We start from the raw sequence: 53,254 nt of genomic DNA on the forward strand, positions 1-53,254 counted from the left end.
ACATAAATACCCCTATTGATATTTTTTGGAATTAATTCTATGGCCTTATTGACGTTTTATGTTGATCGTATTGACATTTCAGGGTTGATGATCTAGGCCTTTAATTTGAATATCTAATGTCTATTATTTAGTTGTAGTTAACAATTAAATATTGAGTTAGCAATATATAACTCCCCTCCGAAGATGTGTTATATTCTTAACTCACCCTTAAATATAAACAATGTCATTAAGGATATTAGTTATAACTAATTTTTAAAAAATATCCAAAAATTTTAAATGATTATATCTGTCTCAATTTAAATGATTTTTGAACCCAACTTATATAAAATTAAAGATAATTTAATAAGGATTCTAACGAGATCTCACTTGCATTGTTTTGATGTCAAAATTTGAAAAAAAAAATTCTTGAATTTTTGTGTTTTTCAAACATCAGTTTAATATCAACGTAGCTATCATAATATGTCAAAAAAAATGCTTATACAATGTCAATATGAACGGTGTTGACATATTCAATGAATCGTATTGATATGTTTAATACACTATATCGACATTTCTATCTAAAACCTTAATTTTAATAGTTTTTTAACATTTCAATAATAACAAAACGAAATTATACGTATCAATTTATAAACCATTAAATCCTTACAAATTTTATGGTTTAAAATTAAATATCTACAAATCTTATAGTTTTAAATTAAATATGGTTATCCATTAAAGAATTAGCAATCGATCAATTCCTCGTCACCATAACATATTATATATATATATATATATATATCGATTTATTTACTCTTTCTACACTCATAACGAATTTTTAATCACCATTATCGTTGAAGCGAGATAATTTTTGAATGATTTATTGTTTTCATTACACTATTTTAAGTTTTAACTAAGAGCAATTTAGCTTGACAGTGTCGCTCTCTGTAACCCTCACAATCCTCGCGCTCTCTCTCCGCTGCCATCGCCGCCATGAACCTCTCCTCCTCCACCTCAATTTCCTCCACCACGCGGACCTGGAGCAGCTCCGGCAGGCTCTGCGGCTCCCACCCCCAACTCAGTCTCTCGCTCCCCACCCACAAGCTCAACCACCAGAAGACGATTATTTGCTCCGCCGCCGCCAAGAGCGGCGCCACCGTGATCGAACAAGGTCTGGGCAACTCTCGACCGGAAACCAACCGAATCGGAGATCTTAGCCATGTTTCCGGCGTGCTAGGAAGCCAGTGGGGGGACGAGGGCAAAGGAAAGCTCGTCGATATTCTAGCTCAGCATTTCGAGATCGTCGCTCGTTGTCAGGTATGTGCGCGACTTTAGTCTCGCTCCAATTTTAGGTTGGATTTTGTAATTTTTTCTTCAAATTTAGGGCTTGTAGATATGTGATGTATGCCTAAAGCTCTGTTTTGGATTGTTACTGCATTGATTATTACTATTAGTACTAATTAATGATTAAAAAGAAAATTAATCACTAATTGAGGACAATATAAAATTTGCTGTGTCGAGTTTCCTCTTGCTACTCCTTTCACTGTCATGTGCTGTTTTTTTGGGGTAATAAATGAAATTGCTTTTGCTAAATTTAAGATGTTATTGGGCAAAAAGCTATACCTATTGTGACGATTAATAGACCAGGATTTGAGTCACTCAGTGTGTGTTTGGGTCACTTAGGGTGTGTGAGTGTGTGTTTGAGTCACTTAGGGTGTGTGAGTGTGAGTTCGAGTCACTTTAGTGGGCGTGCCATCTAACAGGAATCTTGTGCTTATGGTTTAGAGTTCCCTTTAATGTGAAGTGTTGGTCTCATGAATAATTATGCCAATTAGATGGTTTGTGTGAGGAAACAGTAGATTATCCTGATTAGCGTGTTGTGTAACTGCATTAAAAGGTCTGTTTACGATTGTTAGATGCACGGTAGGAACTACTCAACTGCGTCTAACCATTTAGAGCAGAGACAGAATGTCTCTAGTTTTTATTTGAATATAAAATGTCTGAGTTGCGCGAAAAGAAGATTGTGGATTCATTTTCGCTGCTTACTTTTTTTCTGAAATCTTCAATGCCATTTATTGTTAGGGTGGAGCTAATGCGGGCCACACAATTTACAATTCAGAGGGCAAAAAGTTTGCACTTCACCTTGTCCCCTCTGGGATCCTGAATGAAGAAACTGTCTGCGTGATTGGTAATGGAGTTGTGGTGCATCTGCCAGGATTGTTTAATGAAGTGGATGGGCTTGAAGCCAACGGAGTCTCTTGCAAAGGAAGAATACTCGTGTCTGACCGTGCTCACCTGTTATTTGATTTTCATCAGGCTGTGGATGGGCTTAGGGAAGCTGAACTTGCTAAGTCATTTATAGGCACTACCAGGAGAGGTATTGGCCCTTGCTATTCGAGCAAGGTTATTCGGAATGGTTTAAGAGTAGGTGACTTGAGGCACATGGATACTTTCCCACAGAAGCTCGATATTTTATTATCTGACGCTGCTGCAAGATTCAAGGACTTTAACTATACCCCTGAAATGCTCAGGGATGAAGTTGAACAGTACAAGAGGTTTGCCGAGAGGTTGGAACCCTTCATTACTGATACTGTGCATTTCATGAATGATGCCATATCGCGGAAACAGAAGATTTTGGTAGAAGGTGGTCAGGCAACCATGCTGGATATTGATTTTGGAACTTACCCTTTCGTAACTTCTTCCAGTCCATCTGCTGGAGGAATCTGCACCGGTCTTGGTATTGCTCCTAGAGCCCTTGGTGATCTTATAGGCGTGGTAAGAAAAATGCTTTTCTAGTATGAATTTGTCAAAATTGTAGAAATACTTTGTGAAGTGTTCGATACTCTGAATTGTTCTTTGACCTCAATTTTGACATTGATGCAGGTGAAAGCATACACAACGCGAGTTGGTTCAGGTCCTTTCCCAACAGAAATACTGGGTAAAGACGGTGATGTTCTCAGGTTTGCTGGACAGGAGTTTGGCACTACTACTGGTCGCCCTCGTCGTTGTGGCTGGCTGGACATAGTTGCACTAAAGTACTGTTCTCAGATAAATGGATTCTCGTCTCTTAACCTTACCAAACTTGATGTATTGTCTGATCTACCGGAAATCCAGTTGGGTATTCGTTACAAGCTACCCGATGGCTCACAAGTCCATTCATTCCCTGGAGATCTTCGTCTCCTGGAGCAGATCCAAGTAAGCCCTCACATCTTGTTATCACTGGAATCAGCTGCATACTTACAAACATATCTTGCATTCTCCTCATATTGCCTTTGCATTACTCTCTCTTTCTAGGTCGAATACGAGGTTATGCCTGGTTGGCAGGTCGACATCTCTTCCATCAGAGAGTACTCCCAGCTACCAAAGGCAGCTCGCGATTACGTAGAGAGGATAGAAGAGCTGGTAGGCGTACCCATCCACTACATAGGCGTTGGACCAGGCCGTGATGCCCTCATATACAAGTAAACATTCAGGGACCCTTGTGAGGGTAACTCTCCCTTGGAAATTTCTGCAAAAATTTGATCAGCTGACATGAAATTTGTGTAGATTTCTCAACTGTTGAGGTCTGCTAAAACTCTTTTTCTGGTTTGTATGGTTGTCGGATCGTCTCATGGGCCAAATTTTTGAGTAGTAGATGGTGTTTGTTGTTGTTAGTTAAATCTCATCTTCTTGTTGGAGCAAAATTTAAGATTGAAGTTATGGCAGGTGGGAACCGTACTCAACTGTGACTTCTAACCTCCTTACCAGAAAAGTAGGAGCAAATAGCAATATAAAAAAATGATGATTTTTCACTTTTCTTGCAAATTGAACCTAAGATTTTAATTTGCAAATTTTCAGCTGTGGCGGAGTAGCTAACATTTCTGTCGGTGTAGTTTCAAGTAAAAATGTCCAACTCAAAAGTCAATTACTTATGCATAAACCACTCGATCTCCCTAAATATTAACCAAAATGTTAGTAATTAAAAATTTTGCTAATTAATTTTGTGTATGGATAAATTTAGTCTCATTATATATGAGCAACCATGTGTCCTTGTGCTTAGTTCGATAGTTTAGACAAGATTTAGCCTTTGATGTTTGATGTGTTGTTCGATATCTTTTATGAATTTTGGCATTCTTATAATATGACAAAATCAATTTCTAAGGCAAGTAAAATTGGACTATCTTTTACACGTACTCCTTATATACTCTCCCGATAAAATCAATTTCAAGTCGACTACTTCTGGAGTCTGGTGGACTATTTCAATGTTAAACATTATCAAATCAACACGGCTCAAAATTGAGATTTTTCAGAGCTAATGAAAGTCATAATTAAACCTCCCCAAAATAGGGATAAATTATTACTCCCCATTCAATACACAGAAGGAAGATTGTAGTTTCACATCAATAACCCAAGTCAAGACCGCGTTTGGCAGGTCGTGTTGAAATTTAAACGAATCAACAAATTCCCAATTCCCGATTCCTCTCTCAATTCGTTCCACTCAATGCAAAAGCATTGCTTCATAGTTCTCTATATAGATTCATTCTTCAAGCATTTGAGGAAATCCATTTCCCTCTTTTTGTCTTCACTGTTCTTCGTTTCGAATCGCTCTTCCAAGTCAACTCTGCAAGTCGTAGGATCCGACCCGTTTCGCACACTCCTCATTCGGGTCCAGATTCTGGTAAAGATCTAATCTTTGCATGATTTTGTAGTGTTTAGCAGTGGTTGGTGGTTATGGCGGTTTCTCACAAAAAATCCCGGATGAAAAATTTGGGTTTTTGCCGGTTGATTTTGATTCTTATTTTTGGAGCTGTTTTCGTGCTGTTATTGTTGAGGGCCAATACTTTTACAGATTTAATTAGTAGATATTCAGTTGAGAGTGACGATGATGAGAGTTTTGAATCGAATTATAACTACAGTTTGAGTTTTAGCAAGGATTTGAAGCTTCCTCGGCAGAATGAGCTGTCACTTTCACTAGAAAAGCGTAATCAGATGTTGCCTAGGAACTTAGATATGTACCCTAAGCTAGCCAAGAATCACATAGTGATTGTGTTATATGTGCATAACCGGCCTCAATACCTTCGTGTAGCCGTAGACAGCCTCTCGAAGGTCAAGGGGATTAGTGAGACTCTCCTCATTGTTAGCCATGATGGTTACTTTGATGAGATGAACAAGGTTGTGGAGGGCATCAAGTTTTGCCAAGTGAAACAGATCTTTGCCCCGTTTTCGCCCCATCTGTTTCTTGATGGATTCCCCGGTGTTTCCTCGAGTGATTGTAGGGATAAGGATGATGCCGTGGTGAAGAAATGTGAGGGGACTCCGGATCAGTATGGCAACCATAGGTCGCCTAAGATTGTGTCGTTGAAGCATCATTGGTGGTGGATGATGAACACGGTGTGGGATGGTTTGAAGGAGACGAGTCAGCATTCGGGGCATATCCTTTTTATTGAGGAGGATCACTTTATTTTCCCTAACGCGTACCAAAACTTGCAGCTGCTTGTGAAGCTGAAGCCTAAGAAGTGCCCGGATTGCTATGCTGCGAATCTGGCGCCGTCTGATGTGAAGTCGAAGGGGGAAGGGTGGGAGAGTTTGGTAGCGGAGAGGATGGGAAATGTGGGGTACTCTTTCAACCGGACAGTGTGGCGGATGATTCATAGGAAGGCTAGGGAGTTTTGCTCATTTGATGATTATAACTGGGATATAACAATGTGGGCTACCGTTTATCCCTCATTTGGGAGCCCCGTTTACTCGTTGAGGGGACCTAGGACGAGCGCTGTCCACTTTGGGAAGTGTGGTCTGCATCAAGGTCAGAGCGAAAATGCGGCTTGTATTGATAATGGTGTCTTCAATTTTGATGTCGAGGAAACAGATACAGTTCCTAATATTAAATCAGACTGGGGGCTGCACGTGTACAAGCACCAATCCGGCTATCAAGCCGGATTTAGGGGATGGGGAGGCTGGGGAGATAAAAGGGACCGTCAACTATGTTTGGACTTTGCCAAAATGTATTCGACTTCAAAGGCCGATGTGGTGTGATTGGGTGTCGTTTCTTCTACAACCGGCTAAGACATGCAAACTTTAACACAATGTTGTACTATTCTTTAGTGAAAAGATTGGGATTGCTTGACCTTCTTGAGCAAACCGTCAGAGTGCTCCTATGTTTACAAGAGATGGAATGAGCAGCTGCTACCCGTTGATTGTTTGTTATAGAGCAGAGACGAGCTCTCTCATTACACGCAATGTAAGAAATAAAAAGCTATGCTTTTCTCCTTTTTACCAAAATTTGTACGAGCTCCCCATCATTTCACCCGTCTAATGTACTGATACACGGTTTATTAGCTTCTCGTTGCAAATCATAGAGTACTTAGTTACCATTTTCATCATTCTGATAAACTTATTTTGTTCTTTTCCTGTAGTCTAGTGATATTTTTTTTGTTGTGTATGGTTTGATTTGGTTTTTTTAGCTTTGGTTGTGTTAGCGAATCATCGCTTCTCACCTCTGCGCGCTGCTTACCATATGCTTCTCGTATTTTGGTAGCAATAGAGAAAGATCTTTGACATGTTACTACTCAATGTTATCACAATGTTGCAATGATAGTTTTCACTATATGGGAGAAAATTGGTGAGCTCTAGGATGAGTTTCATCCAACGCTCCGACTCAAAGGACGAACAAGAGGTCGTTGCAGCAGCAGCAGCAGCCTTCGGAGGGATGGCTATGGATGATGAGCTTTTTAAGGTTGTGTGTGTTTGTTGATTTCTGAAAAGCTGTTTCCTTTTCTATGTAGCCAAATAGGTTTGCAATTTCCTACACTCCCGCTCGTGAGCCGGTTCACGGCCACACGACATTAGCACACCGTGCCCCACATCAGCTCGCGGTCGATCGATGACCATGAGGTGCGAGGCCCAGCCCAGTAGCTACACAGTTATCAAAGAATAAGCATTTGGTTTTGTAAAATGCTTTCTCTTAACTATCAAAATATAATGTATAAATATCATGTGCTCGATAAAATCACTAGACCTAGTCGTGAAATTTGAATAAATAGTAGTAGTACCTTAAAATTACAACTTCACAGATCCAAAATCTTTAGTAATCTGTCAATTCTTGTGAAGTCTTATTATAACATTTTTCCGAATAAATTATGTGTTTGACTTTGTCATATAATCCCAAGTGAAATTGATATGATATGATATGATATGAGATTCAATTTTGTTGAGATTCGGGTGAATTTTAGATGGGTGTGACTTAAAATATGTTCGAGTGTAGCAGTGCTCTAATTTGGATGAAGCTTCATGCAACTCTTGAATCCATTATTTTCATGAAAATTTCTCGAAATATGTTCCAAATAACAAATGATTATTATTAACCTAAAAAAAGGTATGCTCCCATCTTTTGCTTCACAGCTAGGATTGTGAAAAATCAAACAAAAATTTCAACAACCTTCGAATTCACGAAAGCAATGATCACCCTCATCCTCCCCCACCGCCACCACTCCCACCCCAAAATTCACAAGAAAAATATGCAATCTTTGATCACAGAAAGGCTCAGTCTCACACAATTAAATGGGCTATAAACCCTCAAACATTTTGTAATATATGATTATCAATCTTGCCTATTTTAATAATTCGATGAAAAATCTCTCCTTTTCCTCTTTTGAAAAAGTGGGAGTGAGAGTGAGATTTTCAAGAATGTGTTTTTGAAGGTTTGATCTCTGTTTCAGCTGGTATAGCAATTTCCCAATTCAATCTTGATTGTTTATTTTATTTGTGTGTACAGATTAATTTGATTTACTTTGTTGTTCTAAATTTCTCAGATGCTATTTGAATTCTCATTTTCCGAATCCTAATCCCTAACATTTGTATGGTGAGTATTACTTCATAGTACTAATTAATTTTGATTATGTTCTGTCATTTGATGATGTACACTGCCTCAATTTCTTGAATTTATATAAAAAACTGCAGATTTAAGGAGGTGAAAAAAGAAAAATGGGGGTTACATTAATGGAGTTTGGGAATGATATGAGGAATGGTGTGATGTTTACAATTAGAGGGTGTTTGCATCATCCATTCCTTGTGTTTATTGTGTGTGGGATGATATACATTTCGAGGGCATTTCCTTTCATGTTTTCCTTGTTGCTTCCGGCGGCTCCGGTCGTAGTTTGCACGGCTGTCTTGCTCGGTACCCTATTGTATTACGGGCAGCAGAGCATGCACGAGACCGAGATAGGAATGAAGTCCAAATATGAGGGTGTTTCACTTAGGAATCACAAGTATGTAGATGCTAATACTGCTAGTGTTGTTGCTGAGAACAATGAGCAGCATTTTGTTGAGAAATGTGGTGATAGTGTGGAGTCGAACTTGGTAGGGCGTAGGCTCGATGAGATTCGTGTAGGCATGGATGAATCGAGTGAGGGGATTAGTGTAGGCATGGATGGATCGAGTAAGGGGAGTGTATCGAGTGAGATTGGGTCGGAGAATGACGAGAGTGGGGAGGAGAGTGAAGGATTAGACGATCATCGGGTGCACGAGGAAGAAGAGAGGGGGAGAGATGGAGAGGGAGATGGGGAGGTGATGGCTGATCACTATGCCATAATCTCTAAAGTGATTGGTGATCTACTAGAATCGGAGTCGGACCACGAGAAATCCGACGGGGATTCGGGTGATTCAGAGAGGGAGAATAGGATGGATCACCAGAAGGATGAGGCAGAAGGAGGCCGAGAAAGTTCAGACTCACGGTCCGAGGGGACCGAGAACTCGTCTCCAGATGACACCTCGATTGAGGACATAATGCCGATGATGCTCCACGAGCTCCACCCCCTTTTGGATGAGGATGCTCCGCAGCCTCCTCAGATGTCGCATGCCAACTCCGAGGCATCGCTGAATAAGCATTCTCATCGCTCAAGCAATGATGGCATCGAGTCGGCTGATGAGACGGACATACAAGAATCGGAGGTCGCAGATGATGACGACGACGACGAGGCGGATGACGACACAGAGGATCACACCCAGTCTGTGATCACTTGGACAGAGGAGGATCAGAAAAATCTAATGGAAGTCGGGAATTCGGAGATCGAAAGGAATCGACGGTTGGAGAGGATTATAAGGAGGAGAAGGAACCGGAGTATGGTGCCTGAGATCAACTTGTCGGAGTACAAAAACTCTGAATTCCAGATCCAAATCGCTCCGATATCCACAGCAAGACGGAATCCGTTTGATCTCCCTCAAGATTCTGGCCCTGGCTCGGCTCCTTCGGTTCTATCGCGACGGAGAACGAACCCTTTTGAACTACCTGACGACTTGGTCGAAGAGGATCCTAATGAAACAGCGGACAGGTCTCGAATAGAGCTTAGGCCGTCGCTAACTCGACACCCCCTCCTTAGAAGACGCGACAATTTCTCCACTAGGCCCTCGATCTTTTCCCCGAATAGGCTAGAGGGGCGGCCGGTGAAGATAAAACCCTTCTTTGTTGCACAGCAGGTGGTTGCAGATGAGTCAAGCTACTCACCGTTTAAACGGCAGGCGAGCGACCACAGCTCTGGTCCGGAGGAAACAGATTCAGTTGGTTCGGTCGAGTATTTTGAAGACGAGGGAGGAGATGATTCTGATGAAGACATTGAAGATGATCTGTCGAAGAATCATGATGGGGTGTCCAATGATCAAGAAAGTGCTGATACGAGCCCCTCTCTGGCAGCGATGGACAAGGGTCTGAACAGGGAGCCTGCGTACGAGACCGACACGAGCCCCACTGCGAGGGCTCAACTAGAAGTAGAGCCAGATGATGATGAAATGCAGGTAACTGATTCCTTTCTCTTGCAATGTTTCATTCTTATTTTAACCTTAAAAGAAATGGTCATATTATTACTTCATAAATCAATGCTTAACATTCTTGTGAATTTTACTCATTCTGGTTTGCACATGAACTAGATATTTTGCCTCAAAATACCCGAACTTTAAGTTGTTTTGACACATAGTTGTCAATACGTAGCTTAAATAACCGATGTAATTGGATGTCTACGACACTTCAACTAGTCAGGTAAGCATTAGGATGCTATTTATTTGCATTTGCGACTTTGGGTAGGTATCATGACATTAATTCGTTGAAATTTGACAACAATTGGGTATGCAAAATCAAAATTGGATGGAAGTTTTCTTATTTGGACCCAACTACCCCCTTATACATAATCGCCATAAACGTGCTGCTTCAGTCGCTAAATGCACATAATGCAGGTACCGGAAACCGCGTCTGCTCATTAAGAAATACTACTACTACTACTACTACTATATGAGTCGAGGAGTCGAGCGTAGAGCCACAAACACAGGATTCATCTCTAGGCTAGGAGTCGGGAATAAACGAACAACACAACATTGCTTCTGAAGGAGTTGCAACCAAACAACTGCTTCGGAGAGGGTAAAAGTTGGAAAAAATGTGTCGGGAGTTTTCAGCCGAGCTCGAGGGGTTCAGACTAAGAACAAGAATGTTAGTTCCTTTTATTCAACTAGCATGGTTTAATGGGATTTATTCAATAATGGTTTTTTAACTTGATTTCTTGAGCTTTTTGATGGATTCTCCTTCCTCATTGCTTTAATATCTGGAATGACAAGTTAGTTAAATGCATGTTTTATGTTTACGTTTAGAATGCGTCTGTGGTGATCATTTAAAGATATTCATATGTACAACGAAAATGGTGGCAATAGTGAATCAGCCATTTAGTGAATGCATGTTTAGATTTTAGATTATTTTTAGGTTTTGAATTTTTTTAGATATTGAATTATTGGGGACATTTTGATAAGAATTTACTCAATATTAAATTGATTAAAATATACATTTTCTTACACATTGGCTACTATATACGAATAGATTCAAAATGACGTGTACACAAAAACTTGGGGCTGAAAACAAAGCGAATAAAACTTATGGATAAACCTATCACCCAAAACAATACTCCCCCAAAAATAAAAATTCATAGAAAAAACGATGCTCCGAGCAACTTCCAGTTCCACCAGATGCTTGATGAAACGCCCCTTTGATCGCCAAGCTCAACTCCTCCTCAGAAAAGCTCCCGTCTTCGGTCTCAATTTCACCGCAGGAAACTCCTTAGCCGCCGCAATAACGGCCGCGGCGGCAGCGCTTGTGCTGTCTGCCGGTGCCATAGAGGTGGCCGCGCCATCCCAGCCGGAGGAGACGCTATCTAACGTGCCGCAGACGCTCTCGAGTGTGTGCGGCCCCGAGCAAAAGGACTGCAGGAAAAGATATAAAATCCAGAGGCCGAAGTCGAAGGCGGCAGAGGCTTGCACGAGTAAGTGCTCCTCGACTTGCATGCAAGGCGGTTACGGTTCCCCCGGTGAAGGCCCGTTTAATATCCGGAGGTACGAGATGATGAAATATATTTGTACAATCTCTATTATTAATTTGAATATGATATCTCTTTCAACAAAAATTGTAAAGTTTTTCCATCTCATGATGCAATTAAATTTATACCTGCAGACCACTAGTTGTTTTCAAAGATGGATTTCGAAGTCGAAAATATTGGTAAGTTCTTTTCAATTCAGTCTCAATTTACTATTACTTCAATTGTAATTCAATCCCCTCATCCTTAATTATACTTTAATATACATTCACGTATGATTTTATGCAGTTTATCAGAATGCTCTGACATTTGTAACTTGATTAGAGATGGAGATGATGGACCCTGATTCATTCATTTTTTCCTTTTCTTTTTATTTCTTACAGAATTATTCAAAAGTAGAATGAGAGTCTTGTTTTTCCTCTTGTAAATCCAGATATTCGTGTAAGTGAGTTTTAATTAATTGCTTTGCACTGACCTCCTTTTACTACTTGCAAATGTATCGAATTCAAATTGATGTATCGAAATATTTAACGAACAACAATGGTAATAATGTAGTATAGTTATACCAACATTGTGAAAGAACCAAAATCCATGAAAATTTGCAAAAAACCTCGCTCCAAAAAATTTAATCTGACGTAAAAGTTAGTATTGCTTTAAGAACATATGAAGTATTAGTAATATTTTTAAAAAAATTCCTTTCTCCTCGTCTCCTTTTTGAAGTATTTCTTGATCTATTAAACCTCTTTAATGTTAAACACGATTTTAAAATCCAATATTAATAACGCATTTACTAGTTTTCTCTATATTGATTTTATTTCCCCTTCTATATTTTTATTTTTAAATGGAAAATTAGTAAACACTAGACTTGTGTTTCTCAGTTACGTGTATATGTAGTATTTAATATTATAATGAAGATATTTAACGAAATTAGTACACCAGTAGCAACCAATCAGCGTGAGTCAACGCCCAACTTTTTTTTACTAACTCCATATTATATATGAAGGCATTTATTTTCAGTCGCGGAAAATAAAGTGAGAAATGAAAAAGATAAAAAGATGAGAGAAAAAAGTAAGAGAGAATAAAGTTTATGGGAAATGAAAAAAGTGAGATGAAGAGAGAAAAAAATAGGTCTAGGTAAATATACCGAAAAAACGGTATATCGATCGTATCGTATTGAAAAATATCGAAAAATATCGAATTTTCGGTATACCGAAACTTTCGGTACGATACAATGCCGTATCGAAAGTTTTCGGTATGATAACGATATGAATTTTCTTATACCGCAGTATACAGTTTTATATCGAATATACGATATATATCGGTATTACCGAAATATATCGAAAATTAATTCGTATCGAATTATCGATACATATCGTTTATACCGATAATAATAATAATAACAATAATAATAATAATAATAATAATAATAGTAACAATATAATTTATTTTTTTAAGATTAAAAGTTTAAATCATAAATATATCCATATAACTTAATTATATATATTTTTATTATAAAGACGTGGACAATGTTTATTTTATTATGTTAAAATTATATTAATTTTTTGGTTTTATTTTTCGATTTTGAAATTATATTTTTTGGTATACAGGTATTCGAAATGGTATAAAATTTCGGTATATCGTACGAAATATCGATATACCGTTAAGAACGGTAACGGTATAGTTTTTTTTCATACCGAAATTTCGGTATACCGAAATACGGTATATCAAAACTTTCGAAACAATAACGATATGCATATCGATATTTTCGGTATGATAACGAAATAAAATTTTTTATACGGTACGTATCGACCCAGCTCTAGAAAAAAGTAAGAGAGAGTAAAGTAAGTGTGGAAAAATGTGTGGACTTTTAGACAAAAATAAGAGAGAGTAAAGCATGTGTTAGACTTTTACTAAAAAGAGAAATGACTATATTACTATTAAACTGAGGGAGAGTGGGGCGGACAGCGGACCATAGAGGATTAGAGGTGATGTAAATGAAAATTAGTTGGAATTAAATAGTTATTAAATAAAAAATTGTTTAAATTCAAATACAGCCACAAATTAAATTGTTATTACTATCAGTCTATCACAATTATTGTTAGCTTTCACTGTCAACCGACGTCCAATTCTAATGAAGCCACCTAGTATTATAGATCAAAAAGGAAGAAGATGAATTAATTAAAAAATTGAAAAGCTGTAATTCGATTCAAAACTTCCCTGTGTAGTTGTATAGTCAAAGGTACAAGCATCAAAGCACACCGAACAAATCTATACTTGTCTCCAACATTAAAAAACAATGGAAAACTAATTCACAAATCACAAATTGAGATGTGCATTACAGCAACGATCGGTGAGAATCAATTGAGCAATCGAAATATCCACACCTTCTATCTTCCGGCGGCGGCGATGTGCGGGGAGAGGAATCGCGAGATCGCGACGCGGAGGCGCGGCGAGACGCTGTGAAAGTACGAGAGGACGTCGCCGAAGAGGTACGAGGCCGTCTCGACGAACAGATTGAGGCTGCGTAGCGGCGGAACGTAGAGAATGAGCGGCGCCACCGAGAACGCCACGGTGAAGAACAGCTGTAGCATCTTTTCGCGAAATGGAGTAATTGGGGATTGGAATAAATTAATTTGGGGGAGATATATGAATAAACGTGGGGCCGTTGAAATTGTGGCGGTTTTTTGGCTAGTCAACGTGGCATAAAAGTAGATAATGACGAAATGTCGAGATTGCCCCTACTCCTATGCTACCATATGAAATTATGAATGCATATTGCATATTTAAGAAATCTCATTAAAACAAATAGCAATGAGGTTTCTACATGTTTATTTCATTTTAATTATTTTTTTTTTCACATTTCACCCTTTTTATTTCAGGGTAAATAGTCCTTCCACAAACATATTTGCTGGTTGAGCCCGATTGTGAAATATTTTAATCGAACTGGTATATGTCAATATGTGTCAAAATCAATTATTAGGCTGGCCAAAAGCATATTATAATTATTTTTCAAGCTTTTCACATGTTTTTTTGTTGTTTGTAACTCTAAAAGACATCTAATACTAAAGCCAAATACTATACTAGTACTCTTTCACGGAAAGACATAATAAGGTCATTCATCCATAATGTCTTTCACTATATATAATCATTGTTATGTCATCGTCCTTTTATATAATTTTGTGTCATCATATCACAACACTTATAATTCATACTTTTTCTCACACCCTATTTAATTTTTAAAATTTTATTTACAAATTATCAATTACTAGTACTGTTTTAAAACTTCACTGGAGTATTAAAATTAAAAATCTTAAAAAACAAAAAATTACAGTCCTAAAATATTGGGATGTAATTAACTATATAAAATTGAAATACACAACAATAACAATTTAAATTATGAAACATGGTCAAATTCTAATTAATTCCATAAAATTTGAAATCGGAATATTAAATTACAAAGTTTCAGTTTTTCTTAATTTTCTCATCTATATATGATCAAAATAAGTATTTTTTTAAAATTTCCCTCATCCCCTCTTATTTCAGTGAAACAATGTCGTTTTGAATATTATAAAAAAAACATAAAAGTTTGTATACAAATAAGACGAGTGAGAGAAATTGAAATTTCGTGATTTAATATTCTTATGATGACTAGAATATAATTAATTGCATCTATTGACCTACTTAACATACATCAATTCTAATTTTGATAATAAAAATATAACTTATTTAGTAAAATGTTTCTCGTTATGTTATTATTTTGAATATTAGAGTCTATATGGAAGAAAAGTGATGAATACTTTTTTAGAAAAGAGAGTATTAAATTTAGTGCACTTATGGTATTGTCCATGAGTAACGCACGTTATGGTAAATCTAATTTAGTACACATATGGCAATCAATAATATATCACACATTATTTGGTTCATTCACCAGAAATGAAGAAACAAAATCGTGGTTGGCACCACCACCACATCACTAATTATGACTTCTTTAGACGCACGGAAATATAATCATTTCGTTTTATCTTATCCAATATTTTGATCATGTGGAATTCAGACTTCAGAAAAAAAAAGTGATTTTCAGTTTCATTATAATTTACTCCATTTTATTTGAATAAACTCGATTTAGAAAGTGCTGACGAAATCCAAATACAAAAACAAATCGCACGTTTATTTCGTCATTAGATGTTAAATTATATGCGGTCGATTTGAAGTTAGTTACAGATGCACACTCATAAACCAAACTGAAAAGTGATTATCATTCTCAATTTATTTATTTTTTATAAAACTATGAATAAATTCAGTCTAAAAAGTGTGATGACACATTTGAGAAAAGAAAATGTGGATGCGGGGCTAATTCAAATGAGGCAGCTTGTGCTTAATATGGAAAGCTATATTATTACCTTTATCCAAATAATGCATTTCAAAAATGTGAAAATTTTTAATTATAGATTTAACATGATTTGGGGTGAGTGGTAGTATATAATGTAAAATAAAATAAAATATGGAGTACTAGTTAGTTTAACAAAGATAAAAGCTCTATAATTTGGGGTGAGTGATGTAGTATAACGTAAAACTTAAAAAATAAATGGGCTTATTTTAAGACCATATACCTAACTTACTGTCTGTGCTTTATTTTGAATTCCACAAATTTTGGGCCTCTATACTTCTGAGCTTTCTGCTTCTATGGCATTTTGTTCGATATTGGGATTTTCACGTGCATATTTTATCCGTGTAAAAATCAAAATCTAATAGATGTATAACTTTTTTTCTGTACTTTTTTTAATATCCGAGACCTTTAGCATCGAGCAGTAACCACATTACCACTAAGTAAGCCAACACACATACACACACTTTTTTTTCTCTCTATTTTATTATACTAATACTTAACAATGTTACTTAATACTCCATCCATTGCATATAAAAACGAACTATTTCATTTTTAGCCATTAAGAACTTTTTTTCTCTACTAACAATACTTCAATCACTTTATAATTTATCTATTTTATTTTATCAATTGTGTATTAAAACTCATACCCCTTGTCTTTAAGGGACGGAAGGAGTATGATTCAAGAAAGTAGCTATTCTAAATGGGAGGGGAAATGATCCGAGCATTATTAGTTAGATAAATTAGGATTTGCATATCTTTGTTTTCTTGTTCATTAAGTTAGCTATTAGCATTATAAATATGAGCTATTGTAATCATTTGAGAAATCAATCAATAGAATATCAATATTATTTATCGTTCGTTGGCTTCTCCAAAGTGAGAAAACCGTCTAACTAGACGGGCGAGTCGGGCACCCTGCGACAAATATTTATCGATCGCCGATCAGCCCGATAGGAGGGTTATCCTATCAAATTGGTGCTTTCATCATGAGCTCACCCTCCAAAGCACCGATCGAATCAAAGCTATGTCGCTGCCCGACGGGAATCCACCGCGCACAACAACTAGCCACACCGATCGATCCATAGCTACGTCGTTGCCCGACGGGAATCCACCCGCACATAGCAACTAGCCACACCGATCTATCCATAGCTACGTCGTTGCCCGACGGGAATCCACCCGCGCACAACAACTAGTTAGAGCATCCGCAATGGTCGGCTAGCGACCGGCTAGCCAATTCGTCGCGCTAGCCGATCGGCTAGCCGAACCATTGCAATCGGCAAACACGAAATCGGCGAGCGGATCGGCGTGGGCTGGCCGATCGCTCGTCGCGTGGCCGATCGGCTAGCCGCCATTGTGGCGGCCCGATCGGCAACGATCGGCCAGCGCCGAATTTTATTTTTTTTTTAATTCTTTTTTTAAATTTTTTTTAATTCTTTTTTTAAAAAAAAATTTTAATTTTTTTAAATTTTTTAAAAACTATATAAACGCGATTTTCTCTATCTCTAAATTTTTGTACATGAGCAACATCTAGCGATGGACAACAACAACTAGCCCAATACAAAATTAAGACCTAAAATAGAAACATGTCATACCGTCGGGCCGGGGGCCTCTCCGCGCCCCCGGACCCCATGGCAAGGGGGCGTCGCCCCCCTTGACCCCCTGACTCGCCCCCGTTCGGCTAGTGGCAAACTATAACAGATTCAAGGTGGCTCGTGTGTGGAAGCCCGGATTTTTTTTATTATGTTATTTTTATGATTTTTAGTTAATGTATCTTTTTTTATTTAAATAAAATTAATGAATTTTCCCGTATATGTCTCGTAAATTTAATTCCGTATTTTTATCGTAATTTTAATTCCGTAAATGTAGTATATTTTGAATCATTTTTATTGCGGCTGGCCTATGACTAGCCTATGGCTGGCCTAAATCTGATGTGGCAGGTGGATTTTTTAGTGTTGCTGACGTGGCAGGGGAGAAAATGGCTGGCCTATGGCTGGCCTAAGCACCATTGCGGATGCTCTTATACCATCTCAAACCAAGCTGCGCCGCTGCCCGACGGAAGATGTTCCGCGCACAGCACCAGATTTGGTTGCCGAGTTCCCACCTTGAGGACAAGGTGGATTTCAACCGTGAGGGAGTTGATACAAGCATTATTAGTTAGATAAATTAGGATTTGCATATCTTTTTCATATATTTGTTTTCTTGTTTATTAAATTAGTTATTAGCATTATAAATATGAGCTATTGTAATCATTTGAGAAATCAACCAATAGAATATCAATATTATCGTTCATAATCTTCTCCAAAGTGAGACAACCGTCGTGCTCGACGGGCACTCGCCCACGACGGGCATTTATCGATCGCCGATCCACGGACGTCGATCACCCCGATAGGAGGTTTATCCTTTCAAATCGCAAGCCAATGAACGATAAAATAATATTGATATTCTTGATTGATTTCTCAAATGATTACAATAACTCCCATTTTTTAATGCTAATAACTAACTTAATGAACAAGAAAACAAAGATATGGAAAAGATACGCAAATCCCTAATTTAACTAACTAAATAATGCTAATGCTCGTATCAACTCCCCCACGGTTGAAATCCACCTTATCCTCAAGGTGGAAACTCGTCAACCAAATCAGGTGCTGTGCGCGGAACATCTTCCGTCGGGCAGCGGCGCAGCTTGGTTTGAGATGGTATAACTAGTTGTTGTGCGCGGGTGGATTCCCGTCAGGCAACGACGTAGCTATGGATCGATCGGTGTGGCTAGTTGTTGTGCGCGGTGGATTCCCGTCGGACAACGACATAGCTGTGATTCGGTCGGTGTTTTGGAGGGTGAGATCGTGATGAAAGCACCAATTTGATAGGATAACCCTCCTATCGGGTTGATTGGCGTCAGTCAGCGATCGATAAATATCTGTGGCGGGCGAGTGCCCGACTCGACCGTCTAGCAAGACGGTTTTATCACTTTGGAGAAGCCAATGAACGATAAAATAATATTGATAATCTGGATTGCCTTCAAATGATTAAAATGACTCCTATTTATAATGCTAATAACTAACTTAATGAACAAGAAAACAAAGATACGTAAAAGATATGCAAATCCCTAATTTAACTAACTAAATAATGCACCAGTTGTTAAGGTCTTTTTCCCTTAACGGCGATCGGCGGCTGTCGCTCGACGATCGAAATTGCTTCGGCGCCCTGGCACAGGGTCGGGGGAAATAATAGTTTCGATTTGTGTGCGGGTTCTTCCCGACAGGAATCCACCGTGCACAACAACTAGCCACACCGATCGATCCATAGCTACGTCGTTGCCCGACGGGAATCCACTCGGGCACAACAACTAGTTATACCATCTCAAAACAAGCTGCGCCGCTGCCTGACAAAAGATGTTCCACGCACAGCACCAGGTTTGGTTGTCGAGTTTCCACCTTGAGGATAAAGTGGATTTCAACCGTGTGGGAGTTGATACGAGCATTAGCATTATTTAGTTAGTTAAATTAGGAATTTGCGTATCTTTTCAATATCTTTGTTTTCTTGTTTATTAAGCTAGTTATTAGCATTATAAATGAGATTTATTGTAATCATTTGAGAAATCAATCGAGAATATCAATATTATTTTATCATTCATTGGCTTCTCCAAAGTGAGAAAACTGTCTTGCTTGACGAGCAAGTCGGGCACTCGCCTGCGATAGATATTTATCGATCGCCGATCTACGGAAGCCGATCAACCCGATAAGAGGTTTATCCTAACAGAAAAGTACTCCATTTCTTTCTCTTTTCAACGTCAAAAGGAAGAAAATAATACTAAATCTAATTTAATTTATGATCAAATTCAATTTTTGAAATAAAAGAAAAATACTACAAATTTTGCTCACCGACGGTATGTTGGATATTGTATTTAATATCTCAAAATATGTGAATAGATGAGCTTGTGAATGAAATTGCAAGTTCGAATTTCACCATTTTGTTCATGAAATATACCAACATGACTGTTCTTATATTCAATTTCCTTCTCTAATGAAAAAAATCATAAAAGGCAAATAAAAAACTCATTATGTAAGAGTATATGTACCAATTTAAAAACAGTGTCATGTAAGATTATGAGTTTTGTGTGACAAAATTAATATTGGACAAATTCAGTATCATGCATTCTGACAGGAAAAAAATGGACAAGAAATCAAATAATGGTTGCAATCCACTTAGATTTTGCCAACAAAGGTGGTCCAAATATTTTCCCAGCATGTTGATGGCAACCATGTGCTTTGTTAGAAGCACAGAATCACAGCTACCAACATGTGGTTTGTGCACAGACAACATGGAGCTGTCTACACACACTGATTGCTTTTATTTCAACAATTCATCCCTTGAAGAAATGGACTACTCACACTAGACGACAGACCGCCCTAATACCCTACCCGTCTGCCCCTTTCTCGCGAGGAACAAAAAAAAAGCTATTAAACGAACACATATCACTATATCAGGTTCGAGTCCACCATAATGCACTCTTCAAATTTAATGGTGCAGCTACCAAAATGATCAGAAGAAGTGCATTAAAAAGCAAGCATTTTGATTTTCTTTTTATCATATCCCAACAATGGGGAAATCAATATACGTTTTTCTCCTCACGAGAATTCACATGTTACAGCCCTATGAATCATCATGAATTGCCACCAGTGATATGTTAGCTATTGCATACGACTGTCTATAAAGCCGTAAGCAAACTACTCGGTAAGCAAGTCAGCTTATGAAGGAAAATAAGGGAAACGGAATGTGTTTAGGCGAGAGAGGTTGAAGTTAGCTTGCCATTTTAAAGCCATTAGTGCCGGTCATGGATGGTCCAGCCGCATAGAAATTTAGACCCCTCGTCCGGCCAGGGGCCCCACTCTTGATCGAGGATAAGTCCAGCACAAACCTGCAAGAAAAAGCTCGAGTAATCAAGATTTCATCATAGTATTATGTTTGTAACTTCATTTCAATAGGCAATTACATGTTGTTAGCCGGTTTCTCTTGCTGTGGAGTAGTGCAGTTTATGAGGATCTTCTTGTCGATTTTTGAGATGGTGTGTTCCAGAGGCACGTGGACCGTCTCTGGAACTGAAAAACGAGTGCGTTAATCTCATTTTACAAGCAACAGATTGCACAAAAAGCATGTAGTTGGATAGAATAAAACACTCACCTGATAACTTGGTGGCTTTGCCACTTCCATCATTCAGGCCTAATAATTTCTGCAAGATTTTGTGAGATTCAATCTCTGTATCATGTTGAAAATATGAACAAACATATACAGAGAAAAATAATAGTAAGATTCAATCACTTTAAGATTCTCGTAACACATCTCCAGATCATCGTTGATCAAGCAATGATCAAAGAGCTCGGACGAGGTTCCCTGATCAATCTCCATCTTAGCATTTCTTAGTCGCTTTTGGATCTGCTCTTCTGTCTCAGTCCCCCTTAATAAAATAAAAAGAGCTTCATGTCAATAACACTAGACTTGATGCATAGAAAGGAAACGAGGCTTAGCCTACCTAGCACGAAGGCGTTTCTCGAGCTGCTCGAATGAAGGAGGGCGGATAAAGACAAATATGGCCTCGAGAGAGCTAGCCTTGACAGATCTAGCCCCTTGAACATCAATGTCGAGAATGCATCTCTACAAAAAATCAAGAATCACAAATTCATATTCAAACTACAAGCTAATCATGTCTGATCAATGAAACGACGATTTGGTACCTTTCCTTGGTCGGTAACCATCTCAACCGCCTCCACACTGGTTCCATAGAGGTTCCCATGAACATCTGCAAACTCTAGGAACTTTCCATCCTGTATATCTTTCTCCATCACATGACGCTCTGTGAAATGATAGTGGACGCCATTCTGCTCGTTGTTTCTTGGAGCACGGGTGGTGTGGCTCACTGAGAACCCAAACATCATTGGGAAGTCCTCCATCAATTTGGCAATGAGGGTGCCCTTACCAACTCCCGAAGGACCACTTATGACAACTGGTATTTGAGCCTCTCCCACCACACCTTTACTCCAAGCAACCACTTCAGTCCCTACTCGAGCTCTCTGCTCTCTCACAAACGCAGTGTTAACCTAAAACGTCGGATCAAAGGCATCAAAACGAGCTAATTATACAGCAACCATACATACATACCCTACAGATCATCAGTTTCTCACAAATGATACTAAAAGGGACAAACCTCAAGGAACCAAAAGCAATCATCTGAGGTCGAGTTACCCTTGATGACCAAAATCCGATCTTCATCCAAGACTATAGCCGAGTGTCCCTTTGACAGGGCAGGTTTCGTCCCAAACACAGTTGGGATCACCCTAACAACACAATTCAAGATTCTGAGCTACCTTATTATTCAAATTCAAGAAAACTGAACTAAACATCACGATTCTCGAGCGACCGTTACCATTCGCTCGTGGATTTATCTAAAATCCGAACTCCAATGGAGGAATCAGATCCATTTCCCATTGCACCAATGGCAAACTGAATTCAAATCAAGAAAAAAAGGTCCAAGATTTATCCATAACCAAGGATACTTGAAGCATAGCATTTCATTCAAGATATTGAATCATCATACTGTTCTATTGCAGCCCATGTTGATGATTGTTTCGCAGCCCTTCGATTTCAAGAGAAGCCCATTTGAAACATCATCATCAGCAATGAAAGCTGGAGCTTCCCCCTGATCATAACACACACACACACACACAATTAAGCCCATTTTTCACAAAATCAATTTATTTATTTATTTTCATTCCACCCAAAAGTGAACAAGAATGGATCATAAATATGAGCACTCACCATTGATAGAGGCGATCCAAGCAATCAACAGCTAATCTGTTACAAGAGAAAACGTAAGGAGACATGAGATCCAAATACACTTCTAATGCTCACAGCTCTCATTGCTCATAAAATCACTACACACACTGATTGATCTACTGATTAAAAAAAAGATTTAATATTGGTATAATCAAAGCCTCAAATAACAGAAAGCCGACTTCCCCGCCACATTATTTGAGCAATCAAAACAAAAATTTCATCACATTTAATTTAATTTTATTTTATTTTATTTTATTGTCCCTTACCTCGTACACTTGAGTTATGCGCGTGCAACGAAAATGGTCAATCAAAGATGAGATTTTGAAGGCAGGGGAGACTTGGAAATGAGAAAGTGTGAAAGTTTGCAAGAAATTTTGGGAGGGAGAGAGGCACCCATTTTAGAAAATAAAGGCGACTAATAATAAGAATGAAGTGTGCAGCTTGAAAGAGGTGGATTTCGAATTGAGTTCACTAAGCAATTTGACGGCGTCATGTCCCTTTCTAGGTCTAGATTCATTCACTTTCTAGAATTGCTCCCTCCTTTTTTTTTATTCTTTTTTTCTCCACAAGTTGGGAAATTTTAATTGGAATAAACACCTGAAATTAGAAAATCGGACTATTCTTGAATTACTAGTTTTTATTTATTTTGTTTTATTGCGATTTACAACATCATGGTGTTAATGATGGTTTCATCACTTGAAATTATAAATATAGAATTTTGTCGATGTCGTATTCTTCACTATATACGCATTAGTTTTTTAATCTCGGAACAAAATTCATTATATTACTTAAATTGTTAAAAAAAACATTACATTAACTGTCATTGTTCTTTTCTCAAAATATCGTCATCACTAATAAATAATATATGAGCATACAAAAAATAAGCTAAAACTAGAATATATAGTTTTCTGTGAATTTGTGGTTTTGGTCTATTGAATCAGAAAATGTATTTCTGCGGTCCAATATATTCCTAAGACAATTTTGCTAAAAATAGTACTCCACTTCATGAGTGATTCAATTTTGTATTTTGTTGATATGATTTTATTTACAATATATTGAACAAGATTTGTGTTAAAATGACAACTCCTCTTAAAATAACACCGTGACACCGCTTATACAGCAATATTATAAACGCAACACATTAATATTACAAACACTATACAGCAATCTATAGATTATTGTATAGTGTGTTGGATATTGCTGTTCAAGAAAAATTGCTGTATAAAGACCAGCAAATTGCTGCCCGTCTTTTTCCAGATTTTTTTTTGCCACGTGGCAGCTTATTATTCATCCACGTGTAAAAATGATTGACTATGAATAGTGGTATGGTATTATTTTAAGGGGTGGTGGCCTATTGAACAATATACATGATCGAAATAACTTACATTTATTAAAATGAATCGAAGTTCAATTTATATTTTATGAAGCTTCCGTTTCGGTTAATAGGTAAATATTCGAATAGTATTTATAAATTTAAGGACAATTTGGTAAGATGATAAATCATTTATCTTGGAGTTTTATGAACCAAAATAATTTTAAATGTGTGTTTTTATATTTTTATTTATTTATTTTCACTGAAACTATTACTAGTTGACTAGAGTATGCACGAAATTATAAAATATATCGGTAATTTGTAATTAAAAATATAATAATAGCTCCAAGCGGCATTGGTAGTTAGGTCAGTATATTAATTCAACTGGACCCCACTAAATTGAAATTGCAGAATCTATGGAGTTAAAGTTTTATTGCTAGAAAACAGGATTTACGTTAGTATCAATTTAACAAAACATAATAAATTGCAGATGCCTGGCATATTAATGACCACGTATTTTGTATCAAGAGAACTGACCAATGTTTTAAAAATCGGATCGGCCGATGAACCGGTGAAGTTACTGGTTCACGGTTCAATCGGTCCGATCGATTCAATCACTGGTCGAATCGTTTTACCTTGCAAATATATATAATTAAATATATTTATACAAAATATATTAAATTCAATGAGTGATAAATTATAATTAGTAATATATAACAAAAACATATACTATTAAACTTTGTATATAAATTAAATAAAAAGAGCATTTAAAATAAGTGAATGATAAATTTTAAATAATAACTAAATACATAAATTATTAATTAGAATAACTAAAAAAGTACAATATTTTTCATATATAAATAAATAAAATTTATATTAATTCAAAAATGTTTATGTGGTGAAATAATATTATAGACAATATATAAAAATAAACATGAATTTTTAGTTAAATTAGATAAATATATACTATATTAGTATTATTAGTTAATACATAAATTAAACATGATTTATTAATAAGTTTGGAGTATTATTTAGTAAATATGGAGTAATAAACCATGTTAATAATATATATACTACAATATTAATACTTAGATAAAATCTATTATTTATATACATTATACAAATAAAAGTAAAATTTAGTGAGGGATAGTTAATATTAAGCATATCACAATTAATAGTAATTATTTAAAAGTATAAAATTAAACACAAATTATTAATTTGCGTGGACAAAAAATTATAGGTTTAATGTATAACAATAATTAATGCTCATAATATTTCATTCAAGTACATGTGGTGGAGTGGTAGAGATGTTGGTCTCTTGACTCATACGGTTCGCGGTCCGACCGGTCGAACCGGTCGGTCAGGTCCGGTTTTTAAAACATTGGAACTGAGAGAAGGGGTGTCTGTTCACATTTTATTGTCTCGTGATTTCTTAGAGTCCACAAATACATTACTACTCCCTCCGTCCCAGATAATTCGTCCCAATATTCCATTTCGGTCCGTCCCACATAATTTGTCCCACTTCACTTTTACTATTTTTGGTATTGGACCCCATATTCCACTAACTCATTCCTACTCACATTTTATTATAAAACTAATACTTTAAAAGTAGGACCCACCTCTCACCAATTTTTTCAACTCACTCTCCATTAAATTTCTTAAAACCCGTGTCGGGTCAAAGTGTCCCAAATTATCTGGGACGGAGGGATTATTATGTTTCAAACTTGAAAATTGTAAATTCACTTCATTTTAGAGCATTCATAGTGGGGCGGAGGATAGCCCGGATGATGCATCCTCCCCCTATCCTCCGCCATTGCAGGGGTTCGAATGATGCGCCCTCCATCCTCCGCGCCTTATGCATCGTTCGCGGACTATGCACACATTTTTGCATCCTTCGGCCTATCCTCCGCCCCATTGCAGGGGGTAAGGAGGATAGTCCGGACTGTGCACACATTTTTCATTTTTTTTTTATTTTTTTGGTATTTTCTTCTATATATATCACCAATTTTTTTACTTCATTTCACACCTTTCACTACACTCTCTTCCCCGTCTCAATTTTTCTCTAAATTCAATAATGAATTCTGACGATTTTCCATTTTTGCAAGCATAAAAAAAAATTGACAATAGGATTTGCCTTTAATTTATGGTGTTTTTATATTTGTTCGTGCTAATTGATATGTTTGCAAACATACAAAATAAAAAACAAATACAAGGAGTAGTAGTTAAAACTATAGGGCGGACTTTAGGGCGCCTCACATTTAGGTGGAAGAATAGGAGAATAAAATGATGATGTGGCGGAGCATAGGGCGGAATTTAGGGCGGACTTGGATGCCCTACGTATCATCACAATCACATTTTCGATACTTTACTTTTTAACAAATTGCAAATTAGATAATTATCTCAAAATTAGAAACATAAAACGTTAAAATAGAAATTTGGAAATTAATCATTGATGAAATTTTAGACCGGTAAGGATCACTTACCACAATTCCTCCTGCATCTACTAATACACACACACATACAAACATGTGTGATGGATTCCACCATCACTTATCATGATTGTGTGTGTGTATTAGGTAATGGAGGAGGAATTGTGGTAGGTGATCCATTCCGATTTTAGACAACTTAATTTTTTGTTACTATTTTCAAAATTTCATGTTTCTTGATTGGCGCCAATAAATGCAGTCAAATAAAAGTGGTTGAATGTGGACTGGACCATAAAGTTAGGCTTAGCACACTATGACTAGACAAAGTATTGATAATCACATGACTTTGGCCCATGTGACGTGACATATTATACTAGATAACAATTAAATTCATTAAAATACATCATATAACAATCTCTTAAACTGCATTATCCACCGATCTATTCTATAAAGTGACTGGTAGCTACTATAAGTATGATTTGGAATTTAAAAATTTAATAAAATAAATTTTTTAGCCGACTGTCCAATTAAAAATTTTACTACTTTTGCAAAAAAGGTGTTTCTATCTTAAGAAATCTAGGAATAGATCCGACGTAGTAAGGGCATCCACTATAGGGGCGGCGCGCCGGCCGCCCCCTTCCCGGCTACGCCGCGGCGGCGTATAGTGGCGGACGCGTCCGCCCCGGGGGCGGACGAATTTGTTGGGGCGGAAGGGGTAGCGCCGGCTTTGCGGCGAGGACGAGCCGCTGGAGAGAGAAAAGCGGCGGACCGCCGGTTCCGCCTTTTTTTTTTTTTTTTTAAATTTCGATTTTTTATTTAATTTATTCCACTCCACACCCATTTAAATTAAATACCCACCAATTTGTCTTCCACTCCACACCCATTTTCACTCCACCCCCAATTTCACAACCCTAAACCCTAGATTTTACCGAGATGCACGGGAGAGACGAAGATTCACCCGGCACGGAAGAATCGGGATATGGATACTATCCTTCTTCCCAGCCATCTCAGCTGTGGGGATCGAGTCCCAGTCCCCCTCCATTCCAGGCGTGGTCACCGACATCCCCGCCATGGCAACAAAGCCAATATCGGGCTCAATCTTCTCATCAGAGGAATTTGGGTCGTTCGGCGTTTGGGGATTATCGACCCACTATGGACTCGCCCAACCATCCGAGGCCGGATACCCCTTCTCACTCTTTCCAGCGCACCCAGACTCCTTTGTCTGATTTCGATAGGTTCACAATAGAGCAGATGATGGGGATGATGAGTCCGGGCCTTCCGGAGACCCCGCCGACGAGATCTGGCGGCGGCGGCGGTGGTGGGAGAGGCGGCGGCAACGGTGGTGGTGGGAGGGGCGGCGGCAACGGTGGTGGTGGGAGGGGCGGCGACAACGGGGGCGACGGGGGCAGGGGCGGCGGCGCCGGGGGAGTGGGCGACGAAGATGAGGCCGATGTTTCCGACTCCGCCACCGAGTAGATGGTGGCGGTGTTTTTATTTGTTTTTGTATGTTTTTTTTTAAAATGTTCGTTGTGTAATTTTCCGGTATCCATGAATACAACGAATATTTGGTCTCATCGCACTTTTTAATTTTATTATTTATTGTCTTGTTCTTTAATTATTTTTAGTCCGATAATTTTAATTGTAAAATTGAATTAAAAAATACAACAAGAAAAATAAAGTGAAAGTTGTCCACTATTGCTGCGGACACTTTTTTTTGGGGCTGTGGACAAATAAAATGGGACTATGGACAAAAAAAAAAGTTGTCCACCAAAACTTGTCCACCTATAGTGGATGCTCTAATAGTATATACTCTCCATTGACTTTTGAATGACAACAAGTGCTTATTATATATTGTAGTAGTATTAAATACTACTCCTAGTACTCCAATTCAACTTTGCTAGATTAAGTTTTGTTGGTTGTGAAGTTTAAAATTTTGATTAAAGCGAATATTGTAGTGTATCATTTTATCACTTAAAGTAGATCCCATAGCACAATGCAAAAATTTTATTTATACTCCTATTTAGTTTTTGGAGGAATGTATTTATTTGTTTTTTTTTTTGAATTCATCCCAAATTTATATCTTGGCCATTAATTAATCCTCACGGATGCCCGGAATTCCATTACGTGACAAATGTGATTAGAACAAATCAATTAGGTCCCAAATTCTACACAACGTTGTTTTTGTTTCAACTGAATTGCTGTCACCACACAAAAAATCACTCATTTTGTTTTCATACACTATATTTAAAAGTTAAACGTTGCAATAATGATATGTCAAATTATTTGAAATTAATCCTGCATAATTACACTTTTGCTAGCCTGGCTCCTATAAGGCATGTCACATCAATTGGATGCTAATTTTTCATCATTTTTTTATTTATGTTGACAACTGACAACGTTTCTAAAATTTTATGTTAAGATATTGCATATAAAGTGAAAAATTTAGCATTAATTGGCTATTAGTATATAGTACGGAGTACTCTATTTTTTATCAGACAATTTTGTTGGTACTATTAACGTAACTTGGTAAGATTTTGCAAGTTTGCAACTACATAGAAAATGAAAGGTGTGGCACGAAACTTCTAGGAAGGTGAGTGAGATATATTCATTCATCGAATGAAGACACATTTTAATCAACATAAACAATACAAATTAATACTACTACTAGTATTTTGGGTTTAAGCCCAACTATTGTATGATTTTCATGTGACCGAACGAAATATGAATTGGGTCCAATTATTCCTCCTGGCCTATCATATGTTATGGATTTATGGGGTAGTACTATATTGTGACAATTTAGGAAGCGATATTCATGGATTCATTAAATCATTCCACGTATTACTATATTATACTCCTTTCGTTCCCCATAGTCTATTTTTTCATTTTGATTCTTTCAATAAAATTAGTCCACCTCTATTTTTGGCAAGTTTTTCTCATTATTCCTCACTAAGAATATATACTTCAGTCACTTTTTTCTTCTATCTTTTTCCAACTATACAAATTTCGCATTGAAACTCATGCCAGCCTCAAAGTTCCTATTTTTAGAGTATCATACGAAGATCTTACTAATTTTATTCATGGAGGTTTTCAAAACATCTTATATCAATAGAGGTTCATGTCCATTATTTCACACGCTAGCTAATGGTTAATGAATGAAAAAAATGTTACACATGCATGTATATAGTTTGTTACGATGACAACAAAACTGAACGACTACCTACTATTGAACTAGTAGAACTTATACATTATATACATAATACATTCTATTAGTACTATTGCAGTATTATGTTGTACATGCGATATGCTAAGTAAAAGAAACAAGGAGTAGAATGAGCTCTATTTAATCAATGGATAGACCGTTCGAAGACGAGCGCACTCAAAACCCTCGGGAGTTGGTTTGCTATCGCGCCATGACACACATGCGAGACGACCGATGCTTAGAAGAAAGAGCGCTTGGAAGGAGCTCGCCCCATGGCTCTCATGAAAGTGGCTATTTCAAGAACCCTAGCAATTTTAGTGCCTCTTTTGCCCTCAGCAGATGCCCTTTTCTCTTCGGCTTTTCTGTGGGCTTTTGCTATGTCATTTCTCATCTTTTCTAATGCTTTTGCTCTCTTTTCCTCTATGTTTCTCTGCAAGTTTAATCAATTAATTATTTCATTTTTAATCAACCTCCAATTTTACATTTATTTTGTTGAAGAGGTGGAAAACTACGCAACCATGCATATAAAAGTTAACATCATACTACAGTGATTTATCTGCTATATATAAGTTGAAATTAGTAATTGCAATATATAGCTGTACTATATAAATAATACGTCCGTTTTGAATTAAATTTGGACTAATAAAAATCATCAAAATGATAATGAAATGGCATGTTCCACAATGAAATCTCAATATGGTTGAGCTACCATCTGAACATCACAGAGAAAAATTAAGCTCTAACCCTATATAACAAATCACAAACTTAATTAAATTGGTGAGTTGTATGACGATTGTGCTAGCTAGAAAATGAAGAAATTAGCTGTAACAAAAAAAAAAAAAACACCTAATTAAATTAATCTTGATTCGCATACGATTTTTTTGTGGATTTTCTTCCTAAAGTTCATCTACATGAACATATCTAGGATTATTATTATGCCTTAAGAGGAAGACATTGACTAATTTTTAAGTAGGACGCGCTACCTAAATTCATCTCGAATCTTATACACTAAATCTCGAATTAATCTTGATTAAGATACTAGAATTTCTTTGGTAGTTACATTTCTCAATCCTTAATTAAGTAGTACAGTAGTAGTACTAAAATTTGAACTTGTATCCCTTTTTGGTGGTTCTACTTAATTCTCTCTTACTAACTCTTTTAAAACATTTTTTATTAAATTCTGTGCCAAAAAAAAACACTTGGAAGAACGGAGGGAGTAAGTAAGAGTATTACCTCAACATGTTTCATCCATGAAGAAGACTTATGCTCTTGCTTATCTTCCCAACCGTTGATTACGGTTTCCTCTCTCTTAAACCGGTTGTTTATCTTGGCTATCTTCGCATTCTGCCACGCATTAATCTTGGTCTCCGCTTCCTCTTTCTTCACTCGCTGCACTGTCACCACCTCCCGCGGTGGCGACTGCAGCGGATTGGGATCGAGGACGATGGCTAAGGGGTTGGTCTCGAGCGGCTCGGCCGAGTGGCGGTCCTCCCCGATGCGGCCCAAGCCGGCCGGGTCGAGTCCGGTCTGGTTCTGGTCGGCTCGAAAGCGGGAGCCGGCCAGGACTAGAGCGTTGAACTCGCGGCTGATGCTGGTGAAATTCTCACCGGAGGCTGACGACGCCATGGATAGAGATGATGAGGGCGGCGGCGTCAAGGCGTGGATGTCTCTCATCGTCGATGATTCATCGGAATTGTCTTGATTGTGAGTGTTGTTTCTCGCTCTTTGCTCGTTCAACATCGAGATATATTAGTCATGGAAGAATGGTGATCAAGCTACTATATATGTGGACGGTAAAAAAATTTGATTTGATTTTTATATTTATTTTGATTTGGTTATTTTGTGTGTGAGTTCATAATATTATTGTTGATTGAGGAGATATTGATTGCAAAAATGAGGATGCTTGAATTGATTGCTGGTGTAGCGACTTCCACACTTGATAGATTTAGATTGAAATTGACCAATATCTAAATACTACTACCTCCGTCCACTAATATTTGTCCCACTTTGATCGGACACGAGTTTTAAGAAATGTAATGGAAAGTGAGTTGAAAAAAAAGTTAGTGGATTGTGGATCCTACTTTTATATATTAGTTTTATAATAAAATGTGAGTAGAAATGAGTTTGTGGAATATGAGGTCCACTACTAAAAATAGTAAAAATGAGATGAGACAAATTTTGAGGGATGGACAGAAATGGGAAAATGAGACAAATTTTGGTGAACGGATTAGTACAAAAATTTATTGTACTAAACTTATGAATAATCGTAATATTTATGGTTCTATTAACTAAATTAAGGATTTGTTTGATACTTGAATTGAGAAATGATCTGATGTTGAAATGAAGTTTAAAACGACTTTTCTTAGCTTTTGAGTATGGGGATTAATGAGTCATTTTTATGTCTCAACAAGAATTTTGATCATCATATTATATACCCTTTGAACATTTATTTCCATATTACGTGCATGAGTTTGATTTGATTATTTTTTTATAGGTATGTTAATCGGGCCAGTCCATAGGGTTTCAGGCCAATCCTATTCGGATTGCGGGTCAATCGAGTTCGGGCTAATCGGGTTGTATTTTTTCAGGTTGTAAAAGTTCAACCCTAACCCTAAAAGCTCGGGTTTCGGGTTAGCTCAACGGATTAATCGGGTTGCTACCGATAAAATTAACATGCGATCAATCCAATAAATAATGGTGATAATTAGTTATATTTATAAAATGTAAAATATTTAATTATGATAAATTTGAGATATATGCTTAAACTCAAACATAAACATGATCAAATACTAATATTTGAGATTTATGCAAAATAAAACATAAACACCAAGAAATTTTAAAGCATGTTTTAGAAATTTAAATATATTTTTTACTGAATTTGAAGTTTCTAATTTATTTATCTATTACTATGTTAATAAAAATTTAATATAATTTATATATTTAAAGTTAAAAGTTATTTTTTTAGTAATCTATATTATAAAATAACCAATGAAATGTCGAATTAGAGTCAAACAAATAGAACGATAGAAATTTTATCGGGTTTTCGGGCCTGCCCATCGGGTTTTTGGGTCTGGCCCTAACGGATTACGGGTTAATCAGGTACATGCTAATCAGACTGTAATTTTATTAGGCTGAAAATTTTCAGCCCTACCCCTATAAATTTGGCGGATTATTTAGGCCAGCCCACATGTTGCGGACTACATTGAGATCCCTAATTTTTTCAATACAATCGAGTCGTTGTGATTCTAGTTACGTGTAACTAATGAGCATTTAGTAGTACTTGTATGAAATGCCTATTTCATAAAGCGTACATGTTGGTTGTACTTGTATCTTTGTTTGCTTGGATATATGGTAATGGTCTAATTTGTACCAGCTTGGCTATTGATCTGTGGACGAACTATTATCATATCGAATATTGAATATAAAAAAATAAACGATTGAATGAGTTGTTATAAAATAGAGTGAACTTCAAAAATGGTCCCTGGACTATGGGTTTATCTCGAAAATGGTCCCTGGACTTTAAAAATATCACCAGTAGTCCCTGGACTAAGGGTTAATATCAAAAACGATATTTTGAGACGAAAATGCCCTTTTGAGGGGTTTTGGGGTTTTGGGCAATTTGGTCTTTTTACACTTTTAACATTTTAAATCTGATATTATTTTAGTTATGTACTAAATCTGATATTATTTCAAAATTATCATTCTTCTTCCCTTTTGTCATCCTTCACTTAGTTTCTTTATTTCAATATTAGATTTAATTTTACAAAATTAAATTTTAAATTTCAGTTTTTAAATATCAATAAATTTTTTTAATTATAAAAATTATTAAATAACAAAAATTATTAGTCATAATCAATATTTGATAGTGTCTAATATTTAATCAATAAGATATAACAACGTCTTAGTTTTAATCAATATTTAATAGCTTTAATCATAAATAGACAATATAACACGATTTATTCTATGCGTCTAATGTAAGACTAATATAATTTTCGTTTATTAATTTGAAAACAATCAATCAAAATGACTAGAAAATTTCAACAAAAATACTCCTATACAAAATTTTTAGTCGACTTCATAATATTCAATCACAAGCAATTATAACAACCGAACGAATGCTAAATAGAATAGCTCTTATTTTTCCATCACGATTAATATTATTTTTCTGTACTTCTTCAATTCAGCTTAATATTATATTAAATAATAAAAATTAATAGTTTTAATCAACATTTATAGTTTCCATGAATTAATAGTTTTAATTAAAAAAATTTATTGATATTTAAAAATTGAAATTTAAAATTTAATTTTGTAAAATTAAATCTAATATTGAAATAAAGAAATAAAGTGAAGGATGACAAAAGGGAAGAAAAATGATAATTTTGAAATAATATCAGATTTAGTACATAACTAAAATAATATCAGATTTAAAATGTTAAAAGTGTAAAAAGACCAAATTGCCCAAACCCCTCAAAAGGGCATTTTCGTCTCAAAATACCGTTTTTGATATTAACCCTTAGTCCAGGGACTACTGGTGATATTTTTAAAGTCCAGGGACCATTTTCGAGATAAACCCATAGTCCAGGGACCATTTTTGAAGTTCACTCTATAAAATAAAGAAAATGTCATGTTCAACTTTTGTCAAATGGATGAGCTGTCCCTCTAATGATTTTATCGATGATTATGCTATTGGTGGTGGATTAGTCATAATCAGCATTCGTGGCACAAAATCCATAAATGTACAACACCTTCCATTATTGAACCATCATCCAATAATTCATCAAATCCATTTTTTCAGAGAGATTTATTTCTTTTTTTATAAATAATCCTTATATATATACTGTGGTTTGAAGACTCTCAGTCAATTAAATAAAATGTTGTTACATATTTGTTTTTATCATTTATTACAATCACATCAACCTACGCATGATTATATGTGGTGAAAAATATATGCAGTTTATATTAGACGATCGAATGTATATCAATGTTTTAAAAATCAGATCGGCCGGCGAACCGGCGTCGTTACTGGTTCACTGGTTCAACCAGTCGAACCGGATTATATAATAAACACATATATTATATATTATTAAATACATATAATAATATATGTGAATAAAAAATAAAAATAGCCTTATAAAAATATCAAAAATGAAATATTTGGACCATGACCTACAACCAAGATTTTTCCACACACTGCCATGCCATTCTTGTCAACAAATTGGGAGGTTTCGAAGCTATACTCCATATTATCAAGAAAATTATGAGAGAACATAGTAGTGCAGACTGCAGACTGTAGGGTATTAAATTTGAGAAACAAACACATGCACTTCATTCTTGACTTCTTTTAAACTAACATCTTCAATACATATACATAATTTCACTCCATTTCTTCACAAATTCTATGTGTACTCCATTAATGTAAAATTAGGATAGTAGTATAAAATAGATAAAGCATTAATATTTGGAAAAACAGAGCAGTGAAGAACAAAATGGAAGGCTAAATGTGCAGCGGTGATGGGGATACGGAGGCGGCGAGGTGCGGTGTTGGATGTGATCGAGGAGAGGGAATGAGCGTCAATGAGAGAGCAAGAGAGAAGGAGCGCGACGAGAGGGAGCCCAGCAGGTCGAAGCGGCGATTTGGAACGCCGGAGGTAGCGAGGGCGGCTGAGGTGTGGAGAATCGAGGGAGAAATGGGAAGGAGAAAGTCACTAAGTGGAGGGAGAAGTGGGAAGGTGGGAAGTGGAAACGACGCTGACGTTGTGAATTCTTAATTGAGTTAATTGATTACGTGAACTAATCTCAATTCTCAAACCAAAACTCCATAAACCAAGTAAAATAATATTTTAATATTGAAAACCGGTTCCGGTTAGCGGTTCAACAGGTTCGATCGGGCGATTTTACCCATTCCGGGTCAACCTACAGACGGTTTTTAAAGGCAAACCGGACCAGACTGCCTACCGGTTCGCGGCTGAACCGGTCGAACCGGCCGGTCCGGTCCGATTTTTAAAACATTGGTGTATATCAATATCAATGGATACATTCATTATTATGGCGTCCACCAATATTTTTATCATTATGGCGTCCACCAATAATTATTAATTACTATAAAGTTAAAAAATTATTAGAATTTTATGTAATTAATCTTAATTAATTTATCAACAAATAAAATTAAAACAAGTATATGACCTAATTATGAAAACTGAAAGGGTTAACTCAAATCAATCGGCAACTAAAAAAAGAAATTTAAACAAACAAACAATTACAAAGTCAAACTAATTAAATTTTTCCATGTGCGGTGGAAACAAATAGCATGATTAATTAATATCAAATTCAAACTCTCGGAAACATAAAATTCCCATTTAAATTAGTCACTCTGTCTCGTATTACTTGAGACATTTGTTTGGACATTCATTTTGAGAATTGATGTTTTAAAATTAAGTAAAAGAGATAATAAAATAAAATACAAAATAGAGGGTAAATTATAAGAAAATATTTTTTTTTATTTTTTATTTAATAAAAAGAGATGTATGATTTAAGTAATTTAGAACAAAATAAAATTATTTCTCAAATAACTTGGGTCAGAGGGAGTTGTTGTCACCCATGGTTTTCCAAACAGGACAAATGATAAAACCGGGCTTTGTATTGGGCTTTGAGAAACCCAGCTGATTAACAATACCATGCAAAACCAGGAAAATAGATAAGAATTAGCCCAATAAAACCGGGCCTTGTATTCTGCTGTGAGAAACCCAGCTGATTAGTACGTGTCCAACATAAACAAATAAAACAGCTTAAATCAATTGTAAAATGCCATAACCTTTTCAAAAAGTGGGTCTCATGATGAACGAATCTTTAAATTTAGACAAAACTCTTTTTAATTCCATCAGTTTGTTGGTTGCGCTTAGGGTGGCTTGAATGATTCCGATATCTTACCAATTATCAAAATGATCAAATCGAAATATGTGGTTATCGATTAGTCGATAATATAAAATAACTGAAACACTTTGATCTTGGCACTTAAAGGATCCAGTTAATTATTGATTATAATCGATGGCCATTGGCTAGTTGTTATACTAAATTAATCTATAAAAGATACTCCAAGTAAAGCACGATATATTTTAGGTGCTCAAAAGATTTTGGTAGAGCGTATTGCCTTATTTTGTCTTCGAGCTTCACATCAAAATTTGCGAGGTCGTCCACCGTCTTCTTGAATTCATTCAATTGTTCACCAATTGCCTTCTCTTCAAAGACCTTGTGTGAGTACAATTTTTGCTCCATATATAAGCGGTTTGCGAGAGATTTTATCATGTAGAGGCTCTCTAACCTCGCCCACACTCTTGCCTTAATAGTTTCCTTGAAATCTCTCGAATGAGCTTATCTACAGGGGACAGAATAATGGCATAATCGCATTATGCTCCCTGGCCATCACGTTTTTCGTCTTCACAAGATCTTTAGTATCAAGATCAGTGTCTTGTTTTTTGCCTACGGACCAAGGACGTCGAGAGCATCAGTCAAGCCTTGCTAGATGAGCATGACCCTCATTTTGATTCTCCGTGACTCTATAATCTTGTTGCAATTTGCATCCATTCTCTCTTTTCTTTTGTATGATAAGTTCCCATAGCCGATACCACTCGTTAAAGATACAAGAATCATTCGAATGAACTTGAAAACAAAATGATTGGTGTGGTTTGATCTTTCAAGTTGAGCTCTCTATGTCGTATATTGTACTAAATTCTCTCTCAAAGTAACCAATGTAATTGTATAATGTGTATAATTGCGCCTCCAATTTATGTGTCAAATCGCCGAGTTTGACTCGGTGCAGGCCGTTCTTGAAAAATTAAATTCCATAATAAGCTTCTAAGAAGCATCCATCCATTTCATTTCATTTGTCACGTGATATATTACACCCACCCCATAATATCTTTAATATGGTACACGTAATTAATAAATAACAAAAAAGAAAAATATCCACACTTTTTTAGTGTGAATTGAATTATTCAAACATAAAAGTCAAATCAATGGCTGGAAAGTTCATGCAACCAAACCAAAAACAGTTGAGCAACAAGTGGCTTGCTTAGTAGTTTGACAACCTATGGTGTGGACAATTTAAATGCTGTAAGGATATTATTATTATTATTATTATTATTATTATTATTATTATTATTATTATTATTATTATTATTATTATTATTATTATTATTGTTATTGTTGTTGTTGTTGTTGTTAGTTTAAATGCCCAAGATGACCTAATTAGAAATCTTCATGAAATTCGAGCATGATTTTCAGTTATAAAATCGTCACTTTTATGGATTATGTACAATTTTGTGGTGTGTCGTGTTAATGTCTATTTTGCTGCAATTTTTTCTTTAAAAAAATCATACTAGTATTAACTAATACTACTAGTACTATACTCCATATTTCGTATAATTACTCTAACTTCACGCTTCAAAGGTAGTAAATCGGATTCCTATTCAAGCAATTCAAAATTGACAAGTCACAAGAATGAATACTCCAATTGATATGCAAGAATAAGTTAGCAAAAGATTAAAAGAAATATAAATTCAAATATGACTTCTAAAAAAGTAAGTTGACAAAAAAAATAAAAAATAAATAAATAGTGGGAGTAGAAGGAAAGTGTTGATGAAATTTCTTTGACTCTCTAACTCAGCAGTTCATATATGTTGAATTTCCACACTCCCAATTTCAGCATTTCTTCAATTTCGATTTCCAAACCCTCTCAAAAATCGTAGCCCCCACCGTCCTACGACTCGGAGCAATCCAAATTTATTCGTTTCAGATTCAAAATTCTCTTCACGTATTTATTGCATCAGCTCATTGGATTGAAAAGGATATACTAATATCATTTTTTGGGTCAATAGTCTCTCATTCAACTTCGGATTTCGTTCAGGTGTGCTTTGAAGCTTCGTTATATTTGTGTATTTTAGATTTGAGAAGGATTGAATTTTCGCGGTTATTGACTTTTGTTTGCTGCAATCCAGAAACTCTACTGGCTCAGAGATCGGGATAGGTGAAGGAATCTGAGATTTGAAAATTTAGGTGTGAAAGTCATTAGCTTTATTAGATAGGGGTTTTGTACCTGTGGTTGATTTTACCGATCGATAAGCTAGGGTTTTACTCGATCTCGTGTTTGTGATTTACATTTTGCTGGAGAAATTGGGGCTTTTTAGTCAAACAGGTGGATTTTGGTTCATTTTCCGTAATGGGTAATTGTTGTGCAACACCGCAAACCTCTGATGAGAAGAAGCCAAATCCTTACTTCGATGGGAAGCCTGTTCCAAATGGTGGGCATAAATCTTATGTGTTGGAGAATCCAACAGGGCATAACATAGAGGAGTTTTATGAGCTCGGGCGGGAGCTCGGACGGGGTGAATTTGGGATCACGTATATGTGTACTGATAAAAGCAATGGAGAGATTCTTGCTTGTAAGTCGATATCAAAGAAGAAGTTGAGGACTAGAGTGGATATTGAGGATGTTAAGAGGGAGGTTGAGATCATGAAGCATCTGCCTAAGCATTCCAATATAGTGACGTTGAAGGACACTTATGAGGATGATAGTGCAGTCCATTTAGTCATGGAGTTGTGCGAGGGTGGTGAGTTGTTTGATAGGATTGTTGCTAGAGGTCATTATACCGAAAGGGCTGCTGCAGCTGTGACTCGCACGATTGTTGAAGTTATTCAGGTGAGGGTTTCTGTGATTGGATTTGGGGCTTTGTGCTTAGATAATTTGTATGGAGTGGTATTTACTTCTTTTACACTATTTAATTTTGTTCCAGTATTAGGGGCTGTTTTGTTTAGTTAATATGAAGTGTTATAACATTCATCTCAAAGGATTGTTAGTAATGTGATAGACTGGATTGATAAATGTTGATTCAGTTGAATAGTAATATAGCATGCAACTCATTTAGATCTTGGTACATCTAGGTTTTCGGGTTATCAGATTCTATTTGGTGGTATATTTTCTTTATGTCATTGAGATGCAAAAATAGGAAGATGTATTAGCCTTATTGCTTGTGTGTCGGGTTTTGTTGTTATTAATTTGCTTATGCTTTTGACGTACTATATAAACACATATGGTTCTCCCTATCATTGATTTGATTCCACTGTGTGGCATCTTGCCTCTGCAATGATTCTCTGCAGCTAGCCAATTTTATTAATTTGCTTATGCTTTTGACGTACTATATTAAGTCGGACTTCTCTGCAGAACTGTCACAAGCATGGAGTCATACATCGTGATCTCAAACCTGAAAATTTCTTGTTCAGCAATAAGAAGGAAACAGCACCCCTCAAAGCTATTGATTTTGGGCTGTCCGTCTTCTTCAAGCCTGGTAATGCCTTTGCACTCAGAGTACTCATTGTACAGCTAGATATAAGGTTGATTCTTTTCATCTGTAACTGATTTATTAGTAATTTAACAGGCCAGATATTTGATGAGATAGTTGGAAGTCCCTATTATATGGCTCCGGAGGTGCTGAAAAGGAACTACGGTCCAGAAATTGACGTCTGGAGTGCTGGAGTGATTCTCTACATTTTACTCTGCGGTGTTCCGCCATTTTGGGCTGGTAAGTTTCCATAATATCTGTTAATCCAATAACACCTGCACCCTAACGTGGTACAATATAATTTAAGTAATTGGCTGAATCTACATTTTCTTAAAACGGTCAGCGTATCTGGAAGTTTGAATTTGAGATCATGTCCTTTATTCGGGCTCTTATTTTTTCATGTATTTCTTACATAAATTGCCTGTGGCGTGCAGAAACTGAACAAGGAGTTGCCCAAGCGATCATTCGTTCTAATGTTGACTTCAAAAGAGAACCTTGGCCCAAAGTATCCGATAGAGCGAAGGATCTGGTGAAGAAGATGCTCAATCCTGATCCCAAACAACGTCTTACAGCACAAGAAGTACTTGGTAAATAGGAGTACTCTATTTTATTAGTTTTTCGCATAAACTGTTTGATTCTTCCCTTCCAATGCCCTTTTTCAAATACGAAGTTCTTGACATGTATAACTCTTCGACTTGCAGATCATCCCTGGTTACAAAATGCAAAGACTGCTCCTAATGTTTCTCTGGGTGAAACTGTCAGAGCTAAGCTCATGCAATTTTCGATGATGAATAAGTTGAAGAAAAAGGCTCTAAGGGTAATTTCCTGTTTTTTAAGTCGCAAAAGAGTTAGATCCATTGGTGGCGCTCTTGCAGTTTTCTTGTACTAAATTTCTCATTCAAATTTCAGGTGATTGCTGAGCATTTGTCGGTAGAGGAGGTGGCGGGAATAAAGGAGGGGTTCAAATTGATGGATACAGAAAACAAGGGGAAGATTGACATCAATGAGTTGAGAGCTGGATTACATAAGCTTGGTCATCAAATCCCCGAATCTGATCTCGTAGCTCTCATGGAAGCGGTAAGTATCTTTTTGACTTCAAACATTAATCTCTAGGATTTTGTATCTTTTCTGAAAGGTTAGATAACCATAGAGTCATTATCCTTCAAGCCGTGCTTTTTCACATAAAATCTCTTCCATTCCTTGTCAAACTAGTACTACATTTTTTCTTTTCCACTATTCAACTATGCGGAAGTAATGAGTCTGTCTGTCAATCTTCTTGCAGGGCGATGTGGATAAGGATGGGTATCTCGACTGTGCAGAGTTTGTTGCCATTTCTGTACACCTAAGGAAGTTGGGCAATGATGACCATCTGCGCAAGGCCTTCGACTATTTTGATAAAAATGGAACTGGATACATAGAAATTGAAGAGCTGAGGGACGCCTTTGCTGATGAGCCAGAAGCTACCAGTGAAGAGGTCATAAATGCCATCATTCAAGATGTTGACACGGACAAGGTTAGCAATACTAATTCTTCTAGTCCGGTTTCTATATGTTTCCTATGAGACGGTTTAAAGTTGAGCTTGGGAACACAAGACATAGTAGGATTTTACTCTAGACTCTGAGTGGCGAGTTAGATCGACATTAGATGGATTGGGTATTTGAAATATTACACGTCCATCCATAAAAATGTGATCTTTATTGTTTTACTCCAGCTAATCCATCATCCAACGCAAAGTGAATGAACGTGTTTTCAATATTTCTGCAGGATGGTCGTATAAGTTACGAGGAGTTCACTGCAATGATGAAATCCGGCACAGATTGGAGAAAAGCATCGAGACAATATTCACGGGAACGATACAACAGTCTTAGCTTGAAATTGATGGAAGCTGGCTCCTTACAGAAGAACCAATGAGACTAGATAGGTGGGAAGAACACTGACTTGCTTCGGCTTAAGCTGAAAAACTACGATGTTTCGTGATTCAGACCCAAGGACTTCAGGCAAAAACAAAGGATGAAATTCTTTTTTCTTTGATTATATTTATGTTAAATTGGCTGGTTGCAAGATTCTTTTGGTTTAGGATGACAAAAAATAGGTCATTGATCATGTTACTACGGTTTGTGTGGTTTGTTTATGGTTGGTTGCTATCTGGGATATAGATTCGGATATATATTAAGGATCTTTTAATGTGTATGTTTCTGCTAAGAATTGTAATACCTTATCATTTGTATATAGACATATTCTTCAACTTTTAGATTTCTACATGAGCATTATAATTTTAGCTATGTAGAGAGCACTTGTTATTCGAGAATACTTGATGCGGGTAGTTAACTGAGAGTGTCGAATGAAGCGAACCTTCGTAAACGCTTCCCCCTTCTATTCAATAGGTCGAGGAATTGAGTCACCGTACCTTACTTCGTACCCCTCTATTTAATAGGTCGAGGGATTGAATCAACATATAATAGTTGGAGAATCATTACTAAATTAATTAAAAATAAAGAAATAAAATAAATGAGAGAGGGAACGCTCTTAAAAAAAATGTACATGTATTTCTATATCAACTTAAGCTAAATTTTTGACAAGGCTATTTAAGCGATTTTATGTGTTGGAAAGTTTATTTAGGGAGACATTTACATACTTCTTTAAATAATTTTGGATATTAATTGATTAATCGTATTTGAGAGTGCCATATTTTTGGACTGCAGCTTATCATATTTTATATTTTCAACTTTCAATGCTTTCATAAAATATCCCTAAGCCTTCGAAAATCCTTAATCTTACTAAAAATCTTGCAATGTCTTGTTCGAGGCGAATTATAATTTAATCGATTGACTTTTTTGAAAGGTTAGTCATGTTAATTTTTTTAATTATGCATTAATAAAATTGGAGACTTTGATTTATCATTCCGTTTTCAAATTATATCTAGGTAATTAAGCTCAAATACGAAGTTTGGTATGTCCCATGATATAAAAACCATTCAGAAAAATCATAGGGTTTACAATTTTTCGCATTCATCGCACTTGGAATTTTATTATTGAACTAGTTTATGTGTTAAGTGTCATACATGGATGTTGCCACCATTAGTACTTTTTTTTCAATTAAATTTTAAAATTTTAGGATGGACCAGAATTTGACGAAGAAAGCTGGGAAGAGAATATACGTAGATTGAACCTAAAAGTTAAAGGGAAGAGAATGTCATCTTACACAAATCTTATTGACCTGGTATCTCATATCCAAGTTATGCAGAACTGCATGTTCATTCATATGCGAAAGCTAACGAATCAACTTCAAAATCTATTTTTGGACCATGAATTGAATTGGTTAAACACTGCAAGCCTGATGGAAGCATGCCAATACAGTGATAGATATATTTTTAATGTTTTGATTATTTATGTAAATTCTATCGATATATTCACGTATAGGGATGTGATCATATCATAACCCATAATTATGGTGATAACCTAATAACCCTCATTTTATAGACAAAAAATATCATTTTATGGAACAGAATATCATTTTATGGAATAAAAGTATCATTTTATGCATGCTGAAAAAATATCATTTTATCGTGTATAAATATCATTTTTAGTAAAAATGATACTTTTGACCCATAAAATAATAGGGTTATTAGGTTATCACATAAATATGAGTTATGATATGATCGCACCCCTATTCATATATGTGTGTTTTTTTTAGTAGTTAAGTGAAAATAAATTTAAGGAGTCTCATCACGGTGAATTCATACCTGAAATCTTTGATCGCTGAATTTGGTTTTTTGGCTATCCACAACGTGTCTGGTTCTATCAGAATAACATCATCCTTTTTGCAAATTTTAAATTATATAATAAAAAATGGCGTTGGTCGTTCATTATCCTAAGAAAAAGGAGAAGATATCAGTAACAAAGAAACAAATTTTAAATAGAGTTATTTTTGGATCACACGCCGTTTACATAGTGAAAAAATGAAAGTAGTGAAAAAATGAAAGTAGATCGAATAGCATGTCACTAATTTTAGATATATAATGATTATTTTAATCTATAGTTTCTATAAATAATCTTGTATTTCACCTTCAATTACAAAAATCTATTTAAGTACATATATATGCTTAACTCTATCCATAATTATGTATTTGGAACTCATAAATATTTTCAATTAACTTAAATTTATCTTCTTTTTAATATTATTTCTCTTTTTTTTGGATTCTTTAATAAAATATGAGAATATTTATGATTAGCTTTGAAATGAATATTTATGATTATATTTTTTTGAACTCGGCTGCAGCAAACTCCGCTATGTTGCGAAGCAGCTTATCACACCTCTCTAATAAACTCTTCCGCCACTCTCTCCCTCTCCACGTGGCAGTCCTTTCTATTTTAACACACAATTGTTATATTGCTATAATATCTTTATGTATATTTTCCGTAATTATATTTTTGTTTTAACAAGTATTAGCTTATTCTAATCTGCATGAGCTGTTGTTGTTATGGACTATTTTTTTCATATAGGAATTTATTTGAGATAGAGATAGAAGATAAAAGATAAGAGAATTTTGAATTTTGGACAGATCAAATATATTTTGCTAATTCATTGGACTGCTAAATTTACAATGCCTCCAACTCAACAGACTAACGAGTTCACTCATGTTCAACTCGCCGGATTGCTGAATTGCATTTGGCCTTGGATTTGACATCCTCCTCAAAACAACAAGAATTCACATGTCATGTTCCTAAATCAGCTTAGCAAACAGCTTTATAATGCTAATGATTAGGCAAAAAGAGGAGCTTCACCTAGAGCACACCTCAAAGAATTGATGGATACCTCACATGATGGCAGGATAAATTAAATAATGAGTTTTTCTAAATATCACACTAATATAAATAATCGCACTGCTAAATGAAGAAACCGCCCCATGTCTAGAAAAATGTCTGATTTGCGGTTTTATTACTTTGCACACTCATGAGTAAATATGGCTGATTCAGATTTTTCTTGATAAATAATGAGGAGAGGAAAAAAATGGTGGAAGAAGACGGTGAGGAGAGAAAAAAGAGAGAGAAATGTGGAGATGTGAGGAGAGAGAGAGAAAACACCACTTGTCGCTCACAGGCGCTCAAATTTAATCCCGCAGCATATCATTTCTCTAAGTGGGAGGCACCCCAATGGGAGATATGCCCTATTCCTCCAGTGAGAAAGTCTCATCAGAACTGAACAAAGACTCCGATGGAGTACCACCTGTCAAAAAGTCAAGAGTGGGCTGATAGACATTGTCCCAAGGGAATTCGGGGACCCCCACCCTACTACCACCCGCAGCGACTGGCTGGCCCTGCACCATCCTCGTCATCCCGCTCACCCCCATCATTCCCATCATCCCGCTCATCCCCGCCATCTGGGGCATCATCTGGGGCATCATCCTGCTCACCCCCGTCATCCCCGCATTCATGCCCGCCATTTGGGGCATCATCCCTGCCATCCCGGCCCAAGGGTACATATTGTAGTACTCGGGCATCATCCCCGCCATTTGGGGCATCAGTCCCGTCATCCCGAAGGCGTTTCCGCCCATCCTATCTCCAACGGGGAACGTCGAAGTTTGCGATTCGCTTATGGCTGGAGAGTCGTTGTCGTGCTCCATTTATGTTGAATAAAAATGAGAGTAGAGAGGGAGAGAGAAACTCATTAATACAAGTGGTGCAAATGAAAATGAAGTGCAACGAGCCGTATGTATAGAGTTTTGAATTTTTTTTTTGAAAAAACCGCTAGTCCGTCGGGAGCCTACAATAGCGGACTAGCGGACAGACTAGCGTCTTATCCAACAGACAAGAGGTTGTCCGTCGCGCTCGTCCGTTACCCGCTAGCCGGTCGCATTAGTGGACTAGCGCGACAGACTAGCAGCTCGCTGGTTGCTAGTCCGCACGCTAGTCCACTATTGTGGATACTCTTAGTAAATGATACTTTTATAATTTGACCTAATTTCTTAACCTGGCAAACATGAGTCAAACTCATTTTACGGACCTAAAGATGAAGCAAAAAGCTCGCTTTTGATTTATTTGTTATTGGACAAGTAAAACCTAACTATGCACTCCACACCTCAAGCAAAAATTATATTTACTAATATAAATAATTCAATACTATTTATTGTAGATGAAATGTCATTAAAATTAACTTTAATTAAAAAATACAAAAGTAATAAAATTGCAAATCACATAAAATACTTTAAATGTTCATATAGCACGCATAACCGATTCGGTTAGAACCGATCGGTTAACGATTATAACCAAAATAATCGAATGATTAAAAGTCCAACACTTCAACTTTTAAATTTTCAATTTTCATCTATTATTATTATTATTATTATTTATTTATTATTATTATTATTATTATTATTATTATTATTTCTAATTCCTAGTAATACATAAATTTGTTTAGGCACTTCGAAAGTTTAAACTTTAAATGATCTAATTTTTTTTTACGATAATTGGGTGAAGGGTTATCTTATTTTTAAAATAATGTTTAGGCACTTTATTGACTTTGAGATATTATAAATGAGAGACACAAATTAAAATAGACTTTGACAAAATTTAGAAGTAAATTACATTTTCTTCTATTATGACCTCACATAAAGAAGTGCAAAATCAATGTAATATAGATATGAAATTTAAAAGTATAAAAATATTATAAAATTTTATTCATTAAAAAATGATTGAATTTAATTTCAGTTATCGGTTATAACCGATAACCAGCTTCGAGAAAAAATGCAAACCGGTACGGACCCTTGAATTTCAGTTATCGTTTAACTGAACAACTGAGAATCGCATCCCTAATATTTAAGTTATGAACTGTCTTTATTGTAAATTTTGTTACACAAATATCACAATACTACTCCCCCAGTCCACGAATTGGAGTCCCGTTTTTCCATTTTAGTCCGTCCACGAATAGGAGTTCCGGTTCACTTTTACCATGAATGGTAATAGGGTTTCACCTTCCACTAACTCATTTCACTCACATTTCATTTAAAACTAATATATACAAGTGAAACCCCTATTCCACTAACTTTTTTCCACCCACTTTTCTTAACATTTCTTAAAACACGTGCCGCCCATGAATGAGACTCCTAATGACGGACGGATGGAGTATAACGTTTGTTTCTTTAGTTTGCAAACAAATAGTATGGAGATCCTTTATTCTCGTACTTTTGTGCTTGTGTTTTCTCCTTGGTATTGCGCTTAACCATCTTTCCTACTCGAGCCATTGGTAGAGAATTAGTTGTTGGAATTGTGCTTTTTTCTTTTCTGTTCGAGTCGTTTCTTTGTTGCTTGCTAATAAGAAAAATTCCCAAGATAGGTTAGATGGCTCGAAATGAAATATGACGTAAGATGGGTGCGCGAGTAAGTATAATTTATTTGTTACACTGTCAATTTACATATAATGAAACGAGTAAAGGGCATTAACAGAACAATAATCAAGAATCAAAATCAGGATAAAACAAGAAATCCTACTTCCGACAATCAATCATCAATCATAAGTCGAGATCTATAGATGAACAATAATTCTCAAAAAAGTGTGAAATAAATAGGGGACAAAAAAGAAGAGGGCATTAACAAAACGAGCATTCAGAATATACACGCCAAAAAGAGGAAACAACCTGATATTTACAAGCAAAAAAATGTGAATTTGTTGGTATTGAAGAAAATCAAGACTACTTAGTGAAGTTATCACATTCTGCTTATCATCTCCTTTAATATTCTGCAACATTGGTTATCTTCGTTTCAGTCTTAATTTGTGTCTAAGTAATGCGATTTCTTCATTGAGATTGTCTGCACAATCACAACATTCGATATATTCCTGAGATTGAACAAAAAGCCCTAACAAAGAATGGCCACAACTGGCCACTCTACTCGCTGCTGCGTGGTTCCACAAGCTTAGCTCCAAAGGACAACCCCCATTCAAACTCAAGCACCTGTTCAGCTGACCTGAATATAAATAGTACATAGCACATAGTATTGTGATTCTTTCTTTTTCTTTATTGTCAATTGATGACATTTCAACACAAGTAAAACTCGAATGCCCAGAGGGAGAGAGAGGATGGTGTTAGAGCATCAGCAATGGCGGACGTCGGGACGTCGGACCGGCGTGCCGGACGTCCGCCATTAGGCGTGCGGGAGGCAGACGCGGACGTCGCTTACAGACACCGCAGATCCGCGGCTTTCTGACGACGTCCGCCATTGCAGTGCCACGACGGACGTCCCCAATGGCGGATCCAGGATAGAAAACTCGTGGGGTCGGACAGAGTGCAAAATATATTATACGGAGTAAATATTTTATTAAAATAATTATTTATTTTAAATAATATTTAAATGGAGTGTTTTTTTAAAGAAATACATTTTAATTTAAGTAATACTATTATCTACAATAGTTGATTCTCACAAATTTATTGTTTGTATTTTAAAGCATTTTAATTTTAAATATATATGTCATGTAATTTACGAATACTATCGTGTTAGTTATTTTTTTAAAACATTTTTTTTTCAAAGTATATAATAATAAGCAAATACAGAAGACTAATCCTAATAAAATAGAGGAGGGATCACTTAAATTGCAATAAATTACAACTAATATGTAGTAGGAGTAGTATTTCTTTATGAATTAATATGTGATAGGATATAGATTGAATATCTGTGACACCAAATTTGAAAATTGATAATACTATTGTATATGAACATAAATAATAATGAATATATTATACAGATTTGATGGTTTTCAAATAAAAAAAATATTCGAGAAGAAGTAGCATTAACTTTAAAAAAAAAAAATTATTTAAGCCTAAATGGCTAAATCCCCACTATCTCAATTTTTAAGCCTAAATCAACCAAATCAGATCTCAAAACACGATGCATCTTCTTTCCCAAATTTTTTTCTCCTGTAAAATTCTCAGCTCTCCTTTTCTTTGTTCTAAATTACTTATCGAAATCTTATAAATTTTTTTATCTACGGTGATGGTGTATATGTATCTCTTCTCTTCTTTGTTTCTCTAATTTTTAGTTTCATTGTCTTATCTCCTTCGAATATGTGGAGAAGGCTGTCGTGGGGTCGGAGGCAAGGTTTTTGAGGTTGGCGGGCTAAGTAGTATAGTATTTTCCGGTGCATTCATGGACCAACAACAGTGGGGTCGGTCGACCCCGCGCGACCCCACCTGGATCCGCCACTGGACGTCCCGATTAATTTTTTTTTTAAACTCTAAATATACGGTTCGTTGAACTTCATTTCATTCCCACCACTTGTTTTAACGAGTTTCTCTCTCTCTCTACTTTCATTTCTTTTGAAGATAAATGGATCACCACGATAGTGACTCCCCCGCCACGAGCGAGTCACAAACGCCGACGTTTCCCGTTAGAGTTGGGGGAAACGCCTGCGGAAGTGCACCAATGTCCGGGATGATGCCCGGAATGGCACCGATGATGCCCCAACCCCAAATGGCGGGGATGATGCCCGGGTACTACAATATGTACCCCCCTTGGTGTGCAGGGATAGGTGGGATTAGGGATTTCAATTGGGCCAGTCCACCGGGTTTCGGACCAACCTTATTCGGGTTGCAGGTCAAACGGGTGCGGGCTAATCGGACGGTGATTTTTTCGGGTTATAAAAGTTCAACCCTAACCCTAAAAGCTCGGGTTTCGGGCTAGCTCAGCGGGCTAATCATGTTGCTACCAATAAAATTAACATGCGTTCAATCCAATAAATAATGGTGAAAATTAGTTATATTTATAAAATGTAAAATATTTAATTATGATAAATTTGAGATATATGCTTAAGCTCAAACATAAACATAATTAAATACTAATACTTGAGATTTATGCAAAATAAAACATAAACATCAAGAAATTTTAAAGCATGTTTTAGAAATTTAAATATATTTTTTAGTGAATTTGAAGTTTCTAATTTATATATCTATTATTATGTTAATAAAAATTTAATATATAATTTATATATAAAATTGAAGGTTATGTTTTTAGTAATTTATATTATAAAATAACTAATGAAGTGTCGAATTAGAGTCAAACAAATAGAATGATAGAAAATTTTATCGGGCTTTCGGCTCTGGCCCTAACGGGTTGCGGGTTAATCGGGCTGTAATTTTACCGGGCTAGAAATTTTCAGCCATAACCCTGTAAATTTGGCGGGCTATTCGGGCCGGCCCACGGGTTGCGGGTTACATTGACATCCCTAGGTGGGATGATGCCCCAAATGCCCGGGGTGAGTGCCGCGACGGCGGGGATGATGCCCCAAATGCCTGGGATGATGATGCTGGGGATGATGTAGGGCATTCCTGCCGTTGCAGGGGGATAGGCAGGGGGGCCCCAAATCACCTGGGGACAATGTCTATCGCTCCTACATGGATTTATTGTTTAGTGATTCCCCTATAGTATTCCTCTAGAGACACAGTTAACCGGCATTGGGACTTTCTCTTTTGAGGAGTTGGGGCTATCTACGGTCAGGGAGTCTCCCACTGAGATGCCACCGGCGGTAGGGAGGACGCAGAGGCAGGGGAAAGGGAAGGGCAAGGACAAGGGCACTGCCTCGTCCTCGAGTGCGGGGAACGAGGGCGGGGCGGGGTCGAGAGGGGGGGGGGAGGAAGTCGGCGAGAGAAATTAGTTGGGTAGGTGGAGGAATGTGAAGTTAGGTCGGATTAATTTGCCATTACTCCTTATTGATATGTTGCATATATAACTAATCGATTCTAATCTTTATTATGGTACCACTTGCATCTAATACTTTGTCAATTTTGAAGTATAATATAACTAAATATTACTTACGAAAAAATATACTCCCTCCGTCCCAGAGAAGATGTCACACTTGGGAAATGGCACGGGATTTTAGGAGATGTTATTTTATGTGTTAAGTGGTGAGAGAAAATATAATTTTATAATTAATGTGAGAAGGAATTTTTTCCAAAAGAGGAAATGTAACATCTTTTGCGGGACAAATTAAAAAGGAAAGCGTGACATCTTTTGTGGGACGGAGGGAATAGTATGGGAAAACAGGCTAGGAAATTTATGTTTATCAACCCATGAATTTATTAATTTTGTCTAATATCATGAATTCCTTGTGGTCTATCTAAACCACCTAGAGCAACGGACAAACATGCTAGGAAATTTATGTTTATTAGTCAGCTCATGAATTTATTATTTTTGTCAAATATCTTTGAATTTGTTAAAAATTCGGAGCAATATCTCTCTCTAGAAACTGTGCATTTATTTTGTATACATCAAAAAAATTGCATTTTGATTTGGTTAACTAATTCCTTATTTTGATTAATTTCATCTGATTAATTTATGGGCCCGCCAAAGTACTATGTAGGAGTATTTGGCAATAAAGTAGACCCGTGTAAGTGTATCCACTAAAAAAAAAGCGTGATTTACCGACGGAATTAGTGACAAGCAGTTATCCTTCTTTAATTATTGGTAGAAAATGTGGCGAAATGAGTATCTGAAAATAATAATATTATATTTTTTTATCAGAGTAACGGAAGATGCCATCAGTAAACATTTTTAATTTAATTTTTATTTTAGTTTTTGCAATTTTAATTTAATGGTAGACTTTTTGCGTCAGTAACTAAATTTAAAATTTATTTCATTTCAATTTAGAGACCGAAATAATTCTGACACTATTTTCATTTTTATTTTAGATACTCCCCCAGTATCATTGAAAATAAAATGTTTTCCTTTTGAATTGTCCCATTAAAAATGATTTTTTTAATTTTGCACGTGTGTCGTGTGCACGTGTCCCTCCTTTCAACAAGATTTATAATTTTCCCACTAATGCAACAAATATTACTAAGTATAAGCGGCAAGAGCGGGGTCGAACCACAGAGACTATGGACCTACTCGAGATCGATTCCATGACACAAGCGGAAAGGGGGTCGGCTGCTGCCACGCATTCATTGAGTGGGTTAAAAATCTAATCTACTTGACCTGGCGGAATTAAACCGGACTCTATTTACCTGACCTAGGAGACGGGAGAAGTACGGAAGGAAAATAAAACACGAAAATATTTTTCATCAATTTAATAAATCATGAAAGCAACTAAAGAAAACAATTGAAACTTACTAACCAAGCTAAAGGCTTTCCTAAAATAGGCAGACAAAGTGTAAAAGTAAAGTGGGGACCATTTTTCTCAAACTAGTTGGGCTGACAGAAAAGCTGGAAAACCAAAAAGCAAAAGCAAAAAGCAGATCTGATTCTCTAACTAACTCCTACTTCATCTTCTCCAAATAACCAAGTAAAAACAGAGCATAGAACAGAGCTTCAACACCATTGACGAAATAAAACAGAGCATGCTTCAAAACGAGACGTAAACACGAAATTCAAGCTAGAACTACCAGATCTACGCTACTGGGTCAAGCAGAAAACGAAATGAACACAGATTACCTTGCATGCATCACCTAAACTATCGGATCTCAGAAATCGAGCACGTGAACAACTAAATCTCAACCTCTAAACTACTGGAAATCATGTAAACAACATGGATCTAAACATCTAAGCTACCAATTGCGAAAAGCATCCAAGAAACATAAGTAAAAACATCATCAACATGAAAATAAACACCAAAGCTTCATAAAACTGGAAATGAGTCGAGATCCAACGGTGAAGTCGTCAATTCCTCCGATGAAACCATTGAACTAAGCTAAGAAAGCAACAAACTATCTAACTAAACTAAGAGAGCGGTGGCGTTAAGCGCCTATGAGAGCTTCCTACCTAAACTACGATAGCGTTAAGCGCTACCTCTTCATTGTGGAAAGCTTCTATTTATAGAGTGGCTTTAACTTCAACCCTAAGGCAACTTCTTGTCGGTATTTGACCATTTTACCCTTGCAATAATTGAGGATCTTCATGTCAGCACGCCATTCTGTCTCCTTGACCAGGTAGATGACTTTTTCTGCGCTTCACCTCCATTACGCCATTATGTCTCCTTGACCAGGTAGATGACTTTTTCTGCGCTTTTGCTCCATTTCTACTCCTGTCGTCAACTTCCTGATTCTCCTAGGTCCGAGCGACGACTTCTGGTATTTTACTTCAAAATCAGCTATTTTGCATCTGCCAGGTCAATTTACACAAACTCCCGGATCCAGCAGATTTCTGCACACTTAAGCTCAAAATTTGTGCATTATCTCCCCCAAAAGCATATAATTTTAACCCAAAACCAATGCATGAAACGAGCCTTATCAAACTGCTCACACTTAAACCATACTTGTCCTCAAGTATGAAAGATAAGATAAAAGAAATAAGGCAAGTTTCAATGCATGGTTTTCACTTGACCGACTCTAAAGAAAAGAAACAAACACAAACTCCTAGACCTAGACGCAAAAAGACTTAGACATAGAAAACAGACACAAACACACATTCTAAAACACATTGGCACATTAATGCATAAACTGGTTTATTTTCTAGCAGCCATCCCCACAAGATTAAGGTCAATCCAAGAA

General features: G+C 36.4%; 8 protein-coding genes across 11 annotated transcripts; 6 read left to right on the plus strand and 2 right to left on the minus strand.

Moving 5' to 3' along the window:
• Positions 1-889: 889 nt before the first annotated feature.
• On the plus strand, positions 890-3,635 carry LOC125188392 (adenylosuccinate synthetase 2, chloroplastic-like). Its single transcript, XM_048085207.1, has 4 exons — positions 890-1,293; positions 2,059-2,751; positions 2,860-3,171; positions 3,271-3,635. Exons 1-4 carry the CDS (start codon positions 970-972, stop codon positions 3,439-3,441), a joined length of 1,500 nt encoding a protein of 499 aa, XP_047941164.1. The 5' UTR covers positions 890-969; the 3' UTR covers positions 3,442-3,635.
• A 655-nt stretch (positions 3,636-4,290) lies between these two features.
• On the plus strand, positions 4,291-6,394 carry LOC125188394 (alpha-1,6-mannosyl-glycoprotein 2-beta-N-acetylglucosaminyltransferase). The gene has a single exon (XM_048085208.1). The coding sequence runs from the start codon at positions 4,687-4,689 to the stop codon at positions 5,986-5,988; it is 1,302 nt and encodes a 433-aa protein (XP_047941165.1). The 5' UTR covers positions 4,291-4,686; the 3' UTR covers positions 5,989-6,394.
• An 855-nt stretch (positions 6,395-7,249) lies between these two features.
• On the plus strand, positions 7,250-10,492 carry LOC125188390 (RNA polymerase-associated protein LEO1-like). Of its 3 annotated transcripts, none has more exons than XM_048085204.1 (4): positions 7,250-7,327; positions 7,764-7,813; positions 7,912-9,741; positions 10,177-10,492. In XM_048085204.1, exons 3-4 carry the CDS (start codon positions 7,936-7,938, stop codon positions 10,201-10,203), a joined length of 1,833 nt encoding a protein of 610 aa, XP_047941161.1. In that variant the 5' UTR covers positions 7,250-7,327; positions 7,764-7,813; positions 7,912-7,935; the 3' UTR covers positions 10,204-10,492. The 3 variants fall into 3 exon arrangements, with proteins under 3 accessions (XP_047941161.1, XP_047941159.1, XP_047941160.1); XM_048085202.1 differs by having other exon boundaries at positions 7,257-7,673; XM_048085203.1 differs by having other exon boundaries at positions 7,257-7,652.
• Positions 10,493-10,776: 284 nt separating this feature from the next.
• On the plus strand, positions 10,777-11,771 carry LOC125188398. Of its 2 annotated transcripts, none has more exons than XM_048085215.1 (3): positions 10,777-11,316; positions 11,435-11,479; positions 11,681-11,771. In XM_048085215.1, coding segments are annotated over exons 1-3 (438 nt in total). In that variant the 5' UTR covers positions 10,777-10,924; the 3' UTR covers positions 11,682-11,771. The 2 variants fall into 2 exon arrangements, with proteins under 2 accessions (XP_047941172.1, XP_047941171.1); XM_048085214.1 differs by having other exon boundaries at positions 10,788-11,316; positions 11,586-11,771.
• Positions 11,772-20,237: 8,466 nt separating this feature from the next.
• On the minus strand, positions 20,238-22,956 carry LOC125188395 (guanylate kinase 2-like). Its single transcript, XM_048085209.1, has 11 exons — positions 22,779-22,956; positions 22,495-22,530; positions 22,274-22,375; positions 22,103-22,179; positions 21,884-22,013; positions 21,414-21,776; positions 21,212-21,333; positions 21,001-21,136; positions 20,863-20,911; positions 20,675-20,780; positions 20,238-20,599 (listed from the first exon to the last, which is right to left on the minus strand). The coding sequence occupies exons 2-11, from the start codon at positions 22,495-22,497 to the stop codon at positions 20,482-20,484; spliced, it is 1,206 nt and encodes a 401-aa protein (XP_047941166.1). The 5' UTR covers positions 22,498-22,530; positions 22,779-22,956; the 3' UTR covers positions 20,238-20,481.
• Positions 22,957-27,183: 4,227 nt separating this feature from the next.
• On the plus strand, positions 27,184-27,726 carry LOC125189423 (glycine-rich RNA-binding protein 1-like). Its single transcript, XM_048086703.1, has one exon. It carries the CDS (start codon positions 27,184-27,186, stop codon positions 27,724-27,726), a length of 543 nt encoding a protein of 180 aa, XP_047942660.1.
• A 1,774-nt stretch (positions 27,727-29,500) lies between these two features.
• Positions 29,501-31,319, minus strand: LOC125188396 (remorin 4.1-like). The gene is made up of 2 exons (XM_048085210.1): positions 30,683-31,319; positions 29,501-29,879 (listed from the first exon to the last, which is right to left on the minus strand). Exons 1-2 carry the CDS (start codon positions 31,187-31,189, stop codon positions 29,688-29,690), a joined length of 699 nt encoding a protein of 232 aa, XP_047941167.1. The 5' UTR covers positions 31,190-31,319; the 3' UTR covers positions 29,501-29,687.
• A 6,786-nt stretch (positions 31,320-38,105) lies between these two features.
• LOC125188391 (calcium-dependent protein kinase 32-like) lies at positions 38,106-42,042 on the plus strand. Its single transcript, XM_048085205.1, has 9 exons — positions 38,106-38,351; positions 38,443-39,143; positions 39,666-39,789; positions 39,880-40,023; positions 40,218-40,370; positions 40,485-40,600; positions 40,693-40,860; positions 41,066-41,296; positions 41,548-42,042. The coding sequence occupies exons 2-9, from the start codon at positions 38,664-38,666 to the stop codon at positions 41,692-41,694; spliced, it is 1,563 nt and encodes a 520-aa protein (XP_047941162.1). The 5' UTR covers positions 38,106-38,351; positions 38,443-38,663; the 3' UTR covers positions 41,695-42,042.
• The last annotated feature ends 11,212 nt before the right edge of the window (positions 42,043-53,254 follow it).

Source organism: Salvia hispanica, chromosome 5 (genome assembly GCF_023119035.1).
Source record: "Salvia hispanica cultivar TCC Black 2014 chromosome 5, UniMelb_Shisp_WGS_1.0, whole genome shotgun sequence".
Lineage (NCBI taxonomy): Eukaryota > Viridiplantae > Streptophyta > Magnoliopsida > Lamiales > Lamiaceae > Salvia > Salvia hispanica.

Coding starts and splice junctions, on each gene's coding strand:
- LOC125188398 (XM_048085214.1), top strand. CDS start 10,925: ATGCTCCGAGCAACTTCCAGTTCCACCAGATGCTTGATGAAACGCCCC. Junction 11,317..11,434: donor GGCCCGTTTAATATCCGGAG/GTACGAGATGAT, acceptor TTATACCTGCAG/ACCACTAGTTGTTTTCAAAG. Junction 11,480..11,585: donor TTTCGAAGTCGAAAATATTG/GTAAGTTCTTTT, acceptor GATTTTATGCAG/TTTATCAGAATGCTCTGACA.
- LOC125189423 (XM_048086703.1), top strand. CDS start 27,184: ATGCACGGGAGAGACGAAGATTCACCCGGCACGGAAGAATCGGGATAT.
- LOC125188390 (XM_048085204.1), top strand. CDS start 7,936: ATGGGGGTTACATTAATGGAGTTTGGGAATGATATGAGGAATGGTGTG. Junction 9,742..10,176: donor CAGATGATGATGAAATGCAG/GTAACTGATTCC, acceptor CACATAATGCAG/GTACCGGAAACCGCGTCTGC.
- LOC125188391 (XM_048085205.1), top strand. CDS start 38,664: ATGGGTAATTGTTGTGCAACACCGCAAACCTCTGATGAGAAGAAGCCA. Junction 39,790..39,879: donor GTCCGTCTTCTTCAAGCCTG/GTAATGCCTTTG, acceptor GTAATTTAACAG/GCCAGATATTTGATGAGATA. Junction 40,024..40,217: donor TGTTCCGCCATTTTGGGCTG/GTAAGTTTCCAT, acceptor TGTGGCGTGCAG/AAACTGAACAAGGAGTTGCC.
- LOC125188396 (XM_048085210.1), bottom strand. CDS start 31,189: ATGTTGAACGAGCAAAGAGCGAGAAACAACACTCACAATCAAGACAAT. Junction 29,880..30,682: donor CATGGATGAAACATGTTGAG/GTAATACTCTTA, acceptor TTAAACTTGCAG/AGAAACATAGAGGAAAAGAG.
- LOC125188395 (XM_048085209.1), bottom strand. Junction 21,334..21,413: donor TGGTTACCGACCAAGGAAAG/GTACCAAATCGT, acceptor GATTTTTTGTAG/AGATGCATTCTCGACATTGA. Junction 21,137..21,211: donor GAGAAACGCCTTCGTGCTAG/GTAGGCTAAGCC, acceptor TATTTTATTAAG/GGGGACTGAGACAGAAGAGC.
- LOC125188394 (XM_048085208.1), top strand. CDS start 4,687: ATGGCGGTTTCTCACAAAAAATCCCGGATGAAAAATTTGGGTTTTTGC.
- LOC125188392 (XM_048085207.1), top strand. CDS start 970: ATGAACCTCTCCTCCTCCACCTCAATTTCCTCCACCACGCGGACCTGG. Junction 2,752..2,859: donor TTGGTGATCTTATAGGCGTG/GTAAGAAAAATG, acceptor ACATTGATGCAG/GTGAAAGCATACACAACGCG. Junction 3,172..3,270: donor GTCTCCTGGAGCAGATCCAA/GTAAGCCCTCAC, acceptor CTCTCTTTCTAG/GTCGAATACGAGGTTATGCC.